At 46.5% G+C, this 72,089-nt stretch overlaps 1 protein-coding gene across 11 annotated transcripts; it reads left to right on the top strand.

Annotated features, from left to right (window-relative positions):
• The first annotated feature begins 23,382 nt into the window (after positions 1–23,382).
• Positions 23,383–58,181, top strand: ASB10 (ankyrin repeat and SOCS box containing 10). 11 transcript variants are annotated; one of them, XR_010090799.1, is made up of 6 exons: positions 23,383–23,802; positions 32,095–32,362; positions 32,496–33,000; positions 35,853–35,966; positions 56,814–57,333; positions 57,409–58,181. XR_010090799.1 is itself a non-coding variant. In XM_063452958.1 (6 exons), the coding sequence occupies exons 2-6, from the start codon at positions 31,823–31,825 to the stop codon at positions 56,997–56,999; spliced, it is 1,269 nt and encodes a 422-aa protein (XP_063309028.1). In that variant the 5' UTR covers positions 30,893–31,583; positions 31,768–31,822; the 3' UTR covers positions 57,000–58,181. The 11 variants fall into 11 exon arrangements, 6 of the variants coding, with proteins under 6 accessions (XP_063309024.1, XP_063309029.1, XP_063309028.1 ...); XR_010090798.1 differs by having other exon boundaries at positions 57,372–58,181; XR_010090800.1 differs by having other exon boundaries at positions 56,814–57,704; positions 57,854–58,181.
• The last annotated feature ends 13,908 nt before the right edge of the window (positions 58,182–72,089 follow it).

Here is a 72,089-nt window from a genome sequence, read left to right as displayed (position 1 = left end):
TAATAGCAGCCAGTCAGTGTCCTTCAAGCGGCTCTGTCAGTCCTTCCTTCAGCGTGTGCTCTACAGACCTGTGCCAGCGTGCTTTGACAGTTGCCAATCATATCTGGTGTCTCTATAGCGTGCTTTTACAAATAAAAAAGGTTTCTAGTGTAAGCTAATAGCAGCCAGTCAGTGTCCTTCAAGCGGCTCTGTCAGTCCTTCCTTCAGCGTGTGCTCTGCAGAACTGTTCCAGTGCACATTGCCAATCATATCTGGTGTCTCTATAGCGTGCTTTTAAAACCAAAATTTATTTTTCACTGTTATAGATTGAATAGCAGTTACTTGTCTTCAAGCGGCTCTGTCAGTCCTTCCTTCAGCGTGTGCTCTGCAGAACTGTTCCAGTGCACATTGCCAATCATATCTGGTGTCTCTATAGCGTGCTTTTAAAACCAAAATTTATTTTTCACTGTTATAGATTGAATAGCAGTTACTTGTCTTCAAGCGGCTCTGTCATTCCTTCCTTCAGCGTGTGCTCTGCAGAACTGTTCCAGTGCACATTGCCAATCATATCTGTTGTCTCTATAGCGTGCTTTTAAAACCAAAATTTATTTTTCACTGTTATAGATTGAATAGCAGTTACTTGTCTTCAAGCGGCTCTGTCAGTCCTTCCTTCAGCGTGTGCTCTGCAGAACTGTTCAAGTGCACATTGCCAATCATATCCGGTGTCTCTATAGCGTGCTTTTACAAAGAAAAAAGGTTTCTAGTGTAAGCTAATAGCAGCCAGTCAGTGTCCTTCAAGCGGCTCTGTCAGTCCTTCCTTCAGCGTGTGCTCTGCAGACCTGTGCCAGCGTGCTTTGACAGTTGCCAATCATATCTGGTGTCTCTATAGCGTGCTTTTACAAAGAAAAAAGGTTTCTAGTGTAAGCTAATAGCAGCCAGTCAGTGTCCTTCAAGCGGCTCTGTCAGTCCTTCCTTCAGTGTGTGCTCTGCAGAACTGTTCCAGTGCACATTGCCAATCATATCTGGTGTCTCTATAGCGTGCTTTTAAAACCAAAATTTATTTTTCACTGTTATAGATTGAATAGCAGTTACTTGTCTTCAAGCGGCTCTGTCAGTCCTTCCTTCAGCGTGTGCTCTGCAGAACTGTTCCAGTGCACATTGCCAATCATATCTGGTGTCTCTATAGCGTTCTTTTAAAACCAAAATGTATTTTTCACTGTTATAGATTGAATAGCAGTTACTTGTCTTCAAGCGGGTGTGTCAGGCCTACAGTGTGTGCTCTGCAGAACTGTTCAAGTGCACATTGCCAATCATATCTGGTGTCTCTATAGCGTGCTTTTACAAAGAAAAAAGGTTTCTAGTGTAAGCTAATAGCAGCCAGTCAGTGTCCTTCAAGCGGCTCTGTCAGTCCTTCCTTCAGCGTGTGCTCTGCAGAACTGTTCCAGTGCACATTGCCAATCATATCTGGTGTCTCTATAGCGTGCTTTTAAAACCAAAATTTATTTTTCACTGTTATAGATTGAATAGCAGTTACTTGTCTTCAAGCGGCTCTGTCAGTCCTTCCTTCAGCGTGTGCTCTGCAAAACTGTTCCAGTGGTGTCTCTATAGCGTGCTTTTAAAACCAAAATGTATTTTTCACTGTTATAGATTGAATAGCAGTGACTTGTCTTCAAGCGGGTGTGTCAGGCCTACAGTGTGTGCTCTGCAGAACTGTTCAAGTGCACATTGCCAATCATATCTGGTGTCTCTATAGCATGCTTTTACAAAGAAAAAAGGTTTCCAGTGTAAGCTAATAGCAGCCAGTCAGTGTCCTTCAAGCGGCTCTGTCAGTCCTTCCTTCAGCGTGTGCTCTGCAGACCTGTGCCAGCGTGCTTTGACAGTTGCCAATCATATCTGGTGTCTCTATAGCGTGCTTTTACAAAGAAAAAAGGTTTCTAGTGTAAGCTAATAGCAGCCAGTCAGTGTCCTTCAAGCGGCTCTGTCCGTCCTTCCTTCAGCGTGTGCTCTGCAGAACTGTTCCAGTGCACATTGCCAATCATATCTGGTGTCTCTATAGCGTGCTTTTAAAACCAAAATTAGTTTTTTCACTGTTATAGATTGAATAGCAGTTACTTGTCTTCAAGCGGGTGTGTCAGGCCTACAGTGTGTGCTCTGCAGAACTGTTACAGTTCACATTGCCAATCATATCTGGTCTCACAGTAGCTTGCACGCATAGTACCACTAATCCCCAAAAAAATGACAGGCAGAGGCAGGCCACCCCGCAGGGGCCGTCGTGGTCGTGGTGCTGTGATTCCCTTTTGCCCTAGAATAATGCCCAGTTTTCAGAAGCCACGTACCCTGAACTTGAAAAGTTCTGAGGACATAGTTGACTGGCTAACACAGGACAACCAATCTTGTACAGCCTCCGCTCGGAACCTTGACGCACCATCCTCCTCCAGCTTAGCTTCAGGCACCTCTCAAGATACCACTCACCCGCCTGCCGCCACCACCAAAACAAGCACCACAGCCGCTTTACTTGGTATGTCAGAGGAGTTATTCACACACCCGTTTGAAGAAATTAGTGATGCGCAACCATTATTGCTAGAGGATGTAGATAACAGGGATATGTCTCAGGCAGGCAGCATTAAACACATGGAGGTACGGTGTGATGATGATGATGTTGTACCCGCTGCTGCTTCCTTTTCTGAGTTGTCAGATACAAGCGAAGCGGTTGATGATGACGATGCGTCCATGGATGTCACGTGGGTGCCCGCTCGGCAAGAAGAAGAACAGGGCGAAAGTTCAGATGGGGAGACAGAGAGGAGGAGGAGACGAGTTGGAAGCAGGGGGGGGTCGTCGCAAGGAGCTAGTGGCACAGTCAGACAGCATTCATCGGCACCCGGGGTCAGCCCGACAGCACGCCAATCAACGCATGCTGTGTCCACCACCAGAATGCCGTCATTGCAGAGCTCAGCAGTGTGGCATTTTTTTTGTGTGTCTGCCTCTGACAACAGCGATGCCATTTGCAACCTGTGCCAAAGGAAACTGAGTCGTGGGAGGTCCAACACCCACCTAGGTAAAACTGCTTTGCGTAGGCACATGATCTCACATCACAAACGCCTATGGGATCAACACATGAGTACAAGCAGCACGCCTACTCTAAGCCGCCATCCTCCTCCTGGTCCAGCATCTTCAGCCACGTCAACCACTGCTGTCCTTCTTGCCCCCTCTCAACCATCCGCCACTCCGTCTCCCGCCTTGAGCAGTTCCCGCTCATCTGCCCACAGTCATGTGTCTGTCAAGGACATGTTTGAGCGTAAGAAGCCAATGTCACCAAGTCACCCCCTTGCCCAGCGTCTGACAGCTGGCTTGTCCGAACTATAAGCCCGCCAGCTTTTACCATACAATCTGGTTGAGTCTGAGGCGTTCAAAAAATTTGTAGCTATTAGGACACCGCAGTGGAAGGTACCCGGCCGGAATTTCTTTTCACAAAAGGCAATCCCCAACTTGTACTCGATTGTGCAAAAGGAAGTCATGGCATGTCTGGCACACAGTGTTGGGGCAAGGGTCCATCTGACCACTGATACCTGGTCTGCAAAGCATGGTCAGAGCAGGTATATCACCTACACTGCGCATTGGGTAAACCTGCTGACGGCTGACAAGCAAGGAATGCGTGGCATTGCAGAGGAGTTGGTGACACCGCCACGAATTGCAGGCAGTCCTGCTGCCACCTCCTCTACTCCTCCTACTCCATCCTCTTCCATAACCTCCTCGGCTGAGTCCTCTTGTGCCGCTGCTTCTTGCTCCACATCAACGGCACCCCCCCAGCTCCCCAGGTACTATTCCACATCCCGGATACGGCAGTGTCACGCCGTCTTGGGTTTGACTTGCTTGAAAGCAGAGAGTCACACCGGACAAGCACTCCTGTCCGCCCTGAATGCACAGGTGGAAAAGTGGCTGACTCCGCAGCAACTGGATATCGGCAAAGTGGTGTGTAACAACGGAAAAAATTTGATAGCGGCATTGAAGTTGGGCAAGTTGACACATGTGCCGTGCATGGCACATGTGTGTAATCTGATCGTACAACGCTTTGTGCATAAGTACACAGGCTTACAGGACGTCCTGAAGCAGGCCAGGAAGGTGTGTGGCCATTTCAGGCGTTCCTACACGGCCATGGCTCACTTTGCCGATATCCAGCGGCGCAACAACATGCCAGTGAGGCGCTTGATTTGCGACAGCCCTACACGTTGGAATTCAACACTCCTAATGTTCGACCGCCTGCTCCAACAAGAAAAAGCTGTTAATGAATATTTGTATGACCGGGGTGCTAGGACAGCCTCTGGGGAGCTGGGAATTTTTTTGCCACGTTACTGGACGCTCATGCGCAATGCCTGTAGGCTCATGCGTCCTTTTGAGGAGGTGACAAACCTAGTCAGTCGCAACGAAGGCACCATCAGCGACATCATACTGATGTGGAATTATTAAAAATCTTTATTGTACTTGTATTGAATTATTGTACTAACTCCATTTTAACTTTATACTGTGACTTCGTCCTCCATTTTGTCCTCCTAACCTGACTTCTTCAATCCTCCATTTTGTCCTCATGACTTAACTTGTTCATTTTAAAACTACATTACGTGACTGAACTTCTCAACCCAATTAATACAGTAGACAAAGACCGTGTTTCTTTCAAGGACAAGTACCAGGAGGTGCTGGCTACTCCTTAAGACTTGCTGGCTACTCCTTAAGAGCTTATAAGATAGTACAGTTTGAAGGCCACAGAACACAGTAGTAATGAAATGTTCTATTCATAAGAGACCTTGCACCTGGACATAAAGCCTGATATCATTGACCGTGTAAAATGACGCTTAGGACCCCCCTGTCCCCCACCCGTGTCCAGAATAATCCCACCTCTGATGGGTGGGCACGGGACTAACCTCTTAATTTTACTAACCAATAGGTAAGACACTAACTCCGTCACTTAACAATTAATCCAATTGATGATGTTTATTTGCTGATATTCTAATAATCAATGATGACGCAAAATGCCTCTTAAAAGGGCCTGCGCGCCCGCTTTTTCTTCACTTGCCAATAAACTTTCTCGAAGTTATTTTAACCTGAACCTCGTGTGTCAGACTTAATTACTTCAGCGTATATACGCAATTTAATTTTATTGATTTGGACAGGAACAGATAGACTTTGAACATTTTGGTTTACTCTCAAAAAGTACCATAACAACTTGGCGCCCAACGTGGGGCATCGGGCTATGTCTGGCCGGTGAGCCGTCCTAAGGAAGACAAGGGTGGACGGAGGAATCCAGGGGGAAGGAAGGGAGATTGATCACCTCCAGATACACGGTAGAGACTTCTGCAGAGCCACCGGTACGTTCCAGCCCCTTTGATTGACCCGTCCACGTGTCTGTGACTGCTTCCCGGGAGGACATCAAAGACAGGTAATATCTTGCCCGGTGCCTCGTTACTCACTTGTTTACCTGCATTTTAGTCTATCTGTTGCCTGGGTGTGTTTGAATTGTTTGCCTGTTTCCCCATTTTGAGATAAAGGGGGGGTGGACCTGCAGGGGATTTGCCTGGGGTTCTGTCTTGCTTGTTTTCCCCTTTTTGGGATAAAGGGGGGTGGACCTGAGGGGACTTGCCTGGGTCTTCAGTGTGTCTGTCTGTTTGTATTTTACCTCTTTTGGGATAAAGGGGGGTTGACCCGTGGATGTGTTCCTGGGGGGTCTTCTGTTGCCTGTTTTACCTCTTTTAGGAACCACGGTGCTGTGGTTGTAAGGAAAAAGAGGGGTTGACCCGTGGATGTGTTCCTGGGGGGTCTTCTTTGCCTGTTTACTTCTTTTAGGAGCCTCGTGGCTGTGGCTGTAAGGAAAAAGAAGTTTGTGGAACTGTGGGATCTGTGTAGAATCATAGTTTCCCTGTGATCCCGTTTTGTGTCACTTTGATAGCCTAGCTAGCTTCACTGTGCGCGTTCGGACTATCCAGCTCTGGTTGAGTTGGGGACGTCCTGACCCGGACCATCCAGCTCTAGTTGAGTTGGGGACGTCCTGACCCGGACCCTTCGGCTCTAGTTGAGCTGAGGGCCCACCGATTATTTAATTGTGGTAGGAGACTTAGCCTTGTGGCAGGGGACTTTGTTTCCTGGGGGAATTCAGGCAGGTATTGCTTGTTTTTCGCATCACGTAGTAGTGAGACTTATAAAGTGGGATTTATAGGGGCACTACGGGAGTGAGGATAGACGTGGCCACATTCTTGTGGACTGCAGAGTAGAAGGAGGCTGGAAAGGATTTCGGACCGGTGTTAGCTGTTATCCTTGGCCGCTGGTAGTGAGACTTATGAAAGTCGTTCTCCGAGCGGGGACACTACGAGGTTGAGAAAGGTGACTTTGGAGTAAGCACATGTAGAAGGAAAGGGATTATTGCTGATTTTATTTGAACTGTAATGCATGCACTGTATTTCAATTGTATTGTTGTCTTGTCTGTTTTATTAGGAGTCTCATGAACTCCTGTGTCTGTCTCTAAGGATTTTTCCTTACCTTTCATCTTTTCTAAACTTCCTATATTATTATACTGTCCACTCCCATTTCTCTTGAAAGAGAAGTGATTGGTCACACACTTCTCACCTCGCTCCAATCCGTGTCTACCACCCCGGGTAGGCGGATTCAGTGACTAGTCTACGTTTTGGGAAGACGCACCTGAGAAAATCCCACGATTCTCGGGTGGCAGTCGAGCATTGTAGACGTTCTTGTTCAGTTTTCCTTCTCTCTCCCTATATCTAGGACGCTGGTATAGGGGTAAAGGGATTATGGGACAGGATTTAAACAAGCCCAGTAAGGGCTGGTTAGCATGTGATTTAGTCGAAGACAGAGAGGGTGAGGAAATGGTTAAAGGTGTTGAAAAGATTGCAAAAGTATGTAGAATTGCTGTACCGACATGTGGAAGATTGCAACCAGAAAGTTGGCGTAGGTTACTGACAGAAAAGAAAGGCAAACTTACAGATAATGGTTTATTAAAAACTGCTGAAGCATGGTATAGAGTAGCGAAGGCTATTCAGCTAGAAGGTTGGGTTGAGGAAGAGATAAATCACAAAGGTGTGAAATTGTTTGTGTATCATAATAATTGTGTTGCTGGGGTCTACCCTCAGCTAGCGCCCAAAACCGGCGCCCAGGGAATGTCTATCCCCAAGGTTCAGTCAGCCACAAGTGATAGCCAGCCGACTATGTTCCCCACTCCCAATCCTCCTAACACCCATCCCATTACCTCCCCTGTCTGCCCGGTCCTGAATTCTGATGGATCTTTCTTTTCCCCTTCCCCATCTTTGACATTCCCATCATCCTCATCCATCCCTACGCTACCTGCTATACCTTCCCCTACCATTTCATCTGCCATCCCTTCCCTACAATCCCTCTCCATTAATGATCCCCTCCCCTCTGCATCCGCCCAGCCAACCACCTCGTCCACCCTCACCCCGGCTCCTCCCTCTACACCCACCCCTACCAATCCCTCTCCGTCCCCTCCCATCTCCGCCCCAGCCCAATACCCCACCTCCTTTCCCTCCCCAGCCTGGCCCTACCCCTTCCCTTATCCCATGGCCCTGCCCTATCCCGGATATCCACTACCCCTTCCACAAGCCACTCCCCAAGTTCCGGTTATGCCCAGTCCGGCACAGGTTGCTCCGGGTGTGCCCACATCTAACATGGCCGCCACTCCTTCCCTTAACCCTAATGTAACACCTTTTCCGGCCACCAATATGGCGGCCCCCAGTTCGGCCCTGATGCCGGTAATTCCCGGTGACTACCTATCCCCAGGTTATGACTCGCTAGCCACCCCTGCATCCGGGGCTCGTTCCCAACCACCGACCCTTTCACCTCATGCGGGCCCTGCACCGCGTAAAAGAGCCAATATCATAGAATTCGATGATGACGAGATGGACAGGGTGTCCCATGTCTCATCGGAACTTGCCGCGGGAGCCCCAACTCATCGTTCTATCGATGACCCCTTTGGCCACAAGGGTCGGGGAGAACAGGCCCCTCCTAAATATGTTGCTTTTAATCCCACTCAAGCTAGTGCTCTAATGAAATCACTCCCTGACCCAGAAAAGCAGCCTATGCCCTTCTACCGAGGGATAGTTCAAATTCAAAAGACTTATTCCGCCGCATGGCGTGATTTACTGAGCATTTGTGCTATCAAAGCAGGGGATGCGTATTGGCCAAGTATGGCCCGACACCTCAGTACAGATCTGCTCACCAGTGATGTTGATTACCCCTCTGGAGTAACTTTTTGCACCCAATTAAGAGAATGGGCTAAGGACAAACTTGCAGATCAGGCTGCTGGCCTTACTGATGTTATTCAAGATAAAGGAGAATCAGTGGAAAGGTTTCATGCAAGACTGTATCAAATGTTCACAGATTTGGGGTTTGATCTTACAGATAAGATTCATTCACAAATGCTGTCAGGTGCGTTTGTCCAAGGTGTTAAAGACTCTATACGCAAAGGAATCATTGCTGCACGTCCTGAATACAAGGTTGTTCCCTTGGATACCCTGCTTTTAGTTGCTAGAGGTCTGGAATCTGTTCAGACCCCAAGAAGACCCAATCCAGCTCCACTCATGGTGGCCCGCGCTACCCCCATCACCTCTGGCACCAGGGGTGCCAGGTTAGAGGATGTAACTTGTTTTAATTGTGGGGCTCAGGGACACTACAGAAGTGATTGTCCGGAACCTAAAAAGGAACCCGGGGCACCCAGAAAGTTCTCTAAGCCTGCCCCAGGCCCCAAGACCGAGAAAAAGATTCCAATTATTGAAGAACCAGATGATTAGGAAACTGGCAAGCCTGTGTCTGTAACCCCTATAATGGCAGCGTCTATAGGGGATAAGGGAGGGCCACTTGCCACAGTGACTTTGCCCATTGAAGACCATCCTACTACATTTCTAGTTGACACAGGTGCAGCCCGTAGTGTTCTACGAGAACAAGACCTGCCAGACCCATCCTTCCTGTCCAGTATTGATGTCTCTTGTGTTGGAGTGGATGGCCAGCCAAGACGTAGCCCTTTAACAACTCCACTACGAGTTGGCTCTAGCCTGCTTGCCCGCTTTGTAGTATCCTCCACATGCCCCATTAACCTGTTAGGTGCTGATGTTCTTTCACGCCTGCAAGCATCCATCACCTTTACCCCGGATGGGCAGGTAGAAATGTTTACACCTCTGTCTGTATCAGACACTTCAGCCCTATGCTCTTTGCCTCTGATGCTGCATTTAGAAAAGCCCCGTGAGGAGGCAGCAGAATTAAGGTCTAATTTCCCAGAGGAATTAAAAACACAGGTGCCCGCTAAGTTATGGTCCTCAGGCCCAGAGGACATAGGTCACCTAAATGTTCCCCCTGTGGTGGTAAAGCTTATTTCAGGAGCTAAGTTACCAAGGAAACCACAATATCCATTAAAACCAGCACAGTCCGCTGCAATTTCTGTCCACATCAAGGCACTCTTGGAGAAGGGTGCCCTGGTAAAATGTAAATCTGAATGCAATACCCCGTTATTTCCTGTGAAAAAGAAAACTCCAAAGGGTGAACCAGAGAAGTACAGGATGGTCCAGGACCTCCGTGCTGTTAATGAAGCTACCGTCCTGGACACCCCTCTTGTACCAAATCCTCATACTCTGCTCTCTGGAGTCCCACCATCTGCAAAATTCTTTACAGTTATTGACCTGGCCAATGCCTTTTTCAGTGTCCCACTGGACCCATCCTGTCAATACCTGTTTGCTTTCACTCATGAAATGCAACAGTATACCTGGACTGTCATGCCCCAAGGGGCACAAAATTCTCCAAGTCAGTTTGCTAAGGCCATGAGCACCATCCTTGACCCATGGCAAGCTGAGCACCCAGAAGTTGTCCTGCTTCAGTATGTGGATGATCTCTTGCTATGTGGAGATGATGTACCCACTACTGCAAGGTGTTCACTTAGTCTCCTTTGCTATTTGGCAGAACAAGGATGCAAAGCTTCACTCATCAAGCTACAATTCTGTCAATCTTCAGTGATCTTCCTTGGACATTGCCTATCTCAAGGTACCAGACATCTTACTCGGGACCGGGTGAGAGCTGTTTTGGACATTCCACCTCCAAGGACTTCAAAGTCTCTTCATGCCTTCCTAGGCCTCATTTCCTACTGCAGAGCATGGATCCCTGAAGCCTCTCTGCTTATGCAACCTCTCTATGATGCTCTTAAGTCCGACCCGTTCTGGCTGACCAATGAAGCCCTGGCCAATTTCGATGCTTTAAAACGGGCCATTGCTTCTGCTCCTGCCTTGGGCCTACCTGACTACTCCAAACTCTTTAAATTGTTTGTCTCTGAAAGACAAGGCCACGCAACAGGAGTACTCACCCAAACTAATGACTTAAGAGGTCGCCAGAGGCCTATTGGATATTTCTCATGTCAACTGGACATTGTGGCCAGAGGGACTCCTTCCTGTCTCAGGGCTGTTTTTGCTGCAAGAGAACTCATTGAAAGGACCTCAGACCTGGTCCTTGGCCACCCTCTGGTTGTTTTGGCCCCTCATGACATCTCTGCCATCGTCAACCAAGTCCAGCTCAAGCACGTGTCTCCAGCCAGACATCTGCGCCTACAGTGTCATCTTCTTTTGCCTGACAACATTTCCATCCAAAGATGTCAAGTGCTTAATCCGTCCACTCTTCTTCCACTCCCTGAGGGGGGTATCTATTATGGATTTATCACGGATGAAACCTACATTCACCTGCTCTGTGGATGTATCAAGAAAGTCATGCATCCACATTTGACATTTTATGAAGGCGAAAAACCTCTCTGTGAGGGCCCAGATCACGCCTTCTGTACCATGTGGTACAAACCGAACATTACTCCTGAACCTTGCTATGAAGATGAGCTTTACCACCGGACCGATGTAAAGCTCACTGCACAAGACTTCTATTGTGACTCTGAAGGCAATAGCATGGTCTTGATCCAGCTACCTCAACAACTTAACTACCTTTACCGTCATTGGGATACTGCTATCCCACATATTCCTGTTACCAAGTTGAAGACAAGGTCATGGAATGATCTTGGGCCTATGGCAAAACTATGGGCCACCATGAACGAAGAACAGCTACAGGAAAATGGTATTGTCAAATACCCAACAACTGACCTTCTAGAAGCATGGCCACGCCATTTCCTGGAGAAGGAATTCCAAGATCTAGTCATAAAGAATGATTATGACCCAGAAACACCTCATGACTGTTTTGAACAGATGAAAATGGAAACAGTGCACTTACCAACTGTGCATGAGAACCCATTACCAGATCCGGATTTTACCCTGTTTGTGGACGGATCGAGATATGCCGATGAAGGAGGAACATATCACACAGGATATGCCGTAACCACAACAGATGAAGTCATTAAATCATCATCCTTACCGCCAGCAATGTCTGCGCAAGAAGCTGAATTACAGGCTCTGACTTCAGCATGCAAAATTTCCGAAGGAAAACGTGCTAACATCTATACAGATTCAAGATATGCTCTGGGTGTGGCACATGACTTCGGCCTTATTTGGAAGACTAGAGGATTTCTTACCACCGCCGGTACACCAGTCAAACACTGCACTGCAATCAAGGAGCTAATGGATGCCCTCCTACTCCCCAAAGAGGTGGCCGTTTTGAAAGTCAAGGCCCATGGGAAATTGGATACAGATGAAGCAAAGGGTAACCATTTGGCTGATCAAGCTGCTAAGTTAGCGGCCAGGGATTTGCAGGAAGTGGATGAAGAAGTGTCCGGACAGGAAGAAGAAGAAGAAGAAGAAGAAGTCCCTATTTTTGCTTTGCAAACTCTTCCTACTGATTTGCGAATCTTACAAGAACAACAAGCTGCAGTCACTCCTGAGGAAATCCAGAAATGGAAAAAGAAAGGAGCTGTCCAAAAGGACGGAATATATTACAACAACTTCAAATTTTGTCTTCCCAGAAATTTATACCCAGCAGTGGTCCAATGGGCACATGGGCCTGCGCACCTGTCAAAAGAATTGATGGCCGCCCTCATACAGAAGTATTATGAAGCACCTGGAATCACAACATTGATCAATAGCTTTTGCAAGGCCTGTGTCATCTGTGCAAAATGCAATCCAGGAAGACCAATTAAGGTGCCTGCGAAACACCTGGCAAAGCCCATGTACCCCTTCCAACGAATTCAAATTGACCACATCCAAATGCCCAAGAGTGGGCCCCATGAATATGCACTAGTAATAGTGGACATGTTCTCAGGCTGGCCAGAAGCCTACCCAGTGGCCAATATCACTGCAAAAACAACCGCAAAGCGCCTACTTACAGATATTGTATGTAGATTCGGACTCCCAGAAGTTATTGAGAGTGATCAAGGCCCAGCCTTTACAGCAACTGTGACTAAAGAAATTTGGACTGCTCTAGGGGTGACTCTAGCCTTCCATACCCCTTACCACCCACAAAGTAGTGGTAAAGTGGAGCGCATGAATGGCACTCTAAAAACCAGAATGTTAAAAATGTCACAAGAAACAAAGATGCCCTGGCCAGAAAGCCTACCAATAGCTCTATTTAGTGTTAGACACACACCTAGAGGGAAGCATTCACTGTCCCCATATGAGGTTCTATTTGGGACAGCACCCAGACTAGGTTGTTATTATCCGCAGCAGTTGCAACTCCAATCAGATGTTTTAGTAGACTATGTAACTGAACTTGCAAATGTCCTAAACAAAATACATGCCCAAGTTTTCTCTTCAATTCCAGATCCCGAATTGGATACAGGTTCCCATAACCTACTCCCCGGAGATTGGGTCCTGGTTAAGAAGTTTGTGCGGAAAAATACCCTAGAACCAAGATTTGACGGTCCATTCCAAGTCCTCCTGATTACCGCAACCTCCGTCAAATTGGCCGGTAGGCCAAATTGGATCCACGCTTCCCACTGCAAGAAATCTCCTGCCCCAGAGGAGGCGAATATCGCACAAACATGTATCTCTGGTACATCTTCCCCTTAATTAGCCTTATGAAGGCCCAGCAAGTAGCCATTACCAAAGACATTAGTGGGTACACCTTCTGGTATAATTCATCATGCACCCAGGTGGCTACTTATACCTTTGACTATTGTGATATTGTAGAATGCCCATTTCCCACACCACAAATCCAGAGCATCTATAGAGATATCCCTCATTCAAAAGACCCATATGTTTGTGTAGTTGACAAACAATGGGGGCACAATTGTGACCATTGGGGGGCGGCGGGGTGGAATGCCGGGCCTGCCTGGGGTTACAAACCAAAAAGTGCCGTAGCTAAAGTAGATGATCATGGTAGATCGCTCCTCCAGAGAATGACTTTGAGAAAGCCTGGGGGGAGTACACCAATGAAATTAATCCTTAACATTGAGCATCCAAGTCCAACAGATGCAGACCAGTATGTGATGGGAATGTATTGGAAAAAGGGTTCCTACCAAAAGTTAGGGCATTTCTACCTTAAAGATATGTGCAACTCTTCTGAGTGGCAAGGGGCCACCCATATGGTCCCTAACCCATTAAAACCTCATATCCAGACCTTTCAAGACATGATGGCCATTGCTAACCCCACTTTTGAAGATACCATGGCCGCTGAAACAGGTTTTAATGATGTAAATTTATGGTTAGAATGGATGAAATATAACGCTAATAAGCATAATAGAACTGCATGTTACGTGTGTGGAGGTGCCCGGCCTCACCTGGGTACCGTACCTTTAATCCTACCTGTAGATATAGAAGAATGTATTTTAAGCCTTTTTGCCTATCACTATAATTTTAACAGATCCATATGTATTGCATGGACAAAGGAGTATCCTCTCCTAGCCAACGATGTCAAACCCCCTGATGGTATTACCGTATATAAAGGTAATTACACTTGCTATGCCATGTACGATGGTATTGGTAAATTTGTGGGTAACTTTTCCAAAGGCTATTGTGCTACATACAGAACTATCCCTGTACGTCTGCTGCAACATCACACTAGGTCACTAGGGGACATTTATTGGTTGTGTGGGGATTTACAGCTAAGATCCAGAATGGACACAGAATGGTGGGGAGAGTGTACTTTGACTAAGGCCATTATGCCTATACATATTATTTCTGACACACACCTCAACACCCATGAGTTCAGCCACACTAAGGTTAAACGTGACGCCCCAGTGAAAGGAAGTTTTGATCCTCATGTATATATTGATGCCATTGGAGTGCCCAGGGGGGTGCCCAATGAGTTTAAAGCTAGGGATGAAGTTGCTGCAGGATTTGAATCAATTTTTACCATAGTTACCGCAAACAAGAATCTAAATTGGATAAATTACATTTATTATAATCAACAGCGTTTTGTCAATTACACCAGAGACGCCCTCCAGGGGTTGGCCGAACAGTTGCAGGCCACATCCCAAATGACTTTCCAGAATAGAATGGCCCTAGATATGATCTTAGCCGAAAAAGGAGGGGTTTGTAAGATTTTACCCGACACTATGACATGTTGTACCTACATCCCAGAAAACACAGGCCCTAATGGTAAAGTCACACTAGCTATAGAAAAATTAAATGACTTGTCTGAAGAGTTAAAAAGGAATTCTGGGATAAAAGATCCCTGGGAAAGATGGTTTGGTTGGATGACAGGATGGCAAAAGGCTTTAATGCAGATTGGTATGGCTATACTAATTTTTCTTTTTATTTTTGCTCTTCTCTTTTGTTGTGTCCTCCCATGTCTGAGAAAATCCCTCATGAAGACTGTTGACCAAGCAGCACCCACTTTGACCCATCTCGAAGTTGATGACCAAGAATTCCAAGACATCAACTCACCCTGTCTGCCGCTGCAAACATTCCCTTTTGTCGATAAAGTGCAGGAATTCTAGGAAGGGACTAGCTCAGGGACAGCATCTGTCAGTGAATGGTAAAGGTGGAGAAGTGGTGGGTTAGCTGCCATGGGATACCCTTGGGTGTGAAGCGTTCGAGAGCCATACTGACGGATGGTTAGCCTATTAGGGTCAGACCTAGGGACAGCCTTGCACTTTGCATTAACACCTAGCTAGCGGCCACGGGGTTTCTGTGCCTTTGGGTTAACACGTCTTCTGATACTAACATAATAAAGTTTTATCTCTTAGAATCTAACATTTCATAGGGGGGACTGATGTGGAATTATTAAAAATCTTTATTGTACTTGTATTGAATTATTGTACTAACTCCATTTTAACTTTATACTGTGACTTCGTCCTCCATTTTGTCCTCCTAACCTGACTTCTTCAATCCTCCATTTTGTCCTCATGACTTAACTTGTTCATTTTAAAACTACATTACGTGACTGAACTTCTCAACCCAATTAATACAGTAGACAAAGACCGTGTTTCTTTCAAGGACAAGTACCAGGAGGTGCTGGCTACTCCTTAAGACTTGCTGGCTACTCCTTAAGAGCTTATAAGATAGTACAGTTTGAAGGCCACAGAACACAGTAGTAATGAAATGTTCTATTCATAAGAGACCTTGCACCTGGACATAAAGCCTGATATCATTGACCGTGTAAAATGACGCTTAGGACCCCCCTGTCCCCCACCCGTGTCCAGAATAATCCCACCTCTGATGGGTGGGCACGGGACTAACCTCTTAATTTTACTAACCAATAGGTAAGACACTAACTCCGTCACTTAACAATTAATCCAATTGATGATGTTTATTTGCTGATATTCTAATAATCAATGATGACGCAAAATGCCTCTTAAAAGGGCCTGCGCGCCCGCTTTTTCTTCACTTGCCAATAAACTTTCTCGAAGTTATTTTAACCTGAACCTCGTGTGTCAGACTTAATTACTTCAGCGTATATACGCAATTTAATTTTATTGATTTGGACAGGAACAGATAGACTTTGAACATTTTGGTTTACTCTCAAAAAGTACCATAACAATACCATTTGTTTTCTTCCTGGAGCGTGCCCTGCGAAGAGTGCTGGATCAGGCTGTAGATGAGCATGAAGAGGAAGAGGAAGAGTTGTGGTCACCATCACCACCAGAAACAGCCTTATCAGCATCGCTTGCTGGACCTGCGGCAACGCTGGAAGAGGATTGTGAGGAAGAGGAGTCAGAGGAGGATTGTAGCTTTGAGGAGGAGGAGGAGGAGCAAGACCAAACACAACAGGCATCCCAGGGTGCTCATTGTCACCTATCTGGTACCCGTGGTGTTGTACGTGGCTGGGGGGAAGAACATACCTTCAATGACATCAGTGAGGAGGAGGAACGGGAAATGAGTAGCTCGGCATCCAACCTTGTGCAAATGGGGTCTTTCATGCTGTCCTGCCTGTTGAGGGACCCTCGTATAAAAAGGCTGAAGGAGAACGACCTGTACTGGGTGTCCACGCTACTAGACCCCCGGTATAAGCAGAAAGTGTCGGAAATGTTACCGAATTACAACAAGTCGGAAAGGATGCAGCATTTGCAAAATAAATTAAAAAGTATGCTTTACACAGCGTATAAGGGTGATGTCACAGCACAACGGGAATCTAACAGGGGGAGAGGTGGAAGTCATCCTCCTCCTCCTCCTCCTCCCACGACCACGCCGGCAAGGACAGGACGCTTTAAAGACGTGTTGTTGATGGAGGACATGCGTACCTTTTTAAGTCCTATGCATCACCACAGCCCTTCGGGATCCACCCTCAGAGAGCGACTCGACCGACAGGTAGCAGACTACCTCGCCTTAACTGCAGATATCGACACTCTGAGGAGCGATGAACCCCTTGACTACTGGGTGTGCAGGCTTGACCTGTGGCCTGAGCTATCCCAATTTGCGATAGAACTTCTGGCCTGCCCCGCTTCAAGTGTCCTGTCAGAAAGGACCTTCAGTGCAGCAGGAGGTATTGTCACTGAGAAGAGAAGTCGCCTAGGTCAAAAAAGTCTACATTACCTCACCTTTATTAAGATGAATGAGGGATGGATCCCGAAGGGACTGACACTGGGCGATACATTCGATTAAAAAAGGCCTGATGAGATGAGCTGCCTTGGGCTAAAAATGGTCCACACGCTGCTGTATTTTAGCTCTGAATGACGTTTGACTTGCGTGACTTATCCGCCACCAACTAGGGTTCAAGCCGCCATGTTTTAGGGCACTTTCTGCCTCTGAAACAAACATCAATTTTTCTGGCCGCTGCTACAGCAGCGGCTGCAACAATACCAAATTTTTCAGGCATGTGTACATGCCTAATTGTTAGGCCCACTGGTGCAGCACTGTGGCTTCAAAAACCAAACCAAAAAAAAATCCTCCAAGATGGAACCAATATACCAGTGGTCTAAGCATCTTCCCACCTTGGCCTAAAAAGGGGAGGTGATTCAACAATTAAAAATCTCTGCCATTTACACGTCCACTGATAGGAGACGCGGAAGGTATTAAACTGATATGAACATTTACTAAACTCACCACTCCGAGTGCTGTTATTTATTTAATTTTTTTGTGGTGAGGCTTTACAGGACAGAGTGCTTCTCCACGGGACATGTTAACTCACGGGCAGCTGGCTCATCAAGGAACCAGAGCAGCTTGAACGAGGTGACCTTGCTCGGGTCCCAGGTGTGCGGTTCCTAAAATGGCTGCCATATACACGTCCACTGATAGGAGACGCGGAAGGTATTAAACTGATATGAACAATACTCCACTCCTATCAGTAGGTCCGTCCCATTGTGATTTATGCCCCCCACCCACCGCGCAGGGATGGGGGCCAGGGGGGAGGAAAGTAGGCCCCCCCATTGTGATTTATGGCCCCCACCCACCGCGCAGGGGTGGGGGCCGAGGGGGGGAGGACAGTAGGTCCCCCCATTGTGATTTATGGCCCCCACCCACCGCGCAGGGGTTGGGGAGGACAGTAGCTCCCCCCAGTGTGTATCATGGGCTTTGAGGACAGGTGTCAATCCATACCTGCCAAGTGACCCTATGTAGGGGTAACAGTCTCTATTCTGCTCTGTGTCAGTGTGTATCATGGTCTCTGTGGACGGGGAACAGTCTCTATTCTGCTCTGTGTCAGTGTGTATCATGGTCTCTGTGGACGGGGAACAGTCTCTATTCTGCTCTGTGTCAGTGTGTATCATGGACTCTGTGGACGGGGAACAGTCTCTATTCTGCTCTGTGTCAGTGTGTATCATGGTCTCTGTGGACGGTGAACAGTCTCTATTCTGCTCTTTGTCAGTGTGTATCATGATCTCTGTGGACGGGGAACAGTCTCTATTCTGCTCTGTGTCAGTGTGTATCATGGACTCTGTGGACGGGGAACAGTCTCTATTCTGCTCTGTGTCAGTGTGTATCATGGTCTCTGTGGACGGTGAACAGTCTCTATTCTGCTCTGTGTCAGTGTGTATCATGGTCTCTGTGGACGGGGAACAGTCTCTATTCTGCTCTGTGTCAGTGTGTATCATGGTCTCTGTGGACAGGGAACAGTCTCTATTCTGCTCTGTGTCAGTGTGTATCAGGGGTTTTGAGGACAGGTGTCAATCCATATCTGCCAAGTGACCATATGTAGGGGGAACAGTCCCTATTCTGCTCTGTGTCAGTGTGTATCAGGGGTTTTGAGGACAGGTGTCAATCCATATCTTCCAAGTGACCCTATGTAGGGGGAACAGTCCCTATTCTGCTCTGTGTCAGTGTGTATCATGGTCTCTGTGGACGGTGAACAGTCTCTATTCTGCTCTGTGTCAGTGTGTATCATGGTCTCTGTGGACAGGGAACAGTCTCTATTCTGCTCTGTGTCAGTGTGTATCAGGGGTTTTGAGGACAGGTGTCAATCCATATCTGCCAAGTGACCCTATGTAGGGGGAACAGTCCCTATTCTGCTCTGTGTCAGTGTGTATCATGGTCTCTGTGGACGGTGAACAGTCTCTATTCTGCTCTGTGTCAGTGTGTATCATGGACTCTGTGGACGGGGAACAGTCTCTATTCTGCTCTGTGTCAGTGTGTATCATGGTCTCTGTGGACGGGGAACAGTCTCTATTCTGCTCTTTGTCAGTGTGTATCATGGTCTCTGTGGACGGGGAACAGTCTCTATTCTGCTCTGTGTCAGTGTGTATCATGGACTCTGTGGACGGGGAACAGTCTCTATTCTGCTCTGTGTCAGTGTGTATCATGGTCTCTGTGGACGGGGAACAGTCTCTATTCTGCTCTGTGTCAGTGTGTATCAGGGGTTTTGAGGACAGGTGTCAATCCATTTCTGCCAAGTGACCCTATGTAGGGGGAACAGTCCCTATTCTGCTCTGTGTCAGTGTGTATCAGGGGTTTTGAGGACAGGTGTCAATCCATATCTGCCAAGTGACCCTATGTAGGGGGAACAGTCCCTATTCTGCTCTGTGTCAGTGTGTATCAGGGGTTTTGAGGACAGGTGTCAATCCATTTCTGCCAAGTGACCCTATGTAGGGGGAACAGTCCCTATTCTGCTCTGTGTCAGTGTGTATCAGGGGTTTTGAGGACAGGTGTCAATCCATATCTGCCAAGTGACCCTATGTAGGAGGAACAGTCCCTATTCTGCTCTGTGTCAGTGTGTATCAGGGGTTTTGAGGATAGGTGTCAATCCATATCTGCCAAGTGACCCTATGTAGGGGGAACAGTCTCTATTCTGCTCTGTGTCAGTGTGTATCAGGGATCATTAGGATTGGTGTCAATCCATATCTGCCAAGTGACCCTATGTAGGGGGAACAGTCCCTATTCTGCTCTGTGTCAGTGTGTATCAGGGATTTGACTATCTTTATTCAGATTCAAAAATTACAATTCCAGGAAAAATTTAACATTTACAAGAACATGTTATGCACATCATAGAAACAACGTAAACCTCTTTAAAGCCACAAACTTAAGACAAAAAATACGTACACACAATGTGTAAGGGTTTGAAAGAATATTCAATTACATGTTTACTTTATCGTTTGTTTGATTTTTGTGAACCATATATAAACTACAAGCAGCGTGAAAACTATAAAAACTCAAGTGGCCATGCTGATCAAATTAAATAGTATGCTTTACACAGCGTATAAGGGTGTCAGTGTGTATCAGGGGCTTTGAGCACAGGTGTCAATGTTAGGTGATTTCTGCCCTTTATGGATTAAAAGCAGACTCTGCATCAACTGTGCAATTTTCCATGGGAGTTTTGCCATGGATCCCCCTCCGGCATGCCACAGTCCAGGTGTTAGTCCCCTTGAAACAACTTTTCCATCACTTTTGTGGCCAGAAAGAGTCCCTGTTGGTTTTAAAATTTGCCTGCCCATTGAAGTCAATGGCGGTTCGCGCGGTTCGCGAACATTTGCGGAAGTTCGCGTTCGCCGTTCGCGAACCGAAAATTTCGGGTTCGCGACAACACTACTAAAATGCTATGAGTGCAGTAAAATAAAACCAGTCCATTGAAGAGTAAGTCCTCACTTATATAATTCTTTTTATTATTTGAATTATGTGTTGAAGATTACGGACCCACTGGTTTCTCTCGGAGTAATGCATAGAATGTGACGATAGATAAGAACCATTCAGCCCATCCAGTCTGCCCAAAATGGCTCGATCACGGAAACTTGGCATAAACAGATGGAAGATGGTGGCCCGGCTGTGTCTATTGACATTGTGTTTGGTTTAGTGTGCACCCTAATATTCTTCTCGCCAATCACAGCCATGACACTCTGTGAGATCACCAAACAAACACTGCTGTCTCAAGAACAGAGGCTTTGGACCCCTTTCACAGTGACAAAGATGGAGGTTACTGGTTAAAATAAAAGAATGAGGTTAACTGGCAAAGTAAACCCGGAACAGAACTGAGCGACTGTCCTTAACGTTTACAGGTTGAGGGGATCGTGTAACTGGAAAAGATATTAATAACCTGCAGTCTGAATCCCACGCTCAGAGAAAAAAAACAGCTGGAGGGAGAAAGACAGCCTGAGCCAGGCACTCCGAGGAGAGAGAGAGAGAGAGAGAGAGACAGCCTGAGCCAGGCACTCCGAGGAGAGAGAGAGAGAGAGAGAGAGACAGCCTGAGCGAGGCACTCCGAGGAGAGAGAGAGAGAGAGAGAGAGACACAGCCTGAGCGAGGCACTCCGAGGAGAGAGAGAGAGAGACACACAGCCTGAGCGAGGCACTCCGAGGAGAGAGAGCCTGAGTTATCCACTCTGAGGAGAGAGAGAGAGAGAGAGAGAGAGACAGCCTTAGCCAGGCACTCTGAGGAGAGAGAGCCTGAGTTATACACTCCGAGGAGAGAGGGAGAGAGAGAGAGAGACAGCCTGAGTCAGGCACTTCGAGGAGAGAGAGAGACAGCCTAAGTCAGGCACTCCGAGGAGACAGAGAGAGACAGCCTGAGTCAGGCACTTCGAGGAGAGAGAGAGACAGCCTAAGTCAGGCAATCCGAGGAGACAGAGAGAGACAGCCTGAGTCAGGCACTTCGAGGAGAGAGAGAGGCAGCCTAAGTCAGGCACTCCGAGCAGAGAGAGAGAGAGAGACATCCTGAGTCAGGCACTTCGAGGAGAGAGACAGCATAAGTCAGGCACTCCGAGGAGGCAGAGAGAGACAGCCTGAGTTATACACTCCGAGGAGAGAGCGAGACAGCCCAAGTCAGGCACTCAGAGGAGAGAGGCAGTCTGTCAGGCACTACAAAGAGGGAGAAAGAGACAGCAGCAAGCGCCAGACAGTCCTAGATGACCAGCCAGAGGAGTCACACAGTCTGCAACAAAAGAAAGACCTAGCCGACTTGAGACAGTTACTCAAGGAACCAAGAGACAGTCAGATGTAACCAGCCAGTAAGGGGAGTAAGAAACAACAATCTCAGACTGACAGTCACCCTGAAACAGATAGCAGGTCAGGGGAGACATTCAGCCTGAATCAGCCATCCAAGAGTTAGGTGGCCATCCATAGAAAGGAGAGGCAGTCAGTCAGATATCACCAGCCAGCAAGGAGAGCAAGAGACAGCCAGTCTGAGACAGTCAGGGGAGAAGAGAGAAAGCCAAGAAGGGGTGGGACTGCAATCCATAGAAAAGAGAGAGACAGAAGGTCTGAGACAGGGGAGCAAGAGATAGTGTGTGAGAGACTTAGCCAAGTAAGATAGTCAGCCAACTAGGGGCCAGAGCCAGTCAGACAAGCAAGACACAACCGACTAGGAAACTGAAAAAGCAAGGGGTGCAAGAGACCGCAAGCCAAGAAAGCTAGAGGTGGCAAGCTAGTGGAATGACAGACAGTCAGCCAAGAATGGCAAGCCAAAGACAGACAGCTAGGGGCATGAGCAACAGCTAACCAAGGAAGAGACAGGCTGCAAGCCAGAGACCAACTGTAAGGGTAGCACCCTAATACAAAACATTTCAAAGTCCTTCAAGGGTCCCTAATACGAACCTGCAACAGTCAGTCAATCTAATACAGAGATAGTCTGATGCAATGCTCAGAGTGACCCGGGATTGTTCATAATATAGAGAGTGTTAGAGCTCTGAGTGACCCGGGATTGTCCCCAATATAGAGAGTGGGAGAGCTCTGAGTGACCCGGGATTGGCCCTAATATAGAGACTGGGAGAGCTCTGAGTGACCCAGGATCATCCCTAATATAGAGACTGGGAGAGCTCTGAGTGACCTGGGATTGTCCCTAATATAAAGACTGGGAGAGCTCTGAGTGACCTGGGATTATCCCTAATATAGAGACTGGGAGAGCTCTGAGTGACCTGGGATTGTCCCTAATATAAAGACTGGGAGAGCTCTGAGTGACCTGGGATTATCCCTAATATAGAGACTGGGAGAGCTCTGAGTGACCCGGGATTGTCCCCAATATAGAGATTGGGAGAGCTCTGAGTGACCTGGGATTGGCCCTAATATAGAGACTGGGAGAGCTCTGAGTGACCTGGGATTGGCCCTAATATAGAGACTGGGAGAGCTCTGAGTGACCTGGGATTGGCCCTAATATAGAGACTGGGAGAACTCTGAGTGACCTGGGATTGTCCCTAAAATAGAGACTGGGAGAGCTCTGAGTGACCCGGGGTCATCCCTAATATAGAGACTGGGAGAGCTCTGAGTGACTTGGGATTGTCCCTAATATAGAGACTGGGAGAGCTCTGAGTGACCCGGGATTGTCCCCAATATAGAGAGTGGGAGAGCTCTGAGTGACCCGGGATTGTCCCTAATATAAAGACTGGGAGAGCTCTGAGTGACCCAAGATTGTCCCCAATATAGAGAATGGAAGAGCTCTAAGTGACATGGGATTGTCCCTAATATATAGAGACTGTGAGAGCTCTGAGTGACATGGGATCATCCCTAATATAAAGACTGGGAGAGGTCTGAGTGACCCGGGATTGTCCCTAATATAGAGACTGGGAGAGCTCTGAGTGACCTGGGATTGTCCCTAATATAGAGACTGGGACAGTTCTGAGTGACCCCAAATTGTACCTAATATATCGAGCTCTCTAATTCTGATTTTTTTTTTCTGATTTTTTTCTTAGTAGGCTTGGAGTGTTAGGGGATGTATCAGAGAATATAACAGGTCTCTTGTTAAAATAGATATCTAGTAGATATTGGGGGCCATAGAGGTAGTAGAATATCACAGAATATGTCGTCCTATAGGTTTCCCTTTTCGTCCAGTGCTTTGCGGTCTCTTCAATTAGAAGCAGAGAAGTTAGAGCAGTGGCAAATCCAGAAGAAACTGAGTTACAGGTCGACGAGACCCTCTGTGTATGTGAAATGCTCTGCCAAACCTGTTCAGCAACCACCATTGCTCTGCACTGACCCTGTACTACTTAATGCTGTATATAGTGGAGACCTTATTGCACTACAAGACTACACAAGTGTAAAATGCTCAGCAAACCTTCTCATACTGAACAGAAATCATGAGCTGCGCTGGGACAGCCAACAGACTGGTGAGTGTGAGTGTAAGCTTGAGTCGAGCCTGATTGAAAAAGTTGTAAGTTACCCACATTAATGAGAACATGTGAATTGTGTCACTTTACTAACCCTCTCATGATGGGCAGATGGAGCTCCATGGAAGGACAGCATAATCTGTGGTGCACTGCTGGAACTTCATGGAAGGACATCATTGTTTGGTGGGCAGCTGTAGCTCCATGGAAGAATAGCATGGTGTGGTGGGCAGCTGGAGCTCCATGAAAGGACAGCAGTTAGTGGTGCGCTGCTTGAGATCCATTGAAGGACAGCATTGTGTGGTTGGTATCTGGAGCTCCATGAAAAGACAGCAATGTGTGGTTGGCATCTGGAGCTCCATGAAAAAACAGCAATGTGTGGGGTGCAGCTGGAGCTCTATTGAAAGACAGCCTTCATTGTGTGTTTGGCATCTGGAGCTCCATGAAAAGACAGCAATGTGTGGTGCGCTGCTTGAGATCCATTGAAGGACAGCATTGTGTGGGGTGCAGCTGGAGCTCTATTGAAAGACAGCATTCATTGTGTGTTTGGCAGTTGGAGCTCCATGTGCTGTTGGAGCACCATGCTAGGACAGCATGGTGGAGTCCCATGTGCTGTTGGAGCACCATGCTAGGACAGCATGGTGTGGGGGGACAGCTGGAGCTTCATGGAAAGACAGATTTGTGTGGTGCTCTGCTGAAGAACAGCATTGTGTGGTGCGCTGCTTGAGATCCATGGAAGCTCAGCAATGTGTGGTGGGCAGTGGCAGCTCCATGGAAGGACAGCAATGTGTGGTTGGCAACTGGAGCTCCATGTGCTGTTGGAGCTCCATGGAAGGACAGCATTGTGTGGTAGGCAGATGGAGCACCATGGAAGGACAGCAATGTGTGGTAGGCAGATGGAGCTCCATGGAAGGACAGCATTGTGTGGTAGGCAGATGGAGCACCATGGAAGGACAGCATTGTGTGGTAGGCAGATGGAGTGCCATGGAGGTTGTGCACTGCCATGGAGGGAGTGACCCGGGGTTGTGCACTGCTGGAGCTCCATGGAAGGACAGCATTGTGTGGTGGGCAGATGGAGCACCATGGCAGCTCCATGGAAGGACAGCAATGTGTGGTTGGCAACTGGAGCTCCATGTGCTGTTGGAGCTCCATGGAAGGACAGCATTGTGTGGTAGGCAGATGGAGCACCATGGAAGGACAGCATTGTGTGGTGGGCAGATGGAGCACCATGGAAGGACAACAATGTGTGGTGCACTGCTGGAGCTCTATGGAAGGACAGCATTATGTGGTTGGCAGCTGGAGCTGAATGGAAGGATAGACTCTGCCCAGTGACCAGGGCCAGAAGACACGTGGCAGGAGCCCAACCAGCTCTACCGGCTGTAAACAAACTACACCACATTTCCTTCTTTTAACACAGGCTCACACAAACAACAAGTATAAGGCTTAAACTAATCTATAGTATTTAGTTAAACGATTTCCTATTCCATTCTCCATCCCCGGTATCTAGCTATACTCCCCGGTAACATATCACTGTTACACATAATAGTATTAACCACAACAACAACATGCATTTGGTGAAAATAAGTTTCATTCGCAATCAGATATATATAGAGAGAGATATAAAGATATAATGTATATTATACTAATGTGTTATTATTTTAGGGAGGTGTTATAAATGTTGTAAAGTAAGAATGCTTTCAAAAACAGAAAAGCTTATTTTTATTCATTAACAAAATGCAAAGTGAGTGACCAGAAGAAACATCTAAATCAATAAACAGGGATATTATATGTTGCCAGGAAAATTAATTAATAATTTTTACTCTTTATAAATCACTGGTAAGACCACACCTTGAATATGCTGTGTGATTCTGGGCACCTGTTCTAAAGAAGGTCATTATGGCACTAGAAAAAGTGCATTAATAAAAGGAATGGGACATTTTAGTTATAAAGAAAGGTTAACAAATTTAAATCGGTTTAGTTTAGAAATGGCGCCATAGAGGGGATGTAATTGCGTTATACACATTTATTTGGGACAATTACAAACTATTGTCTGAAAATCTATTCATAAACAGGACTATACATAGAACACAGGGTTACTCATTTAGACTGGAAGAAATGAGATTTAGTCTATGGCAAAGGAAATCGTTCTTAACAGTAAAAACAATAAGGATGTGAAGTCTCACATAACTGTGACAAACTCACTATATCTCTGCTTCTAAGAACAGTTCCCCCTAGTTCAAGTTTCCCCGAACCTAAAGTGTTTTTTCTTCATTCGATAAATGCAACCTACCGAACACCGATCACCCCCTGGCTCGTTAACTCCAAAACAACCACAAGTGCTGTCTTTGGGTGGCCGCTGTTCATATAACTGAACAACACGTGCGCTGAAAAACAGCGTTCATCTTGTCTCCCGAACGCAGGCAGCGGCACTTGGTTGTCTGGAACTCAAAGACGGATACTCGCGAACCTTGGTGACTTTGTACCAACACCTTCTTCTGTTCCAGACAAGAAAGGAGAGCGCTGTTCCGTGGAAATCTTCGCACAAATCATGTGAACATTCGCTACCTATGAGCCAGGGGAAACAATCGTTTGATTTTGTATGGGAATTTCCCAAAGGTGACCAGCAAAAGCACCAAATGTCCTCGAACTGTTTTGGGCATGGGAAGATTCGACTAGAATTCATGGATTTAAGCGCTATTTGGAGAACTTGGGCGCTCAGATACAGGCTATTCAGGGATATAATACTTGTGGTGGTTCCTATCAATATTATGTGTATTTTGGGGTGTTTTTTGTAATATTTTGTACCTCTAATGCCTGGGAGATAATTAGTTTAAGCTAAAACAAGCTCCCTTATCTCCCAGGCACAGAGATGCCTGGACGGGCTTACCATTGTATGGAATGGAGACCCACTGCTGGGGGTCTGTGTATATAAACAGGCCACTCGGTCCTAATAAAACAGTTTGTTTTGTACCCTTCATCAAGTCTTGGCTGAAGTTTGGGTATACAGAGCTATAATCACTGCTTCACTTCGGGACCTGGGAGACTCTTCAACGGATATACTCAGTCGGAGTATAGGGAATCCATTACAATAACATTAACAATTAACATTCAGGGATATCATTTCTAATTAGTGGGGTAATAGCTTCTTGATCCAAGGAGACATCTAACTGCCATTTTGGTGTCAAGAAGGATTCTTTTCAAAGTTTATTGCAAAATTGGAAAGCACTTCAAACTTTTTTCTTTGCTTTTTTTTGGATGAACAGCAAAAACAATGTCAGAAAGGGTGAACTTGATGGATGCATGTCTCTTTTCCACCTATGTAGCTATGTATTTCAATATTTGCTATGACCACCCTTTTCCTTCCAAACCTTTGAAAATGTTAAATCAATATACATGTGGCAGGTAAATCAATTCTAATATCACTCTGAGAATGAGACCTGAGGTTGTGCAGTATCTGGCGTACTGTTAGACTCTCCTACTAACAATGACCACTAAAGCCATTGCCTGCATACCCATCTCTGCATCAATGCTGGCCATCATTGCCGTAAGCCCTAAACACTTTGACTTTTCTTGCAAGTCCATGTTGCTGCTGCCTTGGTTTTGGGTCTGCTTGCCTCCGCTTTCCTTTCTATCGGGTTACCTATGGGTGGACTTACACAGACTGGCAGATTAACCTGACAGGCTGGCTGCACCGTTATTAACTTTAGCTCAGGAAGGTCTGTAGCGGAGCTCCCTGTACCCCGGCTGGGTACCTCCGCCAAGAACCGCTTCCTAGCTGGAACTGGGGAAAAACCTCAGTGCTTCTGCCCCAGTCACGTGGCTTGATTGGTGTCCTCGAGGAGCCTCTCGGTCCTGGAACAAGCCCATCCTATGAATTTCTGGGCCTGTAAGCTGATTATCTCCCAGGAACAGAGACACAAACACAAAAATATAAAAACATAAAAGTACCCCAAAACATAATAAAAACATACAATAACCCCACATATTATACATCTCCCAATAGCCCTTATCTGAGTGCCCAAGTTGTCAAAATAGTGCTCAGACTCATGCAGTGTAGGGGAAATGCCACCGTGTCAAAGTTCAGACCGGCTGCACACAAGGTTCTATGCCCAAAATAGTTCCAGGGCGTTTGGTGCTTTTGCTGCTCAACTTTTGGGAGCTCCTGTTTCTGCAATACGGGATGCTCCACCTGGCTCTCAGGGAGCATTTGTTTCCTTTATTCTAAGGCACCTTCCCTCCAAAAAATGCTCTCCTGGCGGGTTGCAAAGTGGTTCAAAACCCCAGACCTACGAAGTCCTCATGCCGAAATTATTTCCATAGTGGTCTCGACATAGTACCACCAGGGCCGTCTTTAACGTGGGGAAAACGGGTCAGCTGCCCCAGGCCTAGTTACTCCTGGTGGGCCCAAAGCAGCTGTCCCGTGGCCCCGCCGCCCGTAGCCTGCATAAGAAAATTTCCCCCACCCCCACCCATGGGCACGCGGTGCTGGTATTGCGGCTGCACTGGGGGCCAATACTTTAATGGGGCTCACCAGGTGGCCAATACACTTAGGGTGAGCACATTTTAGCAGGGGCCCGGTTGACCGGGCCCCTTGCTTTATGGCAACCTGGGAGGAAGTGACGTCTGCGAGTCACTTCCTCCCTCAGAGATGATGAGCCGCGCGGGGGGGAGGCTGGGCCAGGAGGCAGCGAGGAGGGGGACTGAGCAAAGAGAGCCAGTCCCCAACTCCCAACCACTCAAGCCAGCACACTGGACCCCAGGGTAGGTAGGAAGCTGGAGGGGGGCTTTAAAGTTTACATATGTGTGTGTCAGTATGTCTGTGTGTGTGTGTGTCAGTATGTCTGTGTGTGTGTGTGTCAGTATGTCTGTGTGTGTGTGTCAGTATGTCGGTCTGGGTGTCAGTATGTCTGTCTGGTTGTCAGTATGTCTGTCTGGGTGTGTGCCAGTATGTCTGTCTGGGTGTGTGCCAGTATGTCTGTCAGTAGGTCTGTGTGTGTGTCTGTAAATGTATCTCAGTATGTGTTTGTGTGTGTGTCAGCATGTCTGTCAGTTTATGTGTCTGTGTAAGTATGTCTGTCAGTTTATGTGTCTATATGTGTCTGTATATCTGTGTATGTATCTGTATGAAATCTGTGTGTCAATGTGTATCTCTATGCTGTCTTTGTGTGTTTCGGTGTATCTGCATATGTGTATATGTGTCTGTATATCTACATGTGTGCCAGTGTGTATATCTGTGTGTCTGCATGTGCTTCAGTGTGTGTATATATATATACAAAATCTATGTGTGTGTGTATATGTGCATACATCTCAGCATTCACACACTAACACTACATACAAATACACCCCTTCATTCAAACTCGAACACTATGTACAAACACACGTCTGAGTTACACACCAAAATTATATGTAAACACACCCCGGCATTCAAAAACCAACACTACACATAAATACATGCTTGCAAGTACGCCAACACCACATACAAACATATTCCATACAAAAACCTGTTAACATTCAAACACACAAAAAACAGCTTGGTGCCAAATACAAACCTTCAAACACGGGTAAATGGTAGAGCCCCAGCTGGCAATGCATTGCTGGAGTTGCACAACTTTTAATCACCCGTGCGATAGGCAGGCCCAAAAAAATTCTTGCACCTCTCTACTTTAGGTCTGCCACTTTGTTGGGGTGGAGGACGTGATTGCACGCCTGGGGAGGGAGGTCAGGTTGAAGGGGGCCCAAGCAAATGCTTTGCCCAGGGTCCAATCAATATTAAAGATGGCCCTGAGTACTGCTGAGGACTATTCGTGGGTTTGGTTCATGTGAATGGCCGCCAGGGAGCTAGTGTTTGGTTCCATTTGCAAGAAGGGAAAGTGCCGAACCAGGGACACCCAGGGAAAGCTGCTAATGGTGGCTGGGCGGGGTAACTCCCAAACGGTGTCTGCTATGTATTCACCGGGATAGGAGGGTGATTTGACCCTTTGTTTCTCCTTTATTTAATATATTAGTATTCAAATAGCGTCAACATTTTCTGAAGCGTTTTTTTTTTTCAATTATAAAATAAAGGTTATTTAACTAGTAACTGACCATCACATAGTGGGTTAACAGATGCAAGACGTGCTCAAACAAACGTACAGCCTAGGGAGATAAACATGCAATAAAAACAACAATAAATACACACAAATGAACATACACATTCAACAGCACACAAACAAACAACAAAACACAATGAAAACACCCAATAGTAAACACATACAAACAGGAGTAAAACAATGCACTAAGCAAAACAGATACAAATAGCAAAATATCAAAATCACAAAACATACATCCACACAGATAACATCCACAAACAGCAATGATATTATTAATATTCAATAGTATTTAGGGACAACCCAGAAACCCAAGGTTTTTGGATAGTGGGCACTCACACTCAGTTTGTGTGTCTGTCTCTCTCACTAGGAGTGCAGGGGCACTCACACTCAGTTTGTGTGTCTGTCTCTCTCTCTCTAGGAGTGCAGGGGCACTCACACTCAGTTTGTGTGTCTGTCTCTCTCTCCAGGAGTGGAGGGGGGCACTCACACTCAGTTTGTGTGTCTGTCTCTCTCTCTCTAGGAGTGCAGGGGCACTCACACTCAGTTTGTGTGTCTGTCTCTCTCTCCAGGAGTGGAGGGGGGCACTCACACTCAGTTTGTGTGTCTGTCTCTCTCTCTAGGAGTGCAGGGGCACTCACACTCAGTTTGTGTGTCTGTCTCTCTCTCTAGAAGTGCAGGGGCACTCACACTCAGTTTGTGTGTCTGTCTCTCTCTCTCTAGGAGTGCAGGGGCACTCACACTCAGTTTGTGTGTCTGTCTCTCTCTCCAGGAGTGGAGGGGGGCACTCACACTCAGTTTGTGTGTCTGTCTCTCTCTCTCTAGGAGTGCAGGGGCACTCACACTCAGTTTGTGTGTCTGTCTCTCTCTCCAGGAGTGGAGGGGGGCACTCACACTCAGTTTGTGTGTGTCTCTCCAGGAGTGGAGGGGGGCACATCACAAGGAGTTTAAATATAGCTGGAGGGGGAGGGGAGAGAGTCACACCATTTAAGAGGACGAGGGAGAGAGAGAGACTGACTAAGAGACAGACACTGTCAGAGGCAGACGTAAAGGTTTGAGGGTAAGAGAGAACCAGAGACAGACAAAGATTAGAGAGACCGTGAGAGGGCAGTGAGAGACAGACACTGATTGATGGTGACAGACAATGAGAGTGGTGATAAGACAGCATAGAAATAAGAAAACGGTCTTAGACCATCACTTAAAACAGATATTCACCAACACATTAGACAGTCAGGAACACATTTGATACTGACAGTCATTAGACTATCCCTGCTGCATTAGACAGTGGTAGAGCTTTAAGACAGCTATGTTTATATTAGACAGTACTTGCTAAAATTAGACAGTGACAGAGCTATTTGACAGCCCAGTTTACATTAGACTGTCCCTATAATGTTAGACAGAGCAATTATACAGCCTCCATTACATTACACAGTGACAGAGCCATTACAGACTCTAAGATTGATGGTGACAGACCTATTTGAGGTAGACAACCCCCATTACATTAGACAGTGACTTCACATTAGATAGACTCCCTTATATTAGACAGTGACAGAACTATTAGACAACACCCTTTACATTAGACAGTCACAGACCCATTAGACGGCTTACTTTTCAGTAGAGAGTGACAGTGCCATAAAACATCTCCCCTTTACATTAGACAGTCACAGACCCATTAGACGGCTCACTTTTCATCAGAGAGTGACCGTGTCATTAAACATCTCTCCTTTACATTAGTCACAGACCCATTAGACGGCTCACTTTTCATTAGAGTGACCGCGTCATTAAACATCTCTCCTTTACATTAGTCACAGACCCATTAGACGCCTCACTTTTCATTAGAGAGGGACCGTGTCATTAGACATCTCTCCTTTACATTAGACAGTCACAGAGCCATAAGACGGCTCACTATAGACTAGACAGCCCCCTTTACATTTGAGATGCTTCCTGCAGTTATTGTTACACGGAAGGCAGAGGGGCCCCCTTTAAACTACTGGCTTGCACTTCTATCGGGAGACACGGAGACCATTTGTTTGCTACTAGGGGACTCTAATAGTCTTGTTCACCCCAACTCTGTCTTTGATACGAGTGACCTGGAGGAGTGGAAGAATTATCGATACAACACCACAGCTCTCAGTAGGTTACCCCACAAACACATTATGGAGAACCCCAAATTAAATAACTTGTCGTGACCCTTGTTCTTTCTTCTCAGGGATATGGTCGCTGACGTATGAGGAGGAGTTTACCTGCCCTCTGTTTGTCACTGCTAACCGCGGTTATGCAGACTGTGTCCAGCTGCTGCTCAGACTAGGGGCAGATGTTGAGTTTTCTCCTGGCGGGGAAAGCGCTCTGCATGGAGCTTGTGAGAATGCACACTTAGAGTGTGTAAAAATCCTCCTACGCCATGGAGCCAATCCTAACGCTGAGTCCCAGGATGGAACCCTACCCCTGCACCGCTGCAAGACCCCTCAGTCCTACCAGTAAGTCATTCCAGGTTGTGAGAGCACTAAAAGAGTTGTACGCATCCATAGCATGTCACAGGAAGGAACAAAGGTTAGGGCAGTTAGCAATGAATCATAAAAAGATGTAATTGTTTTTTCCAATGTTTGCCAGGTGTGCCAAGCTCCTACTGCAGTATGGTGCCCATATAAACCGTCAGACTGAGGAAGAGGAAGATACTCCCCTTCATATTGCTGCCCGTTACGGCCTGTGGCAGCATGTGGACTTATATCTTCGTTATGGGGCCACTGTAGACAAGAGGAATGTAAATGGAGAAACGGCCTTATGTGCTGCATGCAACCATCGACAGACACCCCAGAACCTTCAGCAATACTTCCAAGTGTGCCAAAGACTCATACAATCTGGAGCCAACATCCATGCCCGGGACAATGACCAGCAAAACCCACTGCACCTTGCCTGTAAAAATGCCAATCCACAAGTGGTAGAACTGCTGCTGGAACAGGGGGCAGAGGTGAACGCCATGAATTATAGCGCCAACACTCCAATACAGAACATCCTGCAGGTGATAGCTTACAAATTAGATCACAAGCCAGAACTCATCGTGCGGGCCCTGCTCAATCATGGGGCTATTCGGATATGGCCAGGTGCCCTCATCAAGGTGAGAACTCTAATGAAAGCACAGGAATAGACAGAAAAAAATAATAATATATACACAGGTCAGTGACATTTATTGGGTCAACATCAGGAGAACACAGAGGTTTAGGGCTCACAGAAAATATAACCACCATGCATCTTAATCTCCTATCCTAAAACACCCTGCTCCTTAATCTCCTATCCTAAAACACCCTGCTCCTTAATCTCCTATCCTAAAACACCCTGCTCCTTAATCTCCTATCCTAAAACACCCTGCTCCTTAATCTCCTATCCTAAAACACCCTGCTCCTTAATCTCCTATCCTAAAACACCCTGTTCCTTAATCTCCTATCCTAAAACACCCTGCTCCTTAATCTCTTATCCTAAAACACCCTGCTCCTTAATCTCTTATGCTAAAGCACCCTGCTCCTTAACCTCCTATCCTAAAACACCCTGCTCCTTAATCTCCTATCCTAAAACACCCTGCTCCTTAATCTCCTATCCTAAAACACCCTGCTCCTTAATCTCCTATCCTAAAACACCCTGCTCCTTAATCTCCTATCCTAAAACACCCTGCTCCTTAATCTCCTATCCTAAAACACCCTGCTCCTTAATCTCTTATCCTAAAACACCCTGCTCCTTAATCTCTTATCCTAAAACACCCTGCTCCTTAACCTCCTATCCTAAAACAACCTGCTCCTTAATCTCCTATCCTAAAACACCCTGCTCCTTAATCTCCTATCCTAAAACACCCTGCTCCTTAATCTCCTATCCTAAAACACCCTGCTCCTTAATCTCCTATCCTAAAACACCCTGCTCCTTAATCTCCTATCCTAAAACACCCTGCTCCTTAATCTCCTATCCTAAAACACCCTGCTCCTTAATCTCCTATCCTAAAACACCCTGCTCCTTAATCTCCTATCCTAAAACACCCTGCTCCTTAATCTCCTATCCTAAAACACCCTGCTCCTTAATCTCCTATCCTAAAACATCCTGCTCCTTAATCTCTTATCCTAAAGCACCCTGCTCCTTAATCTCCTATCCTAAAACACCCTGCTCCTTAATCTCCTATCCTAAAACACCCTGCTCCTTAATCTCTTATCCTAAAGCACCCTGCTCCTTAATCTCTTATCCTAAAGCACCCTGCTCCTTAATCTCCTATCCTAAAGCACCCTGCTCCTTAATCTCTTATCCTAAAGCACCCTGCTCCTTAATCTCCTATCCTAAAACACCCTGCTCCTTAATCTCTTATCCTAAAGCACCCTGCTCCTTAATCTCCTATCCTAAAACACCCTGCTCCTTAATCTCTTATCCTAAAACACCCTGCTCCTTAATCTTTTATCCTAAAGCACCCTGCTCCTTAATCTCCTATCCTAAAGCACCCTGCTCCTTAATCTCCTATCCTAAAGCACCCTGCTCCTTAATCTCCTATCCTAAAGCACCCTGCTCCTTAATCTCCTATCCTAAAGCACCCTGCTCCTTAATCTCCTATCCTAAAGCACCCTGCTCCTTAATCTCTTATCCTAAAGCACCCTGCTCCTTAATCTCCTATCCTAAAGCACCCTGCTCCTTAATCTCCTATCCTAAAGCACCCTGCTCCTTAATCTCTTATCCTAAAGCACCCTGATCCTTAATCTCCTATCCTAAAGCACCCTGCTCCTTAATCTCTTATCCTAAAGCACCCTGCTCCTTAATCCCTTATCCTAAAACACTCTGCTCCTTAATCTCCTATCCTAAAACACCCAGGCGAACCCAGGATTTCATGCCCAAAACAGTTCCATGGATTCGTGGCTAAGTGCTGCTGGAGGACCGACCGGGAACCGCAAGGTTTTCATGCCGAAAATAGTTCCAGGGCATTCGCGGCTAAGTCCCCCTGAAGTCTATCGCGGTTTTAGTCCATGCAAACAAGATGGCCGCCACCACAATTCGAATGTCAAATGGCGGCCACTTAGACTGTTCGAGAGTTCGAAGAACCATTGTTTAAAGTACCAATAGGCACAATTAAAGGGGCCATAATCACAGGGTAAAAGGCTGGCCATTAATCCTCTCCAAAATCCAGTGACGAAGTTGCTTTCGTCACAATCCCGAATCCTAAAACATCCTGCTTCTTAATCCTTTATCCTAAAATACCCTGCACCTTAATCCCTTATCCTAAAACACCCTGCACCTTAATCCTTTATCCTAAAACACCCTGCACCTTAATCCCTTATCCTAAAACATCCTGCACCTTAATCATTTATCCTAATACATCCTGTTCCTTAACCCCTTATCCTAAAACACCCTGCACCTTAATCTCTTATCCTAAAACTGTCACGGTAATATACCCCAACACGCAGGAATAGTCCAGATAGTCAAGAGACAAGAAAACAGGACTCGTCTTACCGGACCTTAGAATGGCCGGACTTAGACGAGTACAAGAAAAGACAGAGTCCAGAACAAGCCGAGGTCAAGGGAACGGAGAGACAGCGTATCCTTTATCCTAAAACACCCGGCACCTTAATCCCTTATCCTAAAACATCCTGCTTCTTAATCCTTTATCCTAAAACACCTTAATCCTTTATCCTAAAACACCCGGCACCATAATCCTTTATCCTAAATCAACCGGCACCTTAATCCTTTATCCTAATACACCCGGCACCTTAATCCCTTATTCTAAAACACCCTGCACCTTAATCCCGTATCCTAAAACACCCGGCACCTTAATCACTTATCCTAAAACATCCGGCACCTTAATTTCCTTTACTAAAAACACCTTACACCTTCTTATCCTAAAATAGCCAGCCTCTTAATTCATTATCCTAAAACAGCCTGCTCCTTAATCACCTTCAACACTCTGTACCTAGATGATAGAAAAAATGTTGATGTTGTTCATTTCAGGTTTTGCGCTATTGCTGCATGTCCCCTCGGACAGTTGAAGTTTTGCTGAACACGTACAGCAGAGTGAGAGTAACAGAGGAATGGGCTGAGGTCGTCCCAAAGGAGGAGAAGGAGGTGATAATATTAAAACTGTATGGTGCAGCCCTGTGCGTGAGATTCCTACCCTTTTACTAATTAACATTGTTGCGGACCGTTTCTCTCACAAGAGGATAAAAACCATTTAGGCGATAATCCCCTTTTCCATAGACCAGCAGCTACTGCAATCACCAACCTCCCGAACTCCAAACTGCACGTATTCACCAACTCTCGAACAGCAGACACACGAACCCTGGAAGCAGCCGAACAGGAAAAGCAATACGAACAGCTTACACTCCTGGCAATCGGCATACAGTCACATTCCCCCCCAAGAAAGAGACAACACTTCAGCTTCAGGGTTAAACAGCAACAACAGATTTATTCACACAACAGGCTTATATGGGATTCTCCCATGCAAGGGAGGGATTTACAGTAATTACACAATACACCAAACACACATGGGTTACCTCCCACAATGCCTCACAATCCCTCCTCTCTGCTCTGGAGATAATTGGGGAAGAAATCTAATTATCTCCAAGGACAGAGGCAAAACTCCATTACCCACATGGCAGACAAAAAGACAGTAAAAGACATAAAATTACCTATTGATGCATTTAGTGCACAAAACACATACATGCAATATATCCCCAGATAGCTTAGATCTGAGCGCACATTATTACCGAATGGCGCTCAGATCACATACATATAGTTCAATCGCCATGGAGCCAAAGTCTTTCACATAGTCTTTCGTTACACGAATAGGCTCCATGGCATGGCTATCTGGGGTGAGGATGTTCATACGGTCAAACTACCGAATGAACAGCCAGTCGGTTCCACTACCGAATGCCGAGGTAAGGAGGCTGGCGGCTCAGCGGTGTTCGCGCAATAAACTGCCCGTTTTCAGTTCCATAGTTTGAGCGCTGAACACCGCTGGCCGTTCGGGAGTTAAAATGGCCGCTGCCACGTGTTCGGCAAACGAACAAAGGCCACCCAGCGTTCATCAAGTAAGCTGCGGTTAACCGCAGCTTCTGGGCGGTCTATTGACGGCACACTCCAGCTCCCAGGTGGTCGCGCATTCGTCAGTTTGTTCGGTAGATAAAATCTACCGAACACCCCGGCAGAAAAGGCACGAATAAGCCTTTCTGCAGGGAAAATAAGCCTTTTAAAGTCTGGTCCATAGTCCAAAGGAAGCAGGCGAGCAACCAGGCTTCTCCAGTTCACAGTGGCGAGATTGGTTTCGCCACAAACATCAGTGTAAATCTGTCACTGAATGAGTGTGTCACCAACAAAGTGTGTGGCTGAGTGAGTCTGTCACTGAATGAGTGTGTCACCAACAAAGTGTGTGGCTGAGTGAGTCTGTCACTGGGTGAGTGTGTCACCAACAAAGTGTGTGGCTGAGTGAGTCTGTCACTGGGTGAGTGTGTCACCAATAAAGTCTGTCATTCGGTGAGTGTGACATAACGGGAATGGGATAGGCATTTTTGATAGTAATCTTGTTTAATGCCCTGTAGTCTATGCAAGGTTGTAATTCTCCATCTTTCTTAGCTACAAAAAAGAACCCTGCACCAGCAGGCGAGGATGATTTACGTATATGGCCTTTACTTAAAGATTCCTTGATGTTCTCATCCATGATTTTACTTTCTTGTGGGGATAGGGCATATAGCGCTCCTTTAGGAGGCATAGCCCCGGGCAACCGATTAATGGAATAATCATAGGATCTGTGTGGATGAAGAAAATTAGTCTGGCTTTTACTAAATGCCCCACTAACCTCCCAATACTGTATGGGAATTTCGGGAGTCGGAGACGTAGCAGCGGGTAAAGCAACGATGCCCACTTTTTTAGAAATGGGTAACATGCAGCTTTCCTGACAGTCTCTACCCCATTCTAGTATTTCCCCTCTAGTCCAGTTAATATGAGGGTTATGCTTGATAAGCCAAGGGAAGTTGTCCAGACGTATAGGAAAAACATCTCTCATATGCCCTTTCTTGCCACAATAGAGGCACAGACCCTCTCTTCTCCTATGCTGTTTCTCTGCCTCAGACTGTCCTGTAACCCCTAACTGCATACGTTCAGGTTCAGACAGCGTCGAGAGGTCAGGGACAACAGGTTTGGAGAATCGAGGTGCTAGTAAAACGTCTAGTTCTGTTTCTAGTAATTTCCCTGGACCTGAGTCTATTATCGATCTGCATCACACAAGTAATAGTCATTTAACCCCTTAGGTAGGTCTTTGGCAGCAATTTCATCAAGTATAACTTCAGATAATCCTTTTTTAAAAGCAGCGATTAATCCGTTGTTAGTCCAGTCTACCTCAGATGCCAAGGTACGAAATTCTATGGCATAATCCGAGATAGACCGGTTCCCTTGCTTGATATGCATTAGAGCATTGGAGACGTCTTCCTCTCTGCCTAATGGTTCAAACGTCAGTTTGAATTCCGCCAGGAATTCCTGGTAACAATGAGCGATACTCCTATTACTTTCCCACAATGGATTAGCCCCGGATAATGCCTTACCTTTAAGTTGGTTCATCAGATACCCAATCTTATCTCTATCTGAAGGAAATGAACCAGGTGAGGCCACAAAGTGTTACTCAATCTGATTGAGAAATCCCCTACATTTCTGGATATTACCAGAAAAATGTGGCAGTAGGTGCCTTATATACTATAGGTGGAGGTACATTAGGCAGTGGTGACATAATTGGAGAAGCCTCAGGTTTAAATGAGACGTCCTAGTAAGGAGTGTGCTAAAAGCCTGGGCAAATTGATCCAAATGGTGATCATTCTCATCTAGCTTTCTCTCACAAGCTGTTATGTGCTGACACAATTCTGCATCATCTATGACCATGTCGTAATGTCAGGATTACAAATTGATCCAGCACACAGTACTGTGTCACACCTAGGACTAAGGATAACGTAAAACCGTTGATCCAGCACGCAGTACTGTGTCACACCTAGGACTAAGGATAATGTAAAACCGGACCTTAGAATGGCCGGACCTTAGAATGGCCGGACCCAACGTCTCCAAGAATAGTCAAAATACTAGCCTAGGTCAAGGACACAGAATCAGACACAAACATGAGGGAAAGCGAAAAGTCAAGGATACCAGATGTCAGGGAAGTCAAAACAAAGCCAAAGTCAAATACCAGAAAATCAAGATCAGGAACGTGCTCTTGGCCAACCACTAAGGAAAGCACGACAGGGCACTGAGGAGAACTGGGCCTAAATACCCCTCCTGTGGATCTGATTGGCTTTAACCGGCCTTTGACCCCAAAGGCAATTACCAGGTTTCCATTTGCATGATTGCTGCTCAACACAAACCCTCCTGTGGATTTGATTGCTGCTTGGCACAACTTTTCCTGCCAGGACAGTAAATGCCATTAACCACATTTTTATGTGCGGATGAATTCGTGACATTGAGTGAGTCTTTCACTGGGTGAGTGTGTCACCAACAAAGTGTGTGGCTGAGTGAGTGTTTGTGTGAGTTTGTCACCACTTTACGCACTATACCAAGCTAATACATGGTCTCTCTATACATCATAAAGTATCATAATACACAAAAAGAGAAAGCAGGTTTAATACAGTACTATACGCACAAATTATAGACAGCAAAAGTTTTACGTACCCTTATGAAATCCACAAAACCAAATAGAAAAATAATAGGAATAATAATAGTTCTCATCCAAAATGTATTCATCAACAGGTTAAAACTGGGATATATAAAGATAAATATTGAGTATTATGGTAAGTGTTTATAATTATATCCACATGGTGGCAGTAGAGTCAAAGAAATCAATTTACTTCAATGTAAAATTTCAATATCGGTAATTTCTAGTAATGTCCCCTGGGTGACAGTAAAGGCAAACTAACAGTAAGAATGGCACTGTGTATTGACCAAGTAAACATACTGGAAAGACAGGGGGGTGGTGTGTGCGTGTGCACGTGCGTGTGCGTGTATGTGTCAGGTATGGTCCCCTCTGCCTATTCCACAGCAGCTCTGCTTACAGTGATTATAGAGCCAGCCTACAGATACAAAGACTGTTACTGGAATCCCTAAAAATCCACACAGGACACAAGTTCCAATAGGATCTAATATACAAAACATCATTTTTACTTGGGACCAGCCCATATGTTCATTACATCAACCTTACTGTGACAAACTTAATAAAATACAAATAACCAAAAAAAACTACAGGGAATCATAATAACCTAATAGCATATTTATAAAGGGGTTGAGAAGACAATAATAAACACAAAACATCTGTACTGCCGGCAGAGACAGCAATATGCAAATCTATCTGAGTATGCAAATTAACCAGCCTTGCTAGTCAGGTAGTGCATATTGCTGTTGCTACCAACAGAAGGCACTAGACAAGCTCCATAGCCAAATCCACCTAGTTGGTAGCAAACCTCAGGAGTACAGGAGAGCAGACAATACATTTAACACTAAATATTTTACAAACACCCTGCACCTATAATGGGCACAGGGTGAATAAAACATAAGAATAGTCAAGGGACCTACATAAATAGTCTGTCTGAAGTTCCTGGTGATGGTGACTACCGTCACAATATATTATTTATATATATTTATTTATATTTATATATAGTTCCAAATACTTGCACTTAAACTACAGTGGGACCTCGGGTTAAGAATTTAATGCGTTCTCCGGGACGTTTCTTATTGTGAAAAATGTGTAAACCGAAACGCGGTTTCCCATAGAAATGCATTGAAAACTAATTAATCCGTTCTGGAGGTCAGAAAAAAGCCAAAATGAGCTGGCATGGAAACCAACCCACAATGCAGAACACACAATAAAAGGCATGCAAACGACAAAGCTCAGCTCCCTAACTTTCCACAGCTTGAGAAATGCACCAAAAAGTCCCAAAACAACTGCAAAAAAATTCCAGAGTTGCTCCAAAACTCGATGCAAAAGCCGCTCCAACACCCCCACCCTCGACGCCACATGCTACCCACAGGCTCCAACATGCAGGGGGTGGCGCTATAAACCTCCCAGGTGCAATGCATCCTGGGGAAACTTGCTTTGCATTGCCAAACAAATTTGTAAACCGAGGCATTATTTTCAATGGATTTTCATTTGTAAATCGAAAATTATGTTAACCGAGGCGTTTGTAAACCGAGATCTCACTGTATAAGTATTGGTACCTGGTGCCCGTTTTTTTGGAGAAGGTTATAGTCGATATATATCCTGCTTTAAGTCCCACTGAGAGTATGTCCTCAATTTTCTGAGAAACCATTATCGTGGGATCATTCTCAAGGGCTTGGTAAGGATTTCTATCCTGTAGTTATCGATGTATTTCATGGGAATAATCAGAGTAATTCAGGATTACTATCCCCCCTCTTTTGTCCGCCCGACATATCACTACTGAAGAATTAGAACGAGTCCACGGATAAGGCCACGTTGTTCTCTTGACAAATTTGAGTATTTAGGCTTGTGTTTAAGCAGAATTGTGTCAGTTTCATTTGTAATAGTTGATAAGAAGGACTTGATGGCCACCTGATTTGGTGGTGGGTCAAATAGGCTTGGAGGTTTAAAGGTGTATGTATGCACGGAAAGCTTCGTCGGACTCCTCCCTTGTTACTTGACAGAGATACAGTTCTCGAGTTTCTGCGCATGCGCTGAGCAATCAGAGGAATGGTGAACAGCTGATTTGGTGAGTACCCGCTTATTTGTTGTCCTAGAAGGCCATTTACTATGATGTATGTTTTATATGTCCTGATGAAAGCTCGGTTTAGGAGCTGAACTTTGACCTTAGCTGGAGCTACTTGAATAAAGAACGAAGATTTAAATCCTATGAGTGCTAGTGTTCTTTCAAATATTTATATATATATATATAGCAAACCTTAGTAGCTATGATGATAACTCTGCCTAGGGACAGCAAGTGCAATATTACTGCATACCAAATGTGAAGAAATGTATCCTTCCGCTCCAAAATAGAGTGCTCCCTCCATCCCCCCTCTCCAAAATCGAAAGCTCTCCCTGTCCCCCCTCTCCAAAATGGAGAGCTCTCCCTGTCCCCCCTCTCCAAAATGGAGAGCTCTCCCCGTCCCCCCTCTCCAAAATGGAGAGCTCTCCCTGCCACCCCTCTCCAAAATGAAGCAAATCTCCAAAATAGAGCACTCCACTTGCCCCTCCCCTGACCCTGACTTCTCAATCTCCCATTTGGTTCTCTTCCCTTGCTGTTTGGTGGGGTATTGACCAGTCTCCACTTCCCTGAGTAGGGGGGGGGGGATGTCATTCCCAAGAGCTATTATCTATCCTAATACACAGTCTATGCTATCCTAATACACAGTCTATCCTATCCTAATACACAGCCTATGCTATCCTAATACACAGTCTATCCTATCCTAATACACAGTCTATGCTATCCTAATACACGGTCTATACTATCCTAATACACAGTCTATGCTATCCTAATACACAGTCTATACTATCCTAATACACGGTCTATACTATCCTAATACACAGTCTATTCTATCCTAATACACGGTCTATACTATCCTAATACACGGTCTATGCTATCCTAAGACACAGTCTATGCTATCCTAATACACGGTCTGTACTATCCTAATAGACGGTCTATACTATCCTAATACACAGTCTATTCTATCCCAATACACGGCCTATGCTATCCTAAGACACAGTCTATGCTATCCTAATACACGGTCTGTACTATCCTAATACACAGTCTATGCTATCCTAATACACGGTCTATGCTATCCTAATACACGGTCTGTACTATCCTAATACACGGTTTGTACTATCCTAATACACGGTCTATGCTATCCTAATACACGGTCTATGCTATCCTAATACACGGTCTATACTATCCTAATACACAGTCTATACTATCCTAATACACAGTCTATGTTATCCTAATACACGGTCTATGCTATCCTAATACACTGTCTATGCTATCCTAATACACGGTCTATACTATCCTTGTGGCGAAACCAGCTTCGCCACTGTGAACTGGAGAGGCCTGGCTGCTAGCCTCCTGCCCTGCGACTACGGCCCATGGACATATTGCTCTATAAACACTATATTTGGGCATGTAATAATTTATATTGCTGCTACTGGCCCTTTAAAATCAGTGATGGACATATTGGGACTTTTGGGACTAATGTCCCTTTAAGACTTTGTAACATATCACAGTAATACTGTCTTAAATATTATGTAGGTATTTATGTGTTCAGTTAAACTGGGGATATGTAGAAATGTGTGTTTTATGTGTTAAATGTATCAGTATGTAATTTTATGTCTTTTACTGTCTTTTTGCAACCATGTGGTTAATGGAGTCTGACTCCAGGGCAGAAGGGAGGAAGCCGGGATGCATTGTGGGGGATGTTTTACTTCTGTTTGGGCCAGATTGTGCCATGCTGCAAGCCAGGGCCCAAAAGATACTTTTAGTAACTTTTAAACCCCTGGTCGGATTCATGCCATTTTTTAATATGTTGTTCCCCTGAATGGATTGATTGTGGATATGTATTTTTATGTGAATGTGATGTATGGTTTTAAAGTTATGAAAGTTGTGTAAAAGTATATTTTACTCTGTATGCATAATGGGATTATGTGTCACACTAAGGGGAGGGGATGTGTGGGTTGTACCATGTATCTGACTGGTTATTTTATGCCTCCCCCTGGGTGTGGCCTGTATGTGTGAGTTGGAAATAAAAGCCAGACTGGATGTCCCAGTCTAGAGTTCTTGCTTAACCCTCAAAGCGATGTGTCGTCTCGGTCTTTGGGGGAATGGGATTGTATGCTGACTGCCAAGAGTGTAAGCCGATGTCTGCTTTTCTTGTTCAGCTGTTCCAGTGTTCGTGTGGTTCCAGTCGGGAGAATGGTGTTTGCAGTAGCTGCCTGTGCATCTGGAAAGGGGATTATCGCCTAAACTGGGTTTTATCCTCTTGTAAGTGAAACGGTCCGTTACAATTGGTGGCAAGCGGCGGGATCGTTCCTACAACCAGAGGGACAGCTACAGACAACACCATTTCTGGATTACAAATTGAGGGCAACGCTAGTATCCGTACAGCGACCCTATCTACAAAGGAAATCAGGAAAATGGAAGGAGACAGAGTCGCAGCTGCTGCAGCACCTCCGAGGGAGGAGGAGGAATCCGAGTTTGCCAGGGAATATAGGAGCAGGATGGCTCTATTCTCACCAGCCCGAGCGGAGCGGATGGCAGACCGGGTCTACAACGATGTACAGGCGTACCTATTGCTGCGAACGACGCAGAGGAACCAACAAGCTGCGGGATTGTTCCCACAGCCAGAAGGACAGCTACAGAACACCAATTCCTTGGAGTTACAAATTGAGGGCAACGTTAGCATTCGTGCAGCGCCCCTGGCAGCAGAGGTATCCAGCGACTTGGAGCAGACAAGTATGGAAGGCTCTGACGCTGAAGATGATTTTATGGCCAAGGTGAGGCAGCAAGTGGCCCAGTATGGGGGTTATATATCCATTGACACATTCCAGGGGATCTGGAACCAGGTCATGGCTGAGCAAAACTCAAAGATGGACGAAGAGTATGATGAGCAGGAAGAGTGGTACAGCAGCAGAGTAGAGGCTGCATCCGAGGAGGTTAGCCGCCCCCCCCCGAGGCGGCAGGAAGAACCCGAAGTAGGGGTCCTCATAGATTGGTCCTGTGAGGAACCACAACAGGCAGGTGGAGATGGGACCGAGGTCTCTCTACCGGCCCTACAGGGATGCTGGGCAGTCGGCCCAGATCCCCAGCGGCAGTGTGTAACCCAGGGAGCTGATGGTGTCGTCCATCCTCCCCAGCGGCAGAGTAAGTCCCAGGGAGCTAAAGGTGTCGTCCTTCCTCCCCAGCGGCAGATTGTATCTCAGGGAGCTGAAGGTGCCGTCCTTCCTCCCCAGCGGCAGTGTGTGTCCCAGGGGGATGAAGGTGTTGTCCTTCCTCCCCAGCGGCAGGCTGAGTTACAGGGGGCAGAGGTTGTTGTTCCTGCCCCCCAGCAGAAAAGTGATATGCCAGGAAGGCAGTGTGAAGTAAAGGGAGAGGAGAGCAGCGTCCTCCCTCCCCAGCGGCAGTGTGTGTCTCCGGGAGCTGATGGTGTCGTCCATCCTCCCCAGCGGCAGGCTGAGTTACAGGGGGCAGAGGTTGTTGTTCCTGCCCCCCAGCAGCAAAGTGATATGCCAAGAAGGCAGTGTGAAGGGAAGGGAGAGGAGAGCAGCGTCCTCCCTCCCCAGCGGCAGTGTGTGCCCCAGGGAGCAGAAGGTGCAGTCCTTCCCCCCCAGCGGCAGTGTGTGTCTCCGGGAGCTGATGGTGTCGTCCATCCTCCCCAGCGGCAGGCTGAGTTACAGGGGGCAGAGGTTGTTGTTCCTGCCCCCCAGCAACAAAGTGATGTGCCAGGAAGGCAGGGTGAGGTGAAGGGAGAGGAGAGCAGCGTCCTCCCTCCCCAGCGGCAGTGTGTACCTCAGGGAGCAGAAGGTGCAATCCTTCCTCCCCAGCGGCAGTGTGTACCCCAGGGAGCAGAAGGTGCCATCCTTTCTCCCCAGCGGCAGTTTGCCATCCAGAGAGAGGAACTTGTTACACCCTCTCTCCCACGGCAACCTAACCCACTAAGGGGAGATGTTAAGCCCCACAACTGTGCAGAATGGACCGTAGTCTCTGCACTTACAGCACAAGGGATAGGGACGGTCGGTCCTGTTCCCCAGCCTCAGTGTGATGGATCCAAAGGGGAGACAGTCGGTCTCCCCCTCCGGCAGTCGAGCTGTGCACCTAAAGGGGAGACAGCCAGTCTCCAACAACCAGGCGCCCACCAGACTACTCCCGTGGTAGTGCTGGCAACAGGACAGAGTACCGCTGGTCTCTGCCCCCTCAGCAACCCCCCAAGGCAGCCTACCCGTCTCCCACCCAGCAGTGGTGAAACACCAGAACTTGGACAAAATCCTTCCTCACCCAGATGTAGTAACCGGTTAGTGTGGGTGGGCTGCTCTGTTATTTCTGTTTCGTGGGTGGATTGCTGGACTAACCAGGGCACTGACCGGCAGAAAGTCAGGTACCCTGTTAGTCTAATTGGCAAAGGGGAGAAATGTGGCGAAACCAGCTTCGCCACTGTGAACTGGAGAGGCCTGGCTGCTAGCCTCCTGTCCTGCGACTACGGCCCATGGACATATTGCTCTATAAACACTATATTTGGGCATGTAATAATTTATATTGCTGCTACTGGCCCTTTAAAATCAGTGATGGACTGGAGCTCAAGGGAAGCAGCCGCATGTTCGTGTAGCTCCGTGCTGCATAGGCCTACCAACTAAGCGAAACGACTACCCCAGCAAAACAAATACTCCCCCGACAAAATGTCACAACAGAAGAGCAGGCGACAGACGGATAAAACCGAAAAAAATAACTTTTTCGGCGCCCGCAGCTCCCAAAACAAGGCACCGGCCCTGCAAGAAGACACACAGCAAGATGGCGCCGACAGCGCGCAAGGCGGAGGGCTGGGAACCCCCGACATGGAAGCACCGGTTACCCAGGGCATGCTACAACGTATGTTCGACACCATGCACGACAGGCTACAACTTACCATACAATCAACCGTGAAAGAGCTCAAGACAGACCTCCGGGCACTGGAAACACGCACCTCCGAGTTGGAGGACAAAATGGCGGAACAAACAGAGACCCAGAGCGACATGAGGGCCACGATGGAGGAAATGCAGGACACCATGGAGACCTTCGAAGCTAAACTGGCTGATTTGGAGGACCGATCTCGGCGCAATAACCTCCGGATTCGAGGGATAGCAGAGACAATCGGACCGGCTGACCTACATGCCCACCTCCAAGGCCTATTCAAACTGCTGGCGCCCGACCTACACCAGGACATGCTCTTATTGGACCGCTATCACAGGGTCCCAAAGCCGAGATTCCTTAACAACGAGGCGCCAAGGGATGTCCTGGTGCGAATGCACTATTTCCATGTAAAGGAGGTGATTATGAGGGCCAGCAGGCAGCGCCCCGTGCTCCCAGCACCCCACAGAGATACATCCATTTATGCAGATATATCAGCCGCCACACTGCGGAAAAGAAAATCTTTCTCGGCCATCACAGAACAACTCCGGCTGCACAAGCATCCGTACCGCTGGGGCTTCCCGGTTAAGCTCTTAATACCGCACGAGGGCAAACTCACGGTCATCGCAACACCGGAGGCAGGTCTGAAAGCCCTCCGAGATTGGGGCATACCACCCCCAAGCACCAAACCACAGCAGGCTGAACGGAGCAAATCTACCCCGCAGTGGCAACGGGTATCCCGCAACAAGTAGAGCGACAGACGGAGGCAAGTACCTTGCACGACCTTTGGGTCGTATGAATCCCGAGAGGGGGGAGCCCAACGGGTGAAATGGACAATGAGAAAGACAATTTTGTTTCTCTCCCCAAGCAAACAAGTTAAATTGTTACAGGGTCCCGAGAGACCACAGGGACCCGGGGTTGGGTACCCTACTCCAGAAACGGGACATTACTGTGACTTACATGAGTTAACAAAAAAAACAAAAAACTCAGAGGTAGATAGATCAGCCCCACAATTGGTAGGCCGCACAAGCGCCCTATACAGGCATGGAAGCAAGACGCTTCCTCCCCCACGGCACCTTCTACAGGCGCCAAGCCGACTACCAGGCTTTATGTTTAGTTATGGTTTTTGTACTGCTGTTTGTACTGTTTGTTTTTAACTGTTATCCCCCATATAGCCATATCCAAAAATCCAAGCACACGAATCCCCAAAGACCAATCAGATGCAGTTCACCCCATGGGGACAGGCCACCCAGTTCGATGTTGCTGGGTAGGGTGGCTCTCCCACAAATAGACGGAGAGACACATCCATTGAGCTACACCCGACACCACGAACCCCCATGAAAATATACACCCATAACACTAAAGGGCTTAATTCACCCTCAAAACGTAGCTTACTCCGCAGAGACCTAGACAAAGTTAGGCCAGAAGTGGTGTGTCTACAAGAAACCCACTTCAAAACCAACAGGCACTCACAACTATTCGGGACAGATTACCCCCACCAATACCATGCCACCTATCCCACTAAATCGAAGGGCGCATCAATCCTCATTAGCAAGAACGTAGCCTTTACTCTCAAACACTTGGAGGTTGACAAGGAGGGGAGATTTGTCGTGGTGGTAGGCTTATTTAATGATGTAACATATACGATTGCTAACATATACGCCCCTAACGCAGGACAAAGGAACTTCTTACATAAAATTATTGCTAAGGTCACTCGAATACAGGAAGGGACCACTGTAATATGCGGGGACTTCAACCTAGTAATGGACCCACTGATAGACTCCACGATCCCGCCCAATGCACCCAGAATGCGGGTCCTTCAAAGACAGAGCAGGGCACTACGGAAACTAGTGCTTAACCATCACTACTATGACATATGGAGGGCCACACATGTAGGGGAAAGAGGTTACACATTTTTCTCAACAGCACATAACTCGTACTCCAGAATAGATGGGGTACTGATGAAGGGACAACAATTGACCCAGGTTAGGAGCTGCACTATAGAACAGATCACTTGGTCTGACCACGCCCCAGTAGTGGTGACCCTAGCCGACCTATACGAATCGACACACAGGAGCCCTTGGAGGCTCAACGACTCCCTACTCACAAACCCCCAGTTCCGAAACACAATAGAACTAGAACTCCAGAATTACTTCGACACCAACTCCGGTGACAGCGTATCCCATAACACGGTCTGGCAAGCCCATAAGGCAGTGGCCAGAGGGTTGCTGATCCAAAGAGCAGCATACCTAAAACGGAGATCGGAAACCCAATTACGAACCTGGCAAAAAGAACTGCTGGACCTCACAACTCTAAACCAAACAACCCCTTCACAAGAGACCAAACACCGCATCATGCAAATCACACAAGATATACACAAACAAGCACTGGAAAAAACTGGCCAGTATCTTCACAGACTCAAAGCACTACAATACACACAAGGAAACAAAGCGGGGAAATTAGTAGCCCAACGCCTCAAGGCACTACAAACCAAGCAAAAGATAGCATTCCTCCATAACGAAGCAGGCCACAAAGTCACGGCCCCAAAAGACATCAGCAATGTCTTTGCGAAGTACTACACTTCATTATATAACCTGGCAGGTGATGCCCATACACACCAACCTGAGACACTAGCTATACAAAGATACCTACATGAGATCCCCCTACCCACATTCACACCCAGCCAACAACAAACGCTCTCCTCAGATATCACTAACGAGGAGGTAGCGGAGGCGATCCAACAACTGCCGCAAGGAAAGGCCCCTGGCCCAGACGGCTTCGCCAACTGCTACTACAGGACCTTCCAGTCCACACTGACACCGCACCTCACGAAGGCGTTCAATGAAGCCACAAAACACCAACAACTGCCCACAGAAACACTGTTGGCGCACATCATCACACTTCCTAAGCCAGGAAAGCCCCCCACCTGCCCCCAGAACTTTCGGCCCATCTCCCTGTTGAATACAGACGCCAAACTCTACGCAAAAATATATGCCCAACGGTTAGGAAAACTGCTACCACAAGTGATCCACACGGACCAGGTGGGCTTTATTAAAGGTCGTCAAGGGGGAGACAACACCAGGAAAGTGCTAGATGTTCTATACAGTGCCCAACGCCTGGGTAAGGGAATTATAGCGCTAGCGCTGGATGCCGAAAAGGCCTTTGACCGGCTGGGATGGGAGTTCCTGGAGGCAGTCCTCACTAAGTTCGGGACTCCGGAGGGCTTCATCTCGGCGGTCAGGGCCTTGTACAATAACCCCTCTGCCCAGGTCCTCAACGCAGGGTTTGTGTCTGACGCCTTTCGCATCTCCAATGGCTCCCGCCAGGGCTGCCCTTTATCCCCATTACTATATGTCATGGCCCTAGAGCCCTTAGCGGCGGCCATACGACAACATCCCTCGATTCATGGAGTGCGGGTGGGAAACAGAGAATATAAGGCGAACCTGTTCGCTGACGATATCATGTTGACCTTGACCCAACCCCACGTCTCCCTGCCCAACCTAGTAGCCACCATAACGGAATACGGAAAACACTCATACTACAAGCTTAACATGGCCAAAACCCAAGCCATGGGAATCGGGATCCCCAAAGACAACCTAGCCAGACTCACCTCAGCCTTTTCATTTGATTGGAGGTCCGACCACATCACATTCCTAGGAATCAAAATCCCAGCCCAACTAACCAAACTATTTACGATCAACTACGCCAGACTCCAACAACAATTCAAGTCCACAATGGAGGGATGGGAGGGCAAATATCTTTCCTGGGTGGGCAGAATAGCTGCCCTAAAAATGATGTTACTCCCTAAATTTCAATACCTCCTGCGTACCCTACCGATACCCTTGCCGACATCCTTCCTCAAGTCCATGCAAAGCTTAGTGGCTAGATTCATATGGGAAAAAAAGAAACCCAGGGTCGCAATGACACTCCTTCAACAGCCCGTTCGAACTGGGGGCCTAGGGGTACCTAACTTGCACGCCTACTACAGAGCGGCGCAATTGATGGCAGTCAAAGTCGCCACGGCCGACGGGGACGCTCCACAGTGGACCCGTTTGGAAGCCCACTGGGCGGGGAAACAAAACCTACATAACCTGTTTTGGATCCCCAGACACCTACGTCCTCCGCACTTGGACCCCCTTCCGACCACGACCCTCACACTAAAAATATGGGATGAGGTCAAAGAAAAGGGGGGGACACCAGAGGCTATCCCCAGGGACGCCCCAATATCTCTCTTGGCGGTCGGAATTCCGACCTTTAACCCTGCCCCCTGGAGGGAGGGAGGCTGCACCAAAATCGATCATCTGTACCAAGCAGGGGAATTAATGCCCTTCCCGGCCCTTAAAACCAAATACCAACTACCAAATAGAGCCTTGTTCCAGTACCTACAATTGAAATCCTTCCTCACGGGAACACACACACGACCCGCAGCAACCCTCCAGAATCGAGAAATAGAACACATGTGCCTGTCCCCCAAACCCCCCACAAAAATACTCTCACGCATATACAGCGCACTTCATAACAACGACCTGAAAGAAGCTGTGACACACCAAGAGGCATGGCACAAAGAACTAGGGCATACGTTCACACAGGACCAGTGGACCAGGGCATACAACATCCAAAAGGGTAACACACTGTGCACCACACACCTGGAAATCATCAGAAAACTCCAATACAGGTGGTACCTGGTCCCGGAGAGGCTAGCACGTGTGTTTCCGGGCTCACCTAACGTATGCTGGAGATGCGGTAGACAAGGGGGGTCTATGACCCACATTTGGTGGTCATGCAGCGCCCTAAGACCATTCTGGAATGGGGCCCAGGCCATGATACACAGGCTGCTTGGAAGGGCATGGACCATACAGGTGGAGCATTGTGTCCTTTTCATGCTACCCCCGAACTTAGGCAAAATAGAGGAGCGATTACTGTTCCACCTACTAATCTCCTCAGTAACACTTATAGCCAGAGCCTGGAAGTCCCAGGGGATTCCATCACTAAGCAATCTGAACACGCAAATTTCCCTGAACTGGAAATATGAACTCATGGCCAACAAACATCTCATCCCACGACAACTCACATACCTAGCCGGAGAGAGATGGGAGAAATTTAGAAACAGGGAGGCAGATGGTGACTCAGAGGGGGAACGACTGAATGTCCCCATTAACACTCATTAACACTCATTAACAATGGGCACTGACAGGGACCGACACCATAGCTTGACCACATCCAGGTGTTGGACACACCGCAGCCCACAGATCGCTGGTAACAGGAGGGAGGGGAAGATAGGAAACCAAGCGAATGGATGCCGCCCTAATCCCTCAACAGACAGCACAGAAAGATGTTTGAGATACGTGTCTAAGGTGAATGCCTCAGGTGAACTGTACAAATGAGCAATGACAAATGATCTATGATTGTTAGGCATGTGCAACACCCCAATATGTACACAATGTACCTGCATTTACCCCCTTTTCTTTTCTGTACCCTGGCGAGCAGGCGCCAAACATTTGATATGGCAAAATAAAAACATTTTCAAATTGAAAAAAAAAAATCAGTGATGGACATATTGGGACTTTTGGGACTAATGTCCCTTTAAGACTTTGTAACATATCACAGTAATACTGTCTTAAATATTATGTAGGTATTTATGTGTTCAGTTAAACTGGGGATATGTAGAAATGTGTGTTTTATGTGTTAAATGTATCAGTATGTAATTTTATGTCTTTTACTGTCTTTTTGCAACCATGTGGTTAATGGAGTCTGACTCCAGGGCAGAAGGGAGGAAGCCGGGATGCATTGTGGGGGATGTTTTACTTCTGTTTGGGCCAGATTGTGCCATGCTGCAAGCCAGGGCCCAAAAGATACTTTTAGTAACTTTTAAACCCCTGGTCGGATTCATGCCATTTTTTAATATGTTGTTCCCCTGAATGGATTGATTGTGGATATGTATTTTTATGTGAATGTGATGTATGGTTTTAAAGTTATGAAAGTTGTGTAAAAGTATATTTTACTCTGTATGCATAATGGGATTATGTGTCACACTAAGGGGAGGGGATGTGTGGGTTGTACCATGTATCTGACTGGTTATTTTATGCCTCCCCCTGGGTGTGGCCTGTATGTGTGAGTTGGAAATAAAAGCCAGACTGGATGTCCCAGTCTAGAGTTCTTGCTTAACCCTCAAAGCGATGTGTCGTCTCGGTCTTTGGGGGAATGGGATTGTATGCTGACTGCCAAGAGTGTAAGCCGATGTCTGCTTTTCTTGTTCAGCTGTTCCAGTGTTCGTGTGGTTCCAGTCGGGAGAATGGTGTTTGCAGTAGCTGCCTGTGCATCTGGAAAGGGGATTATCGCCTAAACTGGGTTTTATCCTCTTGTAAGTGAAACGGTCCGTTACAATCCTAATAAATACTATCCTAATACACTGTAACGGATCACCTGGCACCCCGACTGGGTACCTCCGTTGATGGATGCTCCTAGCGCTTCTTGAGGATTCCAAGCACTCTAGCCAACACCACAACCACCGCAGGACGAACCTCTCTTCCTTCCAGAGCGACGCAGGAACGAGCTCTTACAAGAGCTTAGGAGTGATTATAGCAAGGGAATATGCAGAGCATAGCAATCCCTTGTAGCAGATTTCCCCAATAAGAGACAGGACTCCAAATTGAGGGTGAAGTAGAACTGACTAAAACTTTATTTTACTTGGGACTAGCCCATTTGGTCATTACATTAACATTACTGTGAAAACTCAATAAAATTACAAACAGTGAAATCATAGCAGGCAACATTCAGTGACTTATTATAACATAATATATATTATGTATAAATAGGTGGGGAAGACCATAATTAACACAAATGTCTCTCCTGCATGCAGAATTAGCGATATGCAAATCTACCCGAATATGCAAATTACCAGTTCAAATTACTATTCAGGTAGTGCATATTACTGTTGCTACCAACAGAGGGCACTACACAAGCTCCATAGCCAAATCCACCTAGATGGTAGCAATCCTCAGCAGTACAGGAGAGCAGACAATACATCCCAGGGGCCATAGTCACATGGCAGGAGGCTGGCAATCAGTCTTCTCCAATGCCCAGTGGCAAGGCTGGTACCGCCACATTTCTCCCCTTTTCCAAACAGACTAACAGGGTATCTGACCTCCTGCCGGTCAGTGCCCTGGTTAGTCCAGCAACCCACCCACGAAGCACAAACAGTAATACAGCCTACCCACAATACATGGTTACTACACCTGGGTAAAAGATTAGCTCGTCCATGTCCAGGTGCCTCACCAAGGCTGTGTGGGGTACTGATAGGCTGCCTTGGTGGGTTGCTGAGTGCCAGCGCTACCACGGGAGTAGCCTGGTTGGAGCCATGCTGAAAAGAAGAGTTCGTAGGCTCCTCTCTCGAGATCTGGGGCTGCTGCTGGAGGGGGAGACCTGACTACCTTTACCTAAAATAAACTGGATAAAAGAAGCCCACGAGTGCCGGTAATTTTTTGATTTTTTATGAATTTGGGACTTGGCACCTGGCAGTATTATTATTTAAAGTTGGAGTGCAAGGGTTTTTCCATTTGTTTATATATATATATATATATATATATATATATACACACATACACACATACACACACTGCTGTGTGTGTGTGTGCTGTGTGAGGGTGCTGTTAGTGTGATGTGTGTGTGACGGTGCTGGTAGTGTGCTATGTGGGTGAGGGTGTTTGTGTGTGCGCGCTTGTGAGGGTGCTGTTAATGTACTGTGTGTGAGGGTGCTGTTTGTGTGTGTGTGTGTGCGCTTGTGAGGGTGCTGTTAATGTACTGTGTGTGAGGGTACTGGTAGTGTGCTGTGTGTGTGTTTGTTAGGGTCCTGTTTGTGTTTGTGAGGGTACTGTTAGTGTGCTGTGTGTGTGATGTGTGTGTGTGAGGGTGCTGTGTGTGGGTGCTGTATGTGTGTTGGTTCTGTGTATGTCTGTGGGTGCTGTATGTCTGTGGGTGCTGTATGTCTGTGGGTGCTGTATGTCTGTGGGTGCTGTATGTCTGTGGGTGCTGTGTATGTCTGTGGGTGTTGTATGTGTGTGGGTGCTGTGTATGTCTGTGGGTGCTGTGTGTGTGGGTGATTGTGGGGGTGGAGGTGGGGGTACATTACTTGCTATCCCCCCTCCCTTCTTACCTTTTGTAGGGAGGGGGGATCCTTGTTGCTGCTGATTCCATCCCTGGTGGTCCAGTGGAGAGTGAACTCTAGCCCCTCTGGGGCTAGAGTTCACTCTCGCGAGATTTGAGCGTTGCCGCGGCAACGCTCATATCTCGCGAGAGGAACCCGGCAGAGCTGCCGGCAATAGCTCCGCCGGGTCCTCTCCTGCCTCCCTCCCTGCATGTGGGTCAGTGAGGAGGGAGGCTGAGAGCAGAGCCGGCGCTCGGATAGCGCCGGCTCTGCATGAGCCGACAGGGGAGATCCTGAGATCTCCCCTGCCGGTCTCAATATACATAGGCGTGCCGCGGGATTAGGGTGTGCCCAGGCACACCCGGCACACCCCGTGCGCACGCCTATGGGCACAGCAGTTCGGTAGATTTCATCTACCGAACAAACAGCCGTTCACCAACCTCCCCAGAGCCGTGGGAAGCCGGCCGGCGTTGTTAATTGGCCACCCAGAAGCTGGAGTGTGCTGCCAATTTACCTCCCTGAAGCTGCGGTTAATTGCCTGTTAACTGTGTGGCCGCTGTTACACTTAGCGGCCGCTAGGTGGCGCTGGTCTGGAGCTCCCCGGGCAGCCAGCGCTTTTCTGCCCGGCTTTTATGCACCAAAATCGGACACTTTTCCGTGCAGGCACCGCTGAACCTCCAGCCCCTGGTTCTCATTCGTATGAATTTGGTGAATGCAGGGAAATTCGGTAGTTTGTTTTATGTGAACTGTAGTAACCCAGATAGCAATGCCATGGAGCCTGTTCGTATAATTAAAGACTTTGGCTCCATGGCAATTAAAATGTATTTGTGTGATCTGGGTGCCATTCACCTAATAATGTGCACCCAGACCTGAGCTATCTGGGGATATGTTACATGTCTGTGTTTTATGTATAAAATGTGTCTGTATGTATTTTAAAGTGATAGTCTGTTTCTGTGTCACCATGTGCATAATGGAGTCTGGCCTTTGTCTTAGGAGATAATTGAATTACTTAATTAATTATCTCCAGGGCAGGGAGGAGGAAACCAAGATGCATGGTGGGAAAGTATTGTGGCTGTGTGTACGAAAATGATACATGTCTGTCTGCTGTTTCAGTCTTCCATCTGGTCCCCTAGGGGAGTGTCCACCAGGTGGGAGACCTGCATAAATACAGGAGCAGGTAGCCCTGAATAAACAGACCACTGCTTGACCTTCAACACGGAGCCTTGTCTCGTTCTTGGGGGGGATTCACTGTATGCTGCTGGAGATTGACTGCTAGGAGTGTAAGCTGATGTCTGCTTTTCCTGTTCGTCTGCTAGCAGCTATTCGTGAGGTTCCAGCTGGAGTGCTATCTTATTCCCTGGTATGCAGTTCGGGAGTTTGGTGCATTCATTTATATCCAATTCGTGAGTTTTGGTGCTTTTACAGTAGCTGTGCCTTTCTGTGAAAAGGGGATTATCGCCTAAACAGATTTTTCCCCTTTTATGCTGAAACGGTCCGTAACACACGGTCTATACTATCCTAATACACGGTCAGTACTATCCTAATACACAGTCTATACTATCCTAATACACGGTCTATGCTATCCTAATACACAGTCTATACTATCCTAATACACGGTCTATACTATCCTAATACACGGTCTGTACTATCCTAACACACGGTCTGTACTATCCTAACACACGGTCTATACTATCCTAATACACGGTCTGTACTATCCTAATACACAGTCCTATACTATCCTAGTACACAGTCTATGCTATCCTAATACACAGTCTATACTATCCTAATACACGGTCTATACTATCCTAATACACGGTCTATTCTATCCTAATACACGGTCTATACTATCCTAATACACGGTCTATACTATCCTAATACACAGTCCTATACTATCCTAATACACAGTCCTATACTATCCTAATACACAGTCTATGCTATCCTAATACACAGTCCTATACTATCCTTATACACAGTCTATGCTATCCTAATACACAGTCTAAGCTATCCTTATACACGGTCTATGCTATCCTAATACACGGTCTATGCTATCCTAATACACGGTCTATACTATCCTAATGCACGGTCTATACTATCCTAATACACGTCCTGTACTATCCTAATCCACGGTCTATGCTATCCTAACACACGGTCTGTACTATCCTAACACACGGTCTCCACTTTTTGTTTTTCTCTCTCTTTCTGTAGAAAAATTCTCGTTTTTTCTATTCTGTTTTTACCCTGTCTGAGAGTCCACGCTCCCTACAGCATCTGTGTCGCTGTGCAGTGCGCTCCCACCTGGAGGGAAGACTTCCGCAGACGTTGCCCAATCTTCCCCTTCCTCCCTCTCTTCTGCAGTTCATGCAGCTTCGATTTGAGGATGTCCTATACTAATTATTTTACTATTTTATAAATTATTTGATATTGAAGGTTCTTATATATGAGTTATACACTATAATATTTAATGTAAACATGGGCTGTCGATGCCTCTAAAAAGGTTACTAGGTCCATATAGAGAACATGTCTCACCTCACTATGCAAAGTCCAGATAGAGAACATATCCACCCTCACTATACAGAGTCCACATACAGAACATGTCCACCCTCGCTATAGAGAGTCCACATACAGAACATGTCCACCCTTTACTGTACAGAATCCACATAGAGAGCATATCCACCCTCACTATAGAGAGTCCACGTACAGAACATGTCCACCTTCAGTATACAGAGTCCCCATGGAGAACATGTTCACCCACACCGTACAGAGTCAACATGGAGAACATGTCCACCCTGATTATAGAAAGTCCACGTACAGAACATGTCCACCCTCACTGTAAAGAGTCAACATAGAGAACATGTCCACCCTCATTATAGAAAATCCACGTACGGAACATGTCTACCCTCACTGTACAGAGTCAACATAGAGAACATAACCACCCTCACTATACAGAGTCCACATACAGAACATGTCCACCCTCGCTATAGAGAGTCCACATACAGAACATGTCCACCCTTTACTGTACAGAATCCACATAGAGAGCATATCCACCCTCACTATAGAGAGTCCACGTACAGAACATGTCCACCTTCAGTATACAGAGTCCCCATGGAGAACATGTTCACCCACACCGTACAGAGTCAACATGGAGAACATGTCCACCCTGATTATAGAAAGTCCACGTACAGAACATGTCCACCCTCACTGTAAAGAGTCAACATAGAGAACATGTCCACCCTCATTATAGAAAGTCCACGTACAGGACATGTCCACCCTCACTGTACAGAGTCAACATAGAGAACATGTCCACCCTCATTATAGAAAGTCCACGTACAGAACATGTCTACCCTCACTGTACAGAGTTCACGTACAGAACATGTCCACCTTCACTATACAGAGGCACAAAGAGGAAATGTCTTATACTGACTTCTGACAGAACATGGATTATATTTCTAATTGTGAACTGCTATGGGTGTCACAATGTGTTTCATTGTCTTTCAACCATGTCAATGATTGTTTGTAGATTGCAGCACAGTGTGTATTATCAAATCTTGAATAAATAAACAGCATTATCTCTCAGCAATGTATTCCTGGTTTATCTTTAAAATGACATGTATTCTCTGTGTAAAACAAATACAAAGATGCATACAAAACATACAGCAAGTGTCACTGTACACACTCTACTGACCTCACTATAATAACTTCACTCTACTGACCTCCCTACAGTAACTTCTCTCTACTGACCTCACTATAATAACTTCACTCTACTGACCTCACTATAATAACTTCCCTCTACTGACCTCACTATAATAACTTCACTCTACTGACCTCACTACAATAACTTCACCCTACGGACCTTCCTACAAAAACTTCACTCTACTGACCTCACTATAATGACTTCACTCTACTGACCTCCCTACAGTAACTTCACTCTACTGACCTCACTATAATGACTTCACTCTACTGACCTCCCTACAGTAACTTCACTCTACTGACCTCACTATAATGACTTCACTCTACTGACCTCCCTACAGTTACTTCACTCTACTGACCTCATTATAATAAATTCACTCTACTGACCTCACTATTACATAGTTACATATAGTTAAATAGTTACATAGTTACATAGCTGAAAAGAGACTTGCGTCCATCAAGTTCAGCCTTCCTCACATGCTTTTGCTGTTGATCCAATGAAAGGTAAAAACCTAGTCTGAAACGCTTCGTATTTTACAACAATCTAGGAAATAATTCCTTCTTCACCCCAAAATGGCAGTCAGGTGTCTCCTTGGATCAAGCAGCTATTACCCCACTAATTAGAAATGATATCCCTGTATGTTATGTTTTTTGAAAGTATTTATCCAATTGCTGTTTAAACATCTGTATGGACTCTGATAAAACCACTTCTTCAGACAGAGAATTCCATATCCTTATTGCTCTTACTGTAAAATAACCTTTTCTTTGCCTTAGATGAAATCTCCTTTCTTCAATCCTAAATGTGAGACCTTGTGTCCTATGTATAGCCCTGTTTATGAATAGTGTAACGGATCGCCTGGCACCCCGACCGGGTACCTCCGTTAATGGATGCTCCTAGTGCTTCCTGAGGACTCCAAGCACTCTGGCAGACACCACAATAACCGAACCGATGCAGCATATGAACCTTCGCAAGCATAGGAATGCTGTAGACAGTTGAATAGGAACCATACGAATAGGCTTGCACTCCTAGCAGTCAACTGGAACAGCATGCAATAAATCCTCCCCCCCCAATAATGAGACGACACATCACTTTGAGGGTAAAACAGGAACTCTGGACTGGCTCATCCAGCCTGGCTTTTATTTCCAACTCACACATACAGGCCACTCCCAGGGGGAGGCATAAAAGAACCAATGACAGATGTTACCTCCCACACATCCCCTCCCCTTAGTGTGACACATAATCCCATTATGCATACAGTGTAAAAACATACTTTCTACCCAACTTTCATAACTCTAAAACCATACATCACATTCACATAAAAATACATATCCACAATCAATCCATTCAGGGGAACAACATATTAAAAAATGGCATGAATCCGACCAGGGGTTCAAAAGTTACTAAAAGTATCTTTTGTTCCTTTCTGGCTGGCAGAAAAACATCCCCACAATGCACCCTGGTTTCCTCCCTTCTGCCCTGGAGTTAATTGGAGAAGTAAGCCAATTACCCAGGACTAAAGGCAGACTCCATTAACCACATGGTTGCAAAACAACATAAAACACTTTAAAATACATAAAGTCACATTTACACATAACACACAGACATTTCACCTATCCCCAGATAGCTGGGATCTGCACGCACAAAACTACCGAATAGCGCGCAGATCCTACTCACACAGTACAATTGCCATGGAGCTAAAGTCTTTCCCATAGTCTTTCATTATATGAATATGCTCCATGGTATGGCTATCTGGGGTATCACATTCCCATAAAGTCTGGTCCATAGTCCAAAGGCAAGAGGCGGGCAATCAGCCCCCTCCAAGGACACGTGGCGAGGTCGGTTTCGCCACAAATAGATTTCCAGATAATGGTTTGTACTGGCCCCGAATATATTTGTATAATGTTATCATATCCCCTCTAAGGCGCCGTTTTTCCAAACTAAAGAGATTTAAAATTTTTTAACCTTTCTTCGGAACTAAAATGCTTCATTCCTTTTATAAATTTTGTAGCTCGTCTCTGCACTTTTTCTAGTGCCATGATATCCTTCTTTAGAACAGGTGCCCAAAATTACACAGCACATTCAAGGTGTGGTCTTACCAGCGATTTATAAAGAGGCAAAATTATATTTTCATCCTGAGAATTTATGCCCCTATTTATACATGACAAAACCTTACTGACCTTAGCAACTGCAGATTGACATTGCATATTGCTGACAAATTTTATGGCAAGACAGGAGGCTGCATATTTGCTTTACCTTCTTTACTGAAACCTCCAGCAGCAAATAAATAGTTAACAGAACTTTTCGAAACAACCAATCAGAACAAAGCAACAGTAATATAAAACCACTTAGGCAGATCCTCCCACTTCCTCTTTCTTTGCTGCTGCCTCCAGGTGAGCACCTACCAACTCAGAATTGTCTCTGCTCTGGGATGTTTTTTGCACGGTACTTACTTGCTGTGTTTACTTGTATACTGTATATGTGGCTCTTGCTGGGCTGTCTGTGGGGTCGGTGCCCTGCTCCCTGTTAAAGTGGCACTGTCATGCCAAACTTACCTTTCTTTAATCGATTCCTCTTCTCTCCCTCTCTCAGGATCTGTTCTTCATTTCTTCCTGTCTGCTCTAGTTTTCTTTAAAACATAAGACAAAGTAGGGACTATTTGTCTTATGGAGGTTTCCTACGCCGTGACCAACTATGACCAGCGGAGGAGCAAACTGTGCTTTGTTTCCAGGGGGTCAGAGAAATTTTCCCATAATTCTCACCTTTCTTCAGTGTTCCCGCGATGCTTCATTTCACTTTTCATTTAGACAGACCGCTGGCGAAACTGCCGAATTGTGTCCTAACAGAATAAGAACAGTTTGTTCACACGTCGACACAATTTGGGACTTTGTTTGGATTGGAATTTCATTCTAATGAATGAAACTCCGATCCTAAACGTGCCGCGGTTGCATCTTGCAGCCGCTTAGTAGATAACTTAGTAGATAACTCCCTAATTCCCACTGTAGCGGATTGTATTAAGCCTGTCCTGTAATATTCATATAAGACTGCATTCGTTTTATTGTATTCGTGTATAAATGTATAATTTCGTATGTGGGTTCAGTAGTCTCATAGGAATGAAACTACCGAACCATCAGACCACCCCAGTGAGAAGTGTGCGCCTCGTTAAGCGTTCACACTTCTCACAAACCGCAGCTTAATGTGTAATTGTTAATGCCTGGGTGGCCGCTGTTCGGTATACGAACCACGCGCGGCGGCCATCTTACGCATAAAAATCTCAGCGGTGTTTGGTCGTCGAGTGTCTGGAACTCAAATCAGACACTCAAAAAACCGAACACCGCTGAGACCTCCAGAGTTCCGTAACTACCGAACGAAGGGACCAAACGACCACCCGTTCGGTAGAAACAGAGTACCGAACAAGGGAACTCTAATGCATGTAAAATTAAGTAAGGATTGCTATATGTTTTTCGGATACCACTTCGTATGCAGTCGGTCAAACTTCACCCTCCATCTAACTCCCGAACCCCTGGTCCGATCTGGGTGAATTTTGGACATATTCTTCACCCAGATCAGGGCTACCTGGCGGTACCCTAAGATTTATGCTATCTACTGGTTTAGGGGTACATCCAGGTTTGGGGTAAATGTACAGTACAGTTAAGGGGATTATGAGTCACTCTGAGGGGAGGAGATGTGTGGGAGTTAACTATTGCTGTATTGGTTAATGTCTTAATGATTGCAAATCCCTCCCTTGCATGGGAGAATGTCTTAAAAGGAAGCTGTGGGAATAAACGTTAGTTCTGCTCCTGATGCTGTGTGTCTGTCAGGGTACCTGTTGTCTCTACCTCTGTGGAGGTGAGACACTTGGACGTTCTTCCTCGCAAAAGGGTTGAATCACTCGTTCCTCGCGGTTCCCTCGGTCGTTTACACGCCGTCCGCGAGGGATCCACTTCCTTTTATGACGCGGCGTTCAGTAGCCGACGTCATGACGACAACCCAACCCGATCTGTCAATCAAGCCCCAAGCACGAATGAGGATTCGTCGGGGGCGTGATTACCTGTTTAGAATCAGGGTATAAAAGAGGGCTTTCTACGTTTGTTCATTGCCCTGTCGTGGTTCTAGCTTGTCTAGTCACTCAGTGCTCTTGTATTCTGTTAATTTCTTTGGTTTTGTGCCGGCTTGTCTGTTCTACCTCGTTTAACGCTATTACCCTTTGACTCGGCTTGTCTCTGTCAGGGTTTCTTTGCTGTTTTAAACAGCAACCCTTTTCTGTTTCAGTGATTGAGTTTCAGTTGCAATTACTATCAGCTCCTTCTGCTTGTTGCCACGGTTACTCACCTGTGAGTAGTAATCAACCCTGCTGCTAATCAGTTCTGCCTATTTAAGCAGCTAAGCCCAGAACCTCCTTGCCCTTGCGTGGTTTCCTGTTTCCCAGAAGTCTCCTTGTTCCTGTGTTTCCTGTTTGCTCCTGGTTCCTGACTCCGGCCTTGTTCCTGACTCCGCTGCTCTCCGTGCTCCTGATCCTGGCTTGTCTGACTACCCGCTCTGGTGACTGACCCCTGCTTGATTCCTGGACTTTGCTTTTGTTTATTATTTGTTATTTATTAATAAAGGTGTGTTTGCATCTACTTCTGTCTCTGTCTGGTTCCTGGTCCCTGACATTACGCAAGAGCCATGAATACAGATGGTACATGGCCTGCCTCACTTCCTGTTCTAGCACCGGTTGTAGCCTCCAAACCTGTAGCGGCTAGAGAAATGACTGGGTCTGTCCCGCTCCCTCAGTATTTTGGGGGCAACCCAGCTCAGTGCAGAGAATTTATAAATCAAGTTAAAGGATACCTTAAAATCCTATACCTAGACACCTATACCTAACCTGCTTACCCAGTGGGACCAGCAGAACCACCATTTGGACCAGTATGCCCATCTGGATCCAGTACCCGGCCAGCCTGCGATTGCGGCCGCCTCTGCCTCACTTCCTGTTCTAGCACCGGTTGTAGCCTCCAAACCTGTAGCGGCTAGAGAAATGACTGGGTCTGTCCCGCTCCCTCAGTATTTTGGGGACAACCCAGCTCAGTGCAGAGAATTTATAAATCAAGTTAAAGGATACCTTAAAATCCTGCCCCAGGCATTTCCTACAGACAGTGACAAAGTTCACTTCATGATTTCTTTGCTGTCTGGAAAGGCCCTAGCTTGGGCAAAACCTCTCTGGGAGGCAGAGAGGCCTATTATTTACAATTACCCTGAATTTGTTGCGTCCTTTAAAAGGGTTTTTGATATTCCAGCTCGCTCCACCCCTACTGCCGAACTACTCATGCCTAATGCTCAGGGCACAAAAACTATTGTCGAGTATGCCAGTGAATTCCGTACCATGGCAGCAGAGGGTGACTGGAACAACGAGACTCTCATGGCTGCCTTTGCACAGGGTCTCTCCGATGTGTTTAAAAATGAGATTGCAGCCAGAGAGTTACCTAAAGATCTCGAGGAACTGATCTCATTTGTCACCCTCATTGACATCAGACTCCGAGAGAGATCCTCATCCAGGGAGCGCCGGCGGAGGCCTCCTGTATATTTGGCACCAAGCTTTTCTTGCCCACCCAAACCTCCCTCACCTCCTATGCCTCCTGGGCCTGAGTCCTCTGTCTGTGTGGAGCCAAGGCGGTTAGGCTTCTCACGCCTCTCGGTCGAGGAGAGAGCCTTTAGGAGGAGGGAGGGCCTGTGCCTATACTGCGGACACCACGGTCACATGTTAAAGTTTTGCCCGATCCGTCCGGCAAAGGGTCCGCACCCAAGATACTGTCAGGGGCAGATCTTGGGTGGTCTTTCTGCAGACCCAGAGATATGTGTGGGCAAACCCTTGGTGCCTATTATCCTCTCCTGGCCTGATTCATCCATTGAGACCCGGGCATTTCTTGATTCTGGGGCCGCAGGCTTGTTTATAGATTGTGCATTTGCAGCAAAGCACTCTATACCCTTACAGTCTCGCAACTTCCCACTAGCCTTCGAAGCCATCGATGGCAGACCAATACAGCCAACCCACGTGACCCAAGAAACCGTGCCCATATCTCTGGCTGTAGGGGCTCTACATCATGAGACGATCCAATTCCAGGTCATTTCCTCTCCATATTACCAGGTTGTTTTGGGATACCCTTGGTTACAGAAGCATAACCCCACAATTGATTGGCGCAAAGCTGAGATATTATCATGGTCCCAGCAATGCACATTGTCCTGTCTCCAGAAACCGGTCAAAGTTTTGGGCGCATGTTCTTCCTCTTCCTTACCAGCTGAGTACCAAGAATTCCAAGATGTATTTGACAAGGGTCAAGCCAGCGTTCTGCCACCACACCGTCCGTATGACTGTGGTATCGAACTCCAACCGGGTACCAATCCTCCCCGGGGCCGGATTTACCCACTGTCTGTAGCAGAGAATCGAGCCATGGAGGAGTATGTTACCGATGCACTGTCTAAGGGTTTTATTCGGAAGTCATCTTCTCCTGCCGGGGCCGGCTTTTTCTTTGTAAAGAAAAAAGATGGCGAGTTGAGACCCTGTATCGACTATAGGGGTCTCAATCGCATTACTATTAAGAATGCCTACCCCATTCCATTAATCACGGAGTTATTTGACCGCCTCAAGGGAGCAACGGTCTTCACCAAACTTGATCTGAGAGGGGCATATAATCTCGTCCGGATAAAAGAGGACCACGAATGGAAAACCGCATTTAACACCAGGAGCGGCCATTACGAATACCTAGTAATGCCCTTTGGTCTTTGCAATGCTCCGGCGGTTTTCCAAGAATTTATAAATTACGTCCTGCGAGATATGCTGCAGCAATGCGTGGTGGTTTATCTTGATGATATTCTGATCCATTCCACATCTCTCGAGAACCATCACGCAGACGTTTCTCGTGTTCTACAGAGACTTAGAGAGAATAATCTGTTCTGCAAATTGGAGAAATGTGAGTTTCACTGCAAACAGGTCACATTCTTGGGATATGTTATCTCAGATGCTGGATTCTCTATGGATCCGGAGAAACTTTCGGCTGTACTAAAATGGCCTCGACCTACGGGTCTTCGCTCTATACAACGTTTTCTGGGCTTCGCCAATTATTATCGGAAGTTCATACGCAACTTTTCTTCCTTGGTTAAACCTCTCACGGACATGACCAGGAGAGATGCTGATCCACAGCATTGGTCACAGGAAGCCATTACTGCCTTTGAGTCTCTCAAAGTCGCCTTTGCTGCTGCTCCTATACTGGCACACCCTAACCCTGCCTTACCATTCATTCTTGAGGTCGATGCGTCTGAGACAGGAGTGGGCGCCCTCCTGTCTCAACGTCCTAACCCAGAGAGCTCCAGGCATCCGTGCGGGTATTTCTCGAGGAAATTGAACCCGGCGGAATGCAATTACCAGATTGGTGATAGAGAACTTCTAGCCATAATTTTAGCTCTCAAAGAATGGAGGACCCTTCTTGAGGGTACTTCAGTGCCAATCCTCATACTCACAGACCACAAGAATCTAACATATCTTTCGGAAGCTAAGCGACTTTCCCCCCGGCAAGCTAGATGGGCTCTCTTCCTATCAAGATTCAATTATGTGGTTTCTTACTTGCCCGGTACAAAAAACATTCGGGCTGATGCCTTGTCTTGACAGTTCTCCCCTCCATCTAGAGAGGAGATAACCCCTACTCCTGTGATTCCTCCGGACCATATACTGGCAACCATCCGTACTAACCTCACCTCACCCCTAGGCGAGGAGATTCTGGCTGCACAAAGTAATGCTCCTCCAGAGAAACCTAATGGCCGTTGTTTTGTACCTATTAACCTCCGTACGAAACTATTGAGTACATACCACGACCCCAAAGCAGCTGGTCATCCAGGCAAAAACCAGTTAATCTGGTCCGTATCCCGGCAATTTTGGTGGCCTGGTCTCCGTTCGAATGTCACCGCTTTTGTAGCTGCCTGTCCTGTGTGCGCTCAAAATAAAACCCCACGACGCCCTCCAGTGGGGCTCCTGCAAACCATACCTAATGGTGAACGACCCTGGACCCACTTGTCCATGGATTTTATCGTAGATCTTCCGGTCTCCCGTGGCAATACAGTCGTTCTCATGGTTGTTGACCGATTCTCGAAGATGTCGCATTGCATTCCCTTGAAAAAACTACCAACTTCCCAGGAACTTGCAACAATTTTTGGTCGGGAGATCTTTCGTTTGCATGGGTTACCCAAAGTGATAGTCTCAGATAGGGGTAGCCAGTTCGTGTCCAGATTTTGGAGAGCTTTTTGTAAGCAAATTCCCAGCTTTCCTTCTCCTCGGCCTACCACCCGCAATCCAATGGTGCAGCGGAACGAGCTAACCAAACACTGGAACAGTTTCTGCGTTGCTACATTTCTGACCACCAGAACAACTGGTCTGATCTGCTACCCTGGGCGGAGTTTGCCCACAATAGTGCGATTAATGCCTCCTCCCGGCTATCCCCATTTCTGGCAAACTATGGGTTTCAACCGTCCATGTTGCCTGATACGTTCTTGCCACAGGAGATACCGGCATTGGAGGAACATCTCAGGGAACTCCGTTCCACTTGGGTGCAGGTCCAGAGTTCTTTGCAACACGCAATGCAGAACTACAAACTCCAGGCCGACCGCAGACGCCTTCCTGCACCTACCTATCAGGTCGGAGAGAGGGTCTGGCTGTCTTCCCGCAACCTACGCCTCCGTGTTCCCTCACAAAAACTGGCACCCCGATACGTTGGGCCATTTCGTATACTTCGAAGGGTTAACCCTGTAGCTTACGCACTTGACCTTCCTGCTAACATGCACATCTCAAATGTTTTCCATGTTTCCCTCTTGAAACCGTTGGTTTGTAATCGCTACACCACCTCAGTGCCACGTCCACGTCCTGTTCTGATTGACAATCATGAGGAATATGAAATACGCAGCATCATTGACTCACGGGTCTTCAGAGGACAGATCCAATACTTGGTGCACTGGAAAGGATACGGTCCAGAGGAACGCTCCTGGGTTCCTGCCTCTGATGTCCATGCACCATCCCTCCTTCGTTCATATCACGCCCGCTTCACCATGAAGCCCGGACCCACCAACAGAGATGGGGGGAGTCGTTGAGGGGGAGGTACTGTCAGGGTTTCTTTGCTGTTTTAAACAGCAACCCTTTTCTGTTTCAGTGATTGAGTTTCAGTTGCAATTACTATCAGCTCCTTCTGCTTGTTGCCACGGTTACTCACCTGTGAGTAGTAATCAACCCTGCTGCTAATCAGTTCTGCCTATTTAAGCAGCTAAGCCCAGAACCTCCTTGCCCTTGCGTGGTTTCCTGTTTCCCAGAAGTCTCCTTGTTCCTGTGTTTCCTGTTTGCTCCTGGTTCCTGACTCCGGCCTTGTTCCTGACTCCGCTGCTCTCCGTGCTCCTGATCCTGGCTTGTCTGACTACCCGCTCTGGTGACTGACCCCTGCTTGATTCCTGGACTTTGCTTTTGTTTATTATTTGTTATTTATTAATAAAGGTGTGTTTGCATCTACTTCTGTCTCTGTCTGGTTCCTGGTCCCTGACAGTCTCTCGTTTACCTGCTCTCTCGTTCCCTCGACCTCGGCTTGTCTCTAGACCATTCTTTACTACTCTTACGTTAGTCCGGCCATTCTAAGGTCCTGTTTGTACTCTGCGTGTTGGATCCCTGTCCCGATCCTGACATTACGACAGGGCCATGGATCCTGCAGGTACAAACACTCAGGGTGGTTCTTCCGATTCTAGATTTGATGCCATGGATTACAGAATAGACCAGATGGCTCTAGCGCTGCAAGCTTTATTATCTCGATCTAGTAATCCACCGGAGGAGATGCGAGCTACGTCCATCTCTCCTGTAAGTTCAGGTCTAGAAGTAGCCACTGTAGGTGCTTCTTCCCGTATTACACCTCCTGTACGTTATGGTGGTTCTCCGGAGAAGTGCCGTGGTTTCTTAAACCAAATTGGTATTCATTTTGAATTACAACCTCGCTCTTACCCTACAGATAGGGCAAAGGTTGGATTCATTATCACACTCCTCATTGATAAGGCTCTGAGATGGGCCAATCCTCTGTGGGAGAATGAGAACCCGTTAGTCTATAACTATAATGCCTTTGTCGCTGCTTTTAGAAGAACTTTTGACCCTCCAGGTAGAAAGGTCAATGCAGCTAGATTACTATTGCGCCTTAGACAAGATGACCAAACCCTTGTGGATTATGCACTAGAGTTCAGGTCTTTGGCAGCAGAAGTTAAGTGGAATGAACAGGCCTATATAGACGTATTTGTAAACGGATTATCTGATGTAATCCTAGACGAGGTGGCTACTAGAGAGCTCCCTGAGAATTTGGAGGATTTAATTTCTTTTATTTCTCGTATTGACGAACGTTTAAGAGGGAGACAGAACACTTGTGATAATATTCGTAGACCTTCCTTTAAACTAGCGCCTTTATTTCAAAGTCCTCAAACCACTATCCCAGTTTTTTCTGAACCTATGCAAATAGGCAATACTCGCCTCTCAGAAGAGGAGAGACAGTACAGAAGAAAGGAGGGATTGTGTATGTATTGTGGAGTAAGAGGGCACCTTCGCCTAAATTGTCCTAATCGTCCGGGAAACGCTCGCACCTAAGTTTCTCTAGAGGACAGGCCTTGGGTGTTTCTATTTTGTCCTCTATACACAATTATAAAGATCACAGGCTTCTACTACCGGTTTCTTTAGCATGGGAGAAGGGAGTAATAAAGACTATGGCATTGATAGACTCCGGAGCTGCTGAGAGCTTTATCGACCAAGTTTTTGTTTCTAAACACTCTATCCCATCTCAGCTAAGAGATACTCCCTTGGCCGTTGAGGCCATAGATGGTAAACCATTATCTGAACCTATGATTTCTCATGAGACTATACCTGTTATTTTGACTGTTGGTATCTTACACGAGGAGGATATATCCCTTATGCTTATCTCTTCCCCTTCTGTTCCTATAGTTCTGGGGTATCCATGGTTAAAGAAACATAACCCTATTATTGATTGGGAGCTAGGGGAGATAACTTCATGGGGTCAGGGTTGCCAGGACAGGTGTTTACAGAAAGTCTCACCACTTTGCGTAGGTAATACACCGGTTAACTCCACCCAGTCTACAGACTTACAAATACCATCTCGATACATAGATTTAAAGGCAGTCTTTGACAAGAAGAATGCTGATACGTTACCCCCACACAGGTCCTTCGATTGCAAGATTAATCTCCTACCTGGTACTATGCCTCCGAGGGGCAATGTATATCCTTTATCCACTAAGGAGAACTTAGTCTTAGAGGAGTATATCCGTGAGAATCTAGACAAGGGATTCATTAGGAGATCATCCTCGCCTGCCGGGGCCAGTTTTTTTTTTGTGAATAAGAAGGATGGCACGTTAAGGCCTTGCATTGATTACCGAGGTTTGAATAAAATAACTATCAGAAATGCATACCCAATTCCCTTGATTACTGAGCTCTTTGATCGTTTAAAGGGTTCCAAGATTTTCACCAAGTTAGATCTCAGAGGGGCGTATAACTTGGTGAGAATTCAGCAGGGAGACGAGTGGAAAACAGCGTTCAATTCTCGATATGGGCACTATGAGTACACGGTAATGCCTTTTGGGCTCTGTAATGCACCGGCAGTATTTCAGGATCTGATCAATGAAGTTCTTAGGGAATTTCAACAGGATTGTGTTATTGTATATTTAGATGATATACTAATACACTCTAGAGAAATTGAGACCCATCACAGACAAGTCAGAAGGGTATTGCGCAAACTCCTACAACATGGGTTGTACTGCAAATTGGAGAAATGTAGTTTTGATCAATCTCAGATAAACTTTCTTGGTTACGTGATTTCTGGGGAAGGCTTTAAAATGGATCCGGATAAACTCCAGTCTATTTTAGATTGGCCATTACCTAGGGGTCTCAAGGCCATTCAGAGGTTTATTGGATTCTCCAATTATTATAGGCGCTTCATTAAAGGATACTCTTCCATTATTGCTCCTATTACCAATATGACCAGACAGGGGGCTGACACTAAGACTTGGTCTACTGAAGCTCTCGTTGCCTTCAAGACACTTAAGGAACTTTTTGCTTCTGCACCAATTTTAGTTCACCCCGATACAACTTTACCTTTCCTACTCGAGGTAGACGCCTCAGAGACAGGTATAGGTGCCATCTTGTCTCAAAGGTTAGGCGTGGATAAACCTTTACATCCATGTGTTTTTTTTTCCAAGAAACTATCTGGGACTGAAAGCAGATATGATATTGGTGACAGGGAACTACTAGCTGTTATCATGGCCTTAAAGGAGTGGAGACATTTATTGGAGGGGACCTTGCATCCTGTTACTATCCTGACGGATCACAAGAACTTGTCTTATATTGGGGAGGCCAAGCGCTTATCCGCCAGACAAGCTCGTTGGTCCTTGTTCCTCACCCATTTCAATTATGTGCTCACTTATAGACCTGGTTCTAAGAACTCTAAGGCCGATGCTTTGTCTCGCCAACATGAACCTTCTACTATATCTGAGACGGTTTTCTCTTCTATAGTTCCCAAGTGCAATATTATCGCCAACACTAGCCTCAGGATTCATTCTCCGTTGCTTGCCGAGATTATGAAGCTACAACATCTGGCTCCTAGACAGAGTCCTGAGTCACGGCATTTTGTTCCTGTTGAACTCCAACTAGAACTGCTACAGTGCTTTCACAATAGTAAGGTGGCTGGGCATCCTGGCATTCGTAAGACATGTTCCCTAATAGCCAAAGATTTCTGGTGGCCCACCTTACGTAAAGATGTTAGGGATTTCGTCGAAGCATGTGAGGTCTGTATGAAGACTAAACGACCTCAGACGCTTCCATGTGGGCTTTTGCATCCCTTGGAAATTCCCGAGAAACCATGGACCTGTTTGGCTATGGACTTCATTGTCGATTTACCTGTTTCTAAAAGACAGACTGTGATTCTCACGGTGGTTGACAGGTTTACTAAGATGGCTCATTTCGTGCCCTTACCTAAACTTCCATCTTCCCCTGAATTGGCTGAGATATTCGCTAAAGAGATATTTTGTTTACATGGGATACCTTCCGAAATTGTTTCTGATAGAGGTTCCCAATTTGTTTCCCGTTTTTGGAAGTCATTCTGCTCTCAAATGGTTATCAAATTGAATTTCTCTTCTGCCTATCATCCCCAGTCTAACGGAGCTGCTGAACGCACTAATCAAAAGATCGAACAATATTTGCGTTGTTTCGTTTCCGAACACCAGGACGATTGGGTTGGTCTGATTCCTTGGGCAGAGTTCGCACACAACAATCTCGTTTGTGATTCTACTCGTTCTAGCCCCTTTTTCATGAATTATGGCTTTCATCCCTCCATTCTTCCCTCGGTTTCTCCTTCCCAAGGAGTACCGTCGGTTGATGTTCATGTTGCCAATCTGAGGAAGTTGTGGGATCAGACTCGACAAATTCTTCTGCATAATTCCATGTTGTTCAAGAAACACGCTGATAAACACAGAAGGGCGGCTCCAGTCTTTGTTCCAGGGGACAGGGTATGGTTGAGTACCAAAAACATTCGCTTGAAGGTTCCTTCTATGAAATTCGCTCCTCGTTACATTGGACCTTACAGGGTCCTGACTCGAATTAACCCAGTTGCGTATCGTCTGGCTCTTCCATCTGCCTTACGCATTCCTAACTCCTTTCATGTTTCCTTGTTAAAACCCCTAATATGTAACAAGTTTTCCACCACTGCATCCTCTCCTCGCTCTGTTCAGGTTGAGGGACAAGAGGAGTATGA

The sequence above is a fragment of the Pelobates fuscus genome, chromosome 4 (assembly GCF_036172605.1).
Source record: "Pelobates fuscus isolate aPelFus1 chromosome 4, aPelFus1.pri, whole genome shotgun sequence".
Classification (NCBI taxonomy): domain Eukaryota; kingdom Metazoa; phylum Chordata; class Amphibia; order Anura; family Pelobatidae; genus Pelobates; species Pelobates fuscus.
Note: the sequence above shows the minus strand (reverse complement) of the source record. Positions and strands in the feature narration are given on the sequence as shown.

Excerpts from the sequence above, each read along its gene's own strand:
- ASB10 (XM_063452954.1), top strand. The coding sequence starts at position 23,496 with ATGTCGTCCTATAGGTTTCCCTTTTCGTCCAGTGCTTTGCGGTCTCTT. Across the intron at positions 32,363-32,495 it reads AAGACCCCTCAGTCCTACCA|GTGTGCCAAGCTCCTACTGC; the intron begins GTAAGTCATTCC and ends AATGTTTGCCAG. Across the intron at positions 33,001-35,852 it reads GGCCAGGTGCCCTCATCAAG|GTTTTGCGCTATTGCTGCAT; the intron begins GTGAGAACTCTA and ends TGTTCATTTCAG.